The following is a 65394-nucleotide window of genomic DNA, read 5'->3' on the forward strand; positions in this document are numbered from 1 at the left end:
TATGGAATCTAAAAAAATGACACAAATGAACTTATTTACAAAACAGAGACAGACTCACAGACAGAAAACAAACCTATGGTTACCAAAGGGGAGAGGGGATGGGGGACAGGTAATTAAGAATTTGGGTTTAGCACATACAAACTGCTATATATAAAACAGATAAAGAACAGAGGCCTACTGTATACAGCAAGAAAGCCATATTCAGTATCTTGTAATAGCCTATAATGAAAAAGAATATGAAAAGGAATATATATATATATGTATAACTGAATCACTATGCTGTGCACCAGTATTTAACACAATGTTGTAAATCAATTATACTTCAATTAAAAAAAGAATCTACAACTTTAAGAGGCAAGCTCAAGATAGAGAAGCACCGCCCTAGCACGCTGGTCCTCAACCCACTGGAATCACATTTGAAACAGACTGATGCCCAGGTTCCCCCCAACCGCCTCCACAACCCCCCGCCCCCGGCCACTGCCCTGAAACTCTGTTTCCACTGGCTGCAGTACAAATGTGAAAACTGATGTGCGGTCATGGTCACGGTCGACGCCCACCCACCCCGCACTGGTCCCGGGGGAGTTAGGCTGCAGGGGTGGATGGGAGTATCGTTCCTTCAGCAAGTGCCAGTGAGAGTTCGGGTTTGTTTTCTTTCTGGTCAGGCCCAGTGGAAGGACGGAGGGACATGGAGAGGACACATTCTTCCCCCCCGCCCCCGCCATTCCTCAGTCTTCATTCCAGCTGTGGACACGTGACAAGGCTCAGCGCAGGCTTCCTGGCCAACGTTTCTGTTTCTCTTTGTTGCGGGTCACAGCGTCCCGGCCGTGTTGGCTGGCAGTGACCCTCTCAAGCCTGTGTGCGCGGGGCTTGCGTTTTGTGCAGGGGGAGTTTGTATTTCCTTGAAATGGGGATACCCCTCCTTCCTTCATCCACCCCTGGCCACTGCTCACAGCACCCAGAGGCTGCCCTGTTGGGGAAAACCTATCCAAAGGTCTCCTGACACTTCCTCTGAGATCTTTGACCCCTGGTGGAAAGTTTCCATTCCCACCAGGCTCAGGCCAGTTATCTGAGTGAGCCTTGCTGGCAGGACGACAGCTCGTGCCCCATCGTAAGGCTGAAGACTCTCCTGGGGGCAAGTCTATTATTGTTATTTTGTGGGAATGAGGGTTCTGCGGGTGTCAGCATTTCTGAATTTTCCAGAGCAGCTAAAAACTTGGAATTTTATGGGAAAATAAAAAGGAAATGTTGGCAGCCAATTAAAAGAAACTTAAAAGTCCTGAGGGTGAAATAAAACATTTCCCAAGCTCAGAGATGCCCCCGTTCTGAACAGCCCGTTTGGTTGTGGAGATTCTACCAGCCATGGTGACTAACCTAGATGATCTCACTGTCCTTTTGGAGTGAGGAGAAAAGAGGAGACCCCTGGGGTCCTCTAAGTCATGTGGTCAAAGGATTTTCACTCAGTGACTTGTTAGTTTGGTCGCACCTCTGCACCCCTTCCGAAGGCCTAGGCCATGGCTGTGTCTGATGCTCCCCATCTAAGACCCTGTGTGTCCTCTCTGCCTGGCCTGGGGCCAGATCCTGTAGGAGTTGTGTAGAGTGTACTCTGTTTCCCTAGGATAGCAGCACAGAAGGAGAGAAAGGGGGATCTACCCTCCCCAAGCTTTTCCCTCCCTCCCCCTCTGCCCTCCCAGGACACCAGAAGGTCCCAGCATTTGACAGCGCTCCTTGTTTAATGCTGCCATGCCTCTGCTGGTGACTGAATGTTTCTCCCTCAATATTCCCTTTATACCAGATGATGTGACTTGTGTTTGTTGCTAATATTAGATTTGCAACAGATGCCCTCATTGTGGGGCCCTGGGGACGTGTAAAGCAGATTAATCCAGCAAAGACAAAGGCCTCAAATGCTCGGTGACGTTCATAGCAGAGCTGGCTGCAAGGGGCAGGGGGCTCTCACTGTGTTGAGCAAGGTCGGGGGACAGGCCAGTAAGAGACCCGGGAACTGAGCCCACCACCCCGAGGCCCTTGGGAAGGTGGACAGAGCTCTTGGGGGGAGTGGGCCTGGGGCGTAATGCATCAGGAGGAGGCAGCTTCATCTGGAGACCTACAGTAATGTGGTAAAAATGACAAGTCATCCAGTCCTCACTGGTGGCCACAGTCAGGAGCCAGGGGAACCAGATAGCAGGTCTAGGCAGATGGTGGAGAGTTCAGCGAATGTGGCTGAATTCCTGATTCTTTGTGCTTCTTTCTGTTTTTTTCAAGAAAATCTTTTAAGACAGACCAGAGGAGGGTGGTTACCTACTATGCACCTCCTGGGTCTTAGCATGGACCACTGGGACTCCATCCTTTCTTTGCATCGCCCTTATTTTCTTATTGCAAGATAATTTGTATTGTGGGGCATGTGTGTGTGTGTGTATGTATGTATGTATTTATTTTTACTGAAGCGTAGTCAGTTTACAACGTGTGTCAATTTCTGGTGGGCAGCATAATGTTTCACTCATACATATATATATACATATATTCATTTTCCTATTCTTTTTCATTATAGGTTACTACAAGATATTGACTATAGTTTCCTGTGCTCTACAGTAGAAACTTGTTGTCTATTTTATATATAGTAGTATCTGCAAGTCCCCAACTCCCAATTTATCCCTTCTCACCCCCTTTGCCCCCTGGTAACCATAAGTTTGCTTTCTATGTCTGTGAGTCTGTTTCTGCTTTGTAAATAAGTTCATTTGTGCCTTTTTTTTTTTTAAGATTCCACATATGAGTGATATCATATGGTATTTTTCTTTCTCTTTCTGGCTTATTACACTTAGAATGGTGATCTCCAGGTCCATCCAGGTTGCTGCAAATTGCATTATTTTATTCTTTTTTATGGCTGAGTAGTATTCCACTGTATATATGTATATCTATCTATCTATCTATCTATATCTATAGATACATATACCACAACTTCTTTACCCAGTCACCTGTCGGTGGACATTTAGGTTGTTTCCATGTCTTGGCTATTGTAAATAATGCTGTTATGAACATTGGGGTGAATGTATCTTTCCATATTAGAGTTCCATGTTGTGTTTTAAAATATCTACTGAATGTGTTTTTCTTTTTTTACAGATTTTTATTTAATTGTCTTAACCCCTAGGGAAGTTACTGTTGCACAGCAAGTTGGAGACGGCATCTGTCTGACTCTGTCACCTCCTACACATGCCCACCTGCTAGCAGAGGTTAACGTCCTAATGTCTGCTAATGAGCGTTTTCTGTCCGTAGTGATCCCAGTGGCCCCAGTGCTAGTGCAGGACTGCCTGAGACTTGCTCAGGGCCAATGGATCAAGGGTGGTTTTTGTCTCAGGAGGGTTGTGCTGGAAAAGTTCTGTGTTCTAAAGGTCCTTTCTTGATCTGGAATTGAATTGTCAAGTTGAATCCTGCAGCTAACCTGTTTAGAACCCAAGTCTAATCTTTCTGAAAATAAAACTAGAGCCCTAAAACTACCTGTCTTGCAAATTCCAGATTTTTGCTATTGCTTTTTTTCCCCCTAAATGAAAGACTGACCACCTACCTATAGAGAAGCTAGATGGAAGAAACAAACTAGCGTTTATTGAGCTTTGCTATAAGTTATTAACTGCTTCACATGGTTTAGTTAATTGAATTCTTATTTCATAGAGATCAGGTCGGTATTATTATTCTTGTTTTGCAGATGAGGGATTTAAGATTCAAAGAGCTCAAGCAGCTTCTAAGTGGCAGAGCTCAAATTTAAATCAGTTTCCTGATGCCCAAACCCCTGCTTTTCCCATTTATTTGCACTTTTGGAGTTCTTTTGCAATTGCCAGATGTTGTTACATGCAGACTAAGACAGACACATATAGACAGAGATAGAACTGAATGTTTTCCTTAATTTTTTTATAGTGATAAAAGCAAACAGCAATTGTTTTAAATTTATAAGTAATTATAATGGAATACTTAGGCAAATGGATTTCTGACATAAAAGTTCAGAGTTCTGTGTTAAAAATCAACATGACCTAATAGAAAACTTCAATTATGAGTACCAGGATGGCTGAGACCATGTTTTATTCACTCTGTGTCCCCAGCAATTAGCACTGAGCCCAGCTCGCAGTGAGGAGGGAGGCACTTAATATTTGTTGAATGAATAAATGTTTCCTCCATCCACATCAGTGTTTGGAAAAAGAGACTATCTACTCAATTTAAATGAACCTCCTCCACCCACTGAACAGACCGTTGTCTTCAACAGTATTGCCATAGACTGAACATTCGTGTTCCCCCCAAAGTTCATGCATTGAAACTTAAGTGATGGTATTTGGAGGTGGAGCCTTTGAGAGTTGATTAGGTCATGAGAGTGGAGACCTCAGGAAACAGTTTAGTGCCTTATAAAGAGACCACAGAGAACTTGCTTGTCCAAATGGACTAGGACAGATACTAAATACTGGGTTCAATCCCCAGTACCTCCTCTAAATAAATAGATAAATAAAATTATTTACTTCCCTCCCCCTGAAAAAAATAATAAAATAAATTTTAAAAAATTAAAAAAGGAAGAATGACTCAGTGCCTTGGTGGTCTATGAACACCCAGTGAAAAATGAACTATTTCTGTGAGTTTTCACAAATGTATTTTCACTAAATCTACAGTGGTTTCTAAAGTTCAACTGAATTGAATATTATTTGCTTTAAAAAAGGATTTTGGTATTTTTTTCTCTTGTAAGATAATCTCTGTATAAAATTTTAAATATACAAAAATAAAATAAAATAATTTTACTCATCTATCATGCAAAGGCAATTATTGAACTTTTCTGAGTCTTTCATTATTCTTTGCATATGTTCACACACTATGATTATATCATGCATAAGATTTTTTATTCTACTTTTCTAATTTTTTTTCTATTATAAACAGGTTAATAGAACTTAATTTTCCTTTTTATTCTGGAAGTTAAAAAAAACAACTTCCATAATACAAAGACAATATATAACCTGTCCTAGTTAAATAAAACAATATAGATGAGAAATATACAGGTTATTCAAAATGAAGAAAATCGAGAACGTGTAATTTTAAAACAGAATGTTCTGCATTCTCATATTGACGACTGAATACATGTTAAAAGGGAACATACAATCATCAAGAAATAAAAGCCAGGGAAACTCCTTTTGATTCCCTGTCTAAATATGCAACATTTATTCAAGTCTGCATGGCTGTCATATGAATAAACCCTTTTTGAGGTCCAGAGGTTGAGCTGAATTAAGGTTGGTGGGAAAGCTTGGAAGTTGCTTATAGGATCAGTCTCCAAGCTTCATTAAAGCATCACTGGAAATGTGCCCAAGAGTTCTGTGGGCCACATGTCCTTTTAGTACCAGCTCATGGTGGGAGAGTGTGTGTGTGGCTACGTGGCTGTTTCTATGAGGACCGGGGTTGACTAATATTGCTAGACACCATCCAAAGTTTAGCTTTACTAGAAAGAAGACAGCTCTGCCCACAGTGGCAGGAGATCATGACTCAGCCTCCTGTTGGCTTGGGTGTCAACTACCATTTTTGACTCTGAGGTCTTCTGTTTCTCACTTGAGGATTGAGCCAGGCATGCTTTCTTAGATTTAGTCATGATTAGGAAGATAAATCAAGCATTCTAACCCAACTAGGAGCTACTCCTCAGCCTCCTCGCCTCTCCTCGTAGTCCAAACGGGATTAATTTCCTCATTACTCATCAATTTCATGCAAGTGCTAGAGAATCAACAGAGAGGACATCCAAAGAAGTAGCTTCAGGGACCTGAACTTTCAATTATTATTCTAGTTTGCGAGCTGCTGTTTCAACAGTAAGTATACTTTTCCACCAGTCGCATAGTCTTTCCAGAGCTGCTTCTCCCCAGATTAGCTTTGGCAATGCTTCTCTGCCCTCATAACACACAGTCCTTCCTTTAAAGAGTACTTCCCACACTGTATCATAACTGCTTGTCTGTCTGTTGTTGACTGAAATAAACCTATAAGCTGAGAGTTATGTTTTATTCAGTAGACTTTCTGAGGACTCAAACCTAGGAGTCAGCCTCTCAGATCACTCTAGGAGACAGCCAAAGAGGCAGGGGAGGAGCCAGGATACAGAGGAGTTTTTGCCACAAAGACCAGGTAGTCAGAACATCAAAAGATTACTGTTAATTAAAGAAAACCAGGTATATCAAGGTAAGGAATTTAGCACTTTTCTGTATCTGGGAAGACACAAGATTAGGTCTGGGTTCATTGAAACCGTTCCTTTGGTATGCACCTAGCTATCTAGGGCCTGTATCTTGTTCTTTCCCATCTTGAGTTCCCTCCTGGTGCACTGTTGGGGGTGGTGGCAGAGGCCGATGACTTGATGGCCGCAGCATCCTTTGTTACTGACATGGCTGGCAGTAGTTTTCATTTCACAGTCTTCCCTGCCTACTTCAAATTCTGTGGTGCAAAGTTCTGTGTAGGTCTTGCCCTGGAATGGAGCTGATGCAGCATGAAGTCTCTGTTACAGAGCTCACTGGTGGCACGAACGTTCCCAGCATTGCCCTTCCCTGTCGAAGGCAGAGCATCCCTTACCTTTCTGCTTTCTATTCTGGTTACGCATATAGTCCTGTGAGCACCACGAGAGCAGGGGCCCGATCTAACTTTGTTTCCCACTGAATACTCGGCATCTAGCCAGCGCTCTTGGTAAATATTTCAAAAACATTTTGAAAATGAATGAATGAATTAGAGCCCTGAGAATCCACATGAAACTTCATGGAGGAAAGGGTTTTTTCTTTCTTATTTACTCACTCACTGTGTTGAATACTTACTGTATAGCAGGCACTCTGTTTATGTCCAAGGGTGAAGGTAGCCATTAGATACTGGGGAAATACTGGGCTTACCAGGCACGATTAAAAAGCGGGGCAGTAGTGGGGCAAGTGGTGAGGACAAGCTTGTCAGAAAGGTGATTTGAGGAACTAATGTTTAAGTGGATTGTGCCTTAAAAAAGGAAAAGCTAAATGAGAGAAGTGAAGGGATGGGAATACAAATGAGGATTCCAGACCAAGGGAAGTATTTTATGATGCAAAGTCTCAGAGACAAGAGAGAACATGGTCTGTTCTAGAAATTGCAAGGTGAATGGTCCTGCTCAGAGCACAGGGCCAGGTGGTACTGGCCAGATGTGAGGCCCGGGGGTTGTGGGGGGTCAGGTAGGGAGTCGGGCTTCATCCTAAGGCAAATGGAGAGCAATTGATGGGCTGTAAGAGTAGGATGAGATCATCAGATTTATTCTAGGAAGTTAGTCCAGCTGCGAAGGGATTGGATAGGATGAAGGGATTAAAACCTGGATATGAGAGATGAGGTGGTGGGGCTGGGGTGATTGGAGAAGTGTCTAGTTGGGCCCATGTTTTCAAACACCTTGGAACAGAACCAACCCAACCGCAGTAGTGCAAGAAGGATGTCATTTTACTCCATATCAGCCAATACTTTTCCTCTTCAGGCCTTTGCTGAAGCCTTTTGACAGACGTTGGACTGGCACAGGTGTGAGCATAGAGATCTAAGAGGATCTGGTTTGAAACCTCCTCCCCGTGAGAAGACAGTCAGTGGAAAAGGGACCAGAGGCGATCAGATGGAGAGAGAGCGGTGAATTATCGATGGACCACGTACCACTCATAAAGACGCTGTGAGAGGCAGTCTTCCCTTGGAATTGATACAGGAAAAATGGAGCGTGAGAGGATGGCCCTGCTCCAGGTCCCAAGTGAGTCCCTGGGACACGACCCATCAAGTGCGGGTCCTTGGCTTCGCACTTGAAAGAGTTCAAGGGCAAGCCATAGCAGAGAAAAAGTAGACATATTCAGAGTGAAGGAGAATTAGTAAAATGGCCACACTTAGGCTAACAGAATGCTTATTCTTACGCTTGCCCTTAAAACAGTCAACTAACCTGACTGACCAGTTGCTACTCACAGCTCCAGGCCTGTTGTTAAAATAAAGCTATTAATTTTACTATTTCTGCTTTATTCCGGTAATAAAAAGTAATAATCATACTTGGTTTCTGAGTTGTTCTTCAGGGAGAAGGTCGTGGAACTGTAACCTTACAAAAGAGCCTGAATTACCAAGAAGACCACATCTTGGATGCTTACGAGATGAAGAGACTGAGAAAGGGAACCACTAGCCTCTATAGAATTGGTCGCCTGGAGGCATCATGAGGCCACTCGAAGTCTTATGACAAGAAAATGATTCTGCTGATTGTTATCAGTGTTTTATTGTTTGAGCTACGGCTATTTAATCACCCCACCCCATCCCCAAGGTGAGTTCACAGTTTTGAAGTCACTCTCCTGCTGTGAGTCCCCTTTGCCTGACAAAGTAATAAAACTGTCTCTTTTCTTCTGTGCTGTAAGACCCGGTCTCTGAGTTTCAATTTAGCTCATCAGCTGATCTTTTGGCAACAGAAGAGCTGCACACTCCATTGGCTGAGCGTAGGCCATCTCAGAAGGCCAGAGAGACCATGAGATGTGGGGATGGGTGTTTAGTTTAAAGTAGCCTATAATCCTGACAGCCTCTAATGAGAGGATGTGACTCAGGTGTACAAGGGTGAGACGACCTGGCTGAGGAACAAGGCCCACAAGACCAGGGTCATCAACTCCAGATCGCAGGGGACTCCAGGTCCTGCCGTTTTTATGACATCACACTAGATTTTTTTTTTTAATTAAAAAACAAATTTAGTTTTCATTTCAGGGCTCAAACCTAGTCAATATTTTCAGATATTGGAGCCTGTAAGGAATTTGTTCTTAAGCTCCAAAAATGTATTTTCCTAGCAATTTATCTCCTATTTTATAGACTCACCTTACAGATTTGCTGTGACTTAGATGAAAGGCCAGGCTTCAGAACCAGGCAGGTCTGGTTCAAATCTGGCTCAGGATTCACTGACTGTGCCAACTCAGGCAAGCACCAGAATGCTCTGGTCCAGTTCTGCATGTGGCACACTGGGGAAATCGGACTAAATAATAAGTGGAGGCACTCCAGTACGTGCTCTGGCTCTGTCTCTACCACCACCCTAGTCCAAGCTACCATCTCTCATCTGTAAATGTTTTTCTTCATTCATTCTGGGCCACTCCATTCTGGCCCATTTCTGCCCAGAGAGCAAATGTGATTGTGTCACCACCATTGAAAGATCAAAACTCTCAACATGATTTATTTATTTATTTGTTTGTTTGTTTACTGAAGTGCAGTCAGTTACAAGGTGTCAGTTCCTGGTGTACAGCACAATGTCCCAGTCATGCATATATATTCACATATATTCATTTTCATATTCTTTTTTATCAAAAATTATTACAAGATATTGAATATAGTTCCCTGTGCTATACAGAAGAAATTTGTTTTTTATCTATTTTTATATATAGTAGTGAACATTTGCAAATCTCAAACTCCCAAATTTATCCCTTCCCATCCTCTTTCCCCGGTAACCATAAGATTGTTTACTATGTCTGTGAGTCTGTTTCTGTTTTGTAGATAAGTTCATAGTGTCCTCTTTTTCTTTTTTTTTAGATTCCACATATGAGTGATATCATGTGATATTTTTCTTTCTCCTTTCTGACTTACCTCACTTAGAATGATGATCTCTAGGTCCATCCATGTTACTGCAAATGGCATTATTTTGTTCTTTTGTATGGCTGAGTAGTATTTCATTGTATAAATATATCACAGCTTCTTTATCCAGTCATCTGTCTATGGACATTTAGGTTGCTTGTATGTCTTGCCTATTGCAAATAGTGCTGCTATGAACATTGGGGTGCATGTATCTTTTCGAATTAGAGTTCCCTCTGGATTTATGCCCAGGAGTGGGATTGCTGGATCATATGGTAAGTCTATTTTTAGTTTTTTGAGGCATGATCATACTGTTTTCCATACTGGTTGCACCAAACTACCTTCCTACTAGCAATGTAGGAGGGTTCCCTTTTCTCCACACCCTCTCCAGCATTTATTGTTTGTGAACTTCTGAATGATGGCCGTTCTGACTGGTGTGAGGTGATACCTCATTATAGTTTTGATTTGCACTTCTCTGATAATTAGCAATATTGAGCATTTTTTCATGTGCCTATTGGCCATTTCTCAACATGATTTATAATATTTCTTTCCAAACTGCAGAACATGAGCCATTTGTGTGTCATAGAAACAAATTTACGGGTTATCACCAGCATTTTTTTTAAAAAGTGGAATAAAACAGACTACAACAGAAATACCAGATTGCAATGTCAATTGTAAGCGTTAAGTATTACATGAAACTTATTTCTCCTTGTGGATCCTATCAAAGAATATTTGACGGCCTCCAGCCCATAACGCCCTGAATGCTATGTCCCCTGCCTCCTTCTATAGCCCCATTTCTCCTAATCTCCTCTGAGTTCTCTGTTCTTTATCCACACCCACTTTCCTTAAATTCCTCCAACATATCCTGTTGCCTTCTGCTGGGAGACCCCTTGGCACATGCTGCTTTCCTCTTCGCCTAGTTCACGTCCTCCCCTTGGTATCAGTTCACACCACACTTAACTCAGGCACAACTCCTCAGACCACACCCTGAATCCCCGCAGGGGCAGGTTGTCACAGATCCACGTTCAGTGTTTCATTATTCATTTAATAGCCTGCTTCTTTGATTAACGACAGGCTTTCCCATTAGGCTTCGTCCTCAGGACCACAGGGACCCAGTTGTTGTTTACCTCTGTACCCAGTCTCCTAAGCCATGTTGGCACATAGGCACTCAGGAAAGAAGTAACGAATCAACCGAACTATCAACTAATGATGTTGGCTGGTCTCGTTTCTTTCTCGGTTTTGGTTTTGATTCTAAGCCTTGCACCTAAGAAACCACAAGAGCGGTACTATCTCGTACCTAGGTGAGACAGTTGCTACAACAGGATTTCCTAACTTGGGCCCCTGGACTTCCGATCTGCTAAAACTGTATCAGAGTTGTGCTTGTGTGCGGGAATCGTGTGCGGCATTGTTGCGGAGAGACTAATTTTCATCGAATTTCGCATCCGCTCTAAAGAGCCACAGTTCTGTGGGCATCTCACGCCGCCCCTTTGCATCCCTGAAGGTCCCCGGGGAGCGCTGGTTCAGGCTTCCAGGCTCCCAGCCCGGGAACCGTCCCTTCCCGGTCCCTCCGATTCAGTCGACACGGCACAGACCTTCCAGGCTTGGGAGCGTGCGTCCCCGAGCCTGCGGGCGGCACAAGCCCGGCTGCAGCCCCGGGAACAGGGTCGGCATCCCGGCGCCCGGCCCTGCGCAGCCATCTTCAGGGAGGAGGGCGCGAGGGAGGCGCGGCCTCGGGCCGCGGACCCGCCCCCGCCACCCGGGCCGCCCAGCCCAGCCCAGCCCGCGGAGCCCTCGCCCCGCCGCGCCGCGCCGCGCCGCGCCCGGCTTCCGACTTCGCCGCCGCCCGGCTCGGCTACCTCTCGCGCTCCCCGCCGGGCCAGCAGACGCGCCATGGGCCCCGCGCTCTGGCTGGCGCTGGGCGGCCTCCTCGGCCTGGCCGAGCTGCTGGAGGGCCGGCTGGTGCGCGAGGAGGAAGCCGGCTTCGGCGAATGCGACCGGTTCTTCTACGCCGGGACCCCGCCCGCCGGGCTGGCGGCCGCTGCCCACGTGAAGATCTGTCAGCGCTCCGGGGGCGCCGAGCGCTTCGCCACCCTGTACAGCACCCGGGACCGCATCCCCGTGTACTCGGCGTTCCGCGCCGCGCGCCCCGCGCCCCTGGGCTCCGAGCAGCGCTGGCTGGTGGAGCCGCAGGTAAGCCAGGCGGTTCCCAAGCCCGGCCGCTGGGCTGGCCTTCCAGGGCGCTTTGCAGCCTCCGCGAGCGACAGGGCGGGGAAGGGCAGCCCCAGCCTCTGGCGCCAAGGTTGGGAAACCCGGGTCTGCGATCTGGCCCACTGCGCCCCGGAGAGACTGCGTGCCCCAGCCCTCGTCAAAGCCAAGGCACGAGCCGGGCCTGAGGTCCCCAGTGGGAGGTGGTTCTCCCTGCACGTCAGTGTGGGCATCTGCAGTGTCCCATTCATTTCTTGAATGGTGAGGAGCGGGAGACAGAGACCGAGGAGGCGCGTCAGATCTGCGGGAAGCCAGGGCCGGGAGCTCGCAGGCCTGTACCACAGTCCTGTACCACAGTCCTGTGGGAGTGGGTGGGTGGGAGATTGTGGATTTTCTTGCCCATTTTACCGAAGAGGAGATTAGGGCTCAGAGGGGCGAAGAGACTTAGGGGAAGATAAGGCAGGTCTTTTGGGCTTAGAAGTTCACTGCCCTTCCTACTGGGGAAAAGCTTCCCTTCTGCAGAGGCCACCTGCGCCTGAAAAGCCTTCCGGTCTGCATGGGACATTGAGTAAATTTGATCTGAAGTTGTGCTGAGTTAGGACAGTAAAGGTACAGGGTTTTAGAAAGGCGATGAGATAGTTACATATAGTACGGAAGCGTCGACCCTCACCAACCAATGGGAAGGACAGACCAGCTTTTCCTGACTCTTTGTATCTAAATGCTCAGACGGCTTGGCCACCCTGTCATCTCTTAGGATTTTCTGTTCTGTCTGGTGAGAGAGACCAAACACTGCCAGAGGCCCTGCTGAACTTCCCTAACGCATCCTGGCCCACCTCTGCTCTCTAGAACATCCAGCCAGGCTCCCATGCCCCAGCTACCAAGGCCACCCTAGCTAAGGGAGGGACTGAGGTCTCAGCCCGCCCATTTTTTTTTTTTAAGTGCCGCATTAAATTTTGTTGATAATGATAGTAAAATATATACCTATTTTTAGCAAATATTTTTAAAACACACCCCCAAATGATATGATTAATTTATTCATACAAAAGTACACAGTATGTCTGGTGCTGCTCACTGCTTAGTTTTAAATCAAGCTAATGAAAACATTAGAATTGCATAGAATGAGCTGGTACTATTATAAAATATCTGTGTTGACCCCTTACAGTTAATAATAGGAATAATGTTCACCATTTATTACATGCTTCCTGGGTGCTGAGAAATATTTTACATAAATGATCTCATTTTAATTGTTACTAGAACACCATGAGCTACATGTTCTTAAACCCATTTCGCAGATGAGGAAACTGAGCTTGAGAGATTTGTAAAGTCACACAGGTAGTAAGTGGCAGAAGTGATCCTGAGCTCAAGCCACCCGGCCCCACAGCTCATGCTCTCACCCCACAGCCACACAACCATTCTCAAGAAGAGTCCGAAGACCTATGCATTCTGAATTTATCTACTGAAGTTGTCAGCTCACCCATTCCTGATGGCCACAGCTGCCCAGACCCACATTGCGAACAGGGGCCCGGCTTTCAGCTGTTTCATTCAGAGCTGTGGGCTGTCATTTCTGTCATCTCCTTCAATTATTTCTAGCCCGCAGACCTTGATCAGGTCTCAAGCCATCTACACCTGCCTCCTTACCTTCTCCCCATCCTGTTGATGTCACGACCTGTGGGATCAGGCGTGGGAAAAAGCCTTTGTGAATTATACACACTGAAAGCGTAGATTCATCTAAAGTTAGTTTGCCCCCCAACTGCACCCCTCGAGCTCTCTGGGTATCCCCCATTATGCATGTGATTGTGGGCCTGTCTCCTTGAGGATCTTATGGATGGCTTGGGGAGACAGAACATACACTTGAGGCCTGCTGAACAGGTTTCAGTGAAATCCCAAACTACCACAATTAGTAGTCAACCTCGTGTGCCAGGTACTTGGGGTGCTGGGTACAGAGCGTAGCTCTGGAACTCAAAGGCTTTCTGGTCTGCAGGTGAAGCATGCTGCTGGGTGGAGAGGTGGCATCACCTCTGATGAGAGCCATGCTGTGTAGGTTCAAGTCTCAGTAAACTCTGAAACTTGGGCAGGCTAACTGAGAGGTAATAACAAGGTGGATTTGAGGACTAAATGAGTTATGCTCTATAAAGTTGTCTGAGAGGTGCCTGGCCCATGAGTCCTAGCTGTAATTATGACATAAGCAAAACAGTTAAAAAAGGTAAACAGAGTCCTATTAGAATTCTTCTGTCTTGGAGGTGACGGGGTGAGCTTAGGGTCAAGGTGATGTTTGTCTGTGCCTGGAAGGATGAGGCGGAGTTTGGAAGGGAGACGAGGAGGACATTTCCAGCAGAGGGGACATGCCGAGTGAGAGACGCATGGTGGACGCAAGGGTTAGTGTGTGGGAAGTGGTTGGAGCAGCTGAATGAGTACAAGTGAGTAGGTGACAGTCTACTCAAGGGCTCAGAATAAAGAGGAGTAATGGAAGGGAGAGGCCAGGTAGGAAGGAGTCATCAAGGAAGGCTTGAGGTGGGGGTGGGGAGCCATTTATGCCATTATTGAAGGAGCCCAAAGGAGCATGACTCATTCAGCAGAGAAGTGGCCAGAACCTTCACATGGGCCCTGGGTAATGAGGAATGGAACTGGGGAGGTAAGAGGGGAGAAGGAAGAAGGAGAAAGAGAGGGTACTTGCAGATGGCATCTTGAGAGGTGAGAGGTGCAGCAGTTCCGAAGAGGCCAGAGTTCCCAGCTGGGGTGGTGGGAGTGGTCCAGGGGCTGGGCACAGCCGGTAGGATGCCTTTCTCTGCAAGATGGGCTTGTGCCGCCCACCCTTGCCCACCCCTGCCCACCCCAATGTCAGGTCAAGTCAGCCAGGAACCAGGGGGGATTCAGAGGGAGTCAAGGAGGGGATGAGGGAGAAGCCGCCCGATGCGATGCTGGCGGGCTTGGGAGCACACTGCAGCAAACCTTCCCCCCCACCCCCCCAACTCCGACGCCTCAGAGCCAAGGTCCCCGCCAAGGTCCCCGCCAAGTTCCCCCCCAACCCCCCAACTCCGACGCCTCAGAGCCAAGGTCCCCGCCAAGCAGCAGTCCCTGCTGCTGCAGAAAGATGCTCGGGACTCAACGTGGACTTCTGGCTGCTGCCGAGCACTCTGTCATGCTGACTCACCTTGTGCCCACATCACCTTTTTATGAGGTCAGTGTTGCCAAGAGGCTCAGCAGACAGAGGAAGAGGCAGGAGACCAAAGGAGCTGGGTGCTCGCCTCGGGAGTGACTCAGGCAGGGCTATTCTGACCCTAGGACTCCCAAAGCCTAATTCAGCAGCTTTTTTTTTTTTTTTTTTTTTTTGGTGGTGGGGAGGTAATTAGGTTTATTTGTTTATTTATTTTTAGAGGAAGTACTGGGGATTGAACCCAGGACCTTGTGCATGCTTATCATGTGCTCTACCGCCTGAGCTATACCCCCCACCCCAATTCAGCTGCTTCTAAGGCTGTCCTGCAGTTTCCCTTTGGGGAAAAAAAAAACCCTTCTAAATCAAAGATCATAAAAACTTAGTCACTCTTATGCTTGAAACCTTCAAGGTGTTGGCTGCTCGCTACCTCCAGGACAGAGTTCACCCTGCAGAATGCAGTTTACAAGGCCCCTGTGCCCTGGCTCCTGCCGGCAGCTCTAGCCTGTCTCCCAGCCCTTGCCACCCTCATGTAATGCTCTTGCATTATCCAGCTGCCTGGAGTGCCTTCATAAACCATCCTGGCACATTGGTTCCTTTGCGCGTGCGAATTCCTTTTTGCCCTGCATGCCCTTTCTACCCCCATCTGGCCCCTCGCTGCCTCCCCTCCTCCATTCTTCAAGACTGCTGAGCTGTCATCTCCTTCAGAAAGAACAGCCCACCTGAGCGAGGTCCACTTCCTGAGTTAGACCCACCCCACAGCGCCCCCTACAATTTCTTTTTTTGTATTTACCACATTGTTTTAGAATTACCTGCTCACAGGTCCATCTCCCCAGTGTGAACCCTTGAGAGCTGAAAACCGTGTTTTATTCACACACTTGTGTCTAGGACATAGAAAGCGCTTGCTCAGTGTTGAATAACATAATTTGATGTCAGCAGGGTCAATCAGGTAGCCGTGGGTGAGATATTCGGCTTGAGCGGTCTTGCTGGAGGGCTGGCTGCTTCAGAAGCCACTGTTACAAACATCTCCCACATGCAGAGCTGGAACATTCCTGCAAATCCACTCCACCGTCTCTAGCCTTGGGACTACCCCAGCTGACTGGGGTCTCTCCTCTGGATGACAACTCTGTAGCATCAGATACCAGGATCCCACATCTGGGGGCCTTCTGAGGGACAGAATGAGAACTTTACAAGGAAGCAGAGAAAGCAGAGGACTGTTGTGGGTTTTATGTGGAATGTGGTCACCTTTGAGAATTGAGAATGGGGAGAAGGCAAGAAAGAGATGAGATGGTGTGTCCCTGTTAGCATGATGGAGATGGTTTGGAGGGTTTCCAATCAAAACTAGGTTCTGGTTATGTACAGGGAGCCTCAAATCTTTTAGCTTTTCAACTCATTTCCATTTAATAGAAAAATTGAGGGAAAAGTACTAGTGATGGCTTTGCAAAGGACATTGTCAATTTATGCTGGAAGCCAACGTATAAGAGCCTGTCATTTTGTAAACGTGAATACTGGAGGAACTGGTTTTATATCCGGCCTATACTTATTTAATCTTCTAAAAATACTGTGAGGTAGATATCATTCTCTTCATTGTGGAAATGAGGAAACTGACTCAGAGAGGTTAATTGTTGTGCCCAAGGTCACACAGCTTGGATTTGAACTCATGACTCATTACTCCTAGTCTGGTGCTCTTCTGATGTGCCATGGAGATTCTTTGACCTCCCAGGGATCCGCTGCATTAATGGTCACAGGACTTTAATTCTCATCTTTTTTTTGATGCAAAACTCACACAAAATATTTTATTATAAATTAAAATTCACTCCCTGCACAATGGATAATGCACACATTGGATGACATCATTCTCATCTTTTATATGGGAATATAAATTTCTACTCCATTTCTCTTTCCCAAGAGGGAGCACATATTTGACCGTGTGAATGTTGCTCAGCTGTCAGTGTCTCAGGAGTGAAGCAGATATTCTGGTTAACTGCAAAAGTATCTTCCTTAGAGGGCCTAATGAAGTCATGGTTCAAGTCTTAGTAAATGTATGGGAACAGCTGTCACAGAACCTCGATTAAGTCCTTAATCTTTAATTTCCATCAGCAGCCTCTTGCTTGCACATCCTGAAACTGTTAGACACACAGTTTAATTTATTCTAACATCAACCCCCTTTTCACTGTGTCAGAGAACAGATCTAGAGAAGATGGTATACACTTACATCTCTGTGTAAGGCACGTAGCGAGCCGGACAATTCCGATTCTTACTTCCTCATTAAGAAACTTGAGTTCAGACCCCTGCTCTACCATTTACAAGCTATGTGACCTTAAATTCTTCCCGTCTTATTTTTCTGAGCTGTTCATTAAAGACAATAACAGTGTTTACTTTCTAGAGTGGTTGTGACAAATAAGATAGCACAAATAAGCATGTAGTGTGGTGCGTGTAGTATGATGAGTTCTTAGTAAATAGCAGTGCAGATACTTTATTAAGGTCTTCCTCTAACAGGTGTTAGACATACACATACACACACACAGGAATGGAATGTTGGATAGACAACTCCTACAATTCTACAAATCTCTTCTAAAATATAGAAGATCCATCTGTATATCTTCTCAAATGCTTGGTGTATGTCCCACATTCACAGAATAGGTTCTCAGAAGGTACATGTTGAGAGACTGAATGAATGCAAGATGGAATGAATGGGTGGATAGATGGATGGATGGATGGATGGATGGATGGATGGATGGATGGATTTAGGTGATTGGAAACACACAAACAAAACAGGTGCCAGAGACACCTCCACCCTCCCTGCCCTGGGCAACCAAGAAGTGTGTTGTCACAAAACAAACAGTGAGCAATTGCATGCCACCCTACTGTGCTGAGCCTGAGAAGGGCTGGGAAGTGCCTGACTTACAGGGATAGTTCCAAAGTCAACTGCGTACAATTTCTTCCCTACTGGAGCGCAAAGAGTAGAAGCAGGAGGCACACCTGCTCCCCTGCGTGACAGTTTCCTCCCCGTCTGGCTTTTTCTTCATCTTTGAATGCAGTGTTTCCATCTGATTCATGGTCATTCTCAGGAGCAAGTTAAGGGACTTGCCCTATATTGGCAGAATATTTTAGTGATATTTTGTCCCGGAACAGGCAGTGGTGATGGATCTGTACACCATTCTTTTAGTCCTGACTTAAATTTGGACAGTCCAGGAAAGGAACTGTCATTTGTTGATCCCTTACTTCTGTGCAACTTAACTTATTCATATAATCACCGTAGGTATTGTGATCCATGTTTTACAGTGTAGGAAACTGAGTTCAGAGTGGTTAAGTAACTCATCCAGGGTCACACAGCTGCTAGATGGCAAAGCCTGGACTGGAATTTACGGCTGCCTGGCTCCAAGGCACTTAGCCCTCTTTCTGCTCTCTCATGTTGTTTTCCAGTTCCAGTGTCAGTGTTCCCTCACCAGATTCCAAATGCATTAGCTAGACTTGTTATTTTATTGTTATTTTACTGAATTAATCCAGTCCTTTGGATGATATCTGGCTTTGCTGCTAACACACCATTCTGGAAATCTCACTTACAATTGATGGTGATTGAAGGGAGCTTTCCTTGAGGAATAGAGATTTTATTCTTTGGGTTTCAAATGCCTCTTTCTTTTAAACTGTCAGCTCTACAAGTGAAAATAGGAGAAAGTAAATCCTCCCACCCACCAAGGGCTTTTGCTGCCAGGGATCCCATCTTGCTCCCAGAATTCCTGTTGGTTCAGGAATGTTTCCTCCTTCAAGCTGTGTATCTTGGCTCCCGAGTGGTCAGATACCTTTTGGTTCCGTAGAACTCCACATCCATGGCAGCAGTAATTCGTTGCTCGTGAACATATCTATCTGGCCACTGGGAGGAAGGAGAAATAAAAAAGAAACCAACTCATGGGGCGAACCCAAAATAGAAGCACCGTTTAGTATTCCTGTCATGGTTTTATTGACCCAGTGCCGACAGAAGTGTCACTCAATCAAAGGAGGTCATATGAGGACATTTTATGTTTTTAATCAAGACGGAGAGTATGAGTACTTCTCATTTTGCTAAGTAAATAGATGGCTGAAATTTGAAAATGTAAATTAGATTTATAGTTGACTTGCCCCTTAATTTTAGGGGTGATTGAATTACCCTAGGATGCATGATTGACCAGGGACCCTGTGAGGACGTGGCTACTGGTTATGTTTCTGAAAGACTGGGTGTCTCAGGACACACGGGAGCCTAGGGAAAGGAAAGCTGGGTTTATGAACCATGAGAAGGTTTTTTCTGCCCCCTGAATATTTCTGATGTATCTGGAACTGCAGTGCCTGTGATGACCTTCGATGCCTCCTTCATGGCCGAGTGGACCGTTCGGCATGGTCCGGGGCCTGGCTCCTGCATCTCAGTTGACAGACTTCAGTGCTGTCATCCCTGCTGTCTGCATGCTGAGGTCCCAGCTCCCACCATCTACATCCAGCCTCTGCACAACAGCTTCCCACCTGGTTACCCCATTCCACCTGTGTCTCCTTCAGCCGTTCTCCACCCTGAAGCCAGAGAGACTGTCTCAAAGCATTCATCTCATCCCCATTTCTCTCGGGATAAAGACAAGCCCTTATCATGGTGTCCAGAGTCCTGTGTGGTCTGTGTCCCATCCCCTCCCAGCCTTATCTGGCGTCACACATGGCAGGTCTTAACTTTGGGCCACTTGGGCTTTTCTGGTTTGTTTTTTGTTTTTTAATTGAAGTATAGTCGGTTATAATGTGTCAGTTTCTGGTGTGCAGCACAATGTCCCAGTCATGCATATACATACATATATTTGTTTTCATATTCTTTTTCATTAAAGGTTATCACAAGATATTGAATATAGTTCCCTGTGCTATACAGAAGAAACTTGATTTTTTAAATCTATTTTTATACATAGTGGCTAAGATTTGCAAATCTCAAACTCCCAAATTTGTCCCTTCCCACCCCTCTTCCCCTGGTGACCATAAGATTGTTTACTATGTCTGCGAGTCTGTTTGTGTTTTGTAGATGAGTTAATTAGTGTCCTCTTTTTTTCTTTTTTAGATTCCACATATGAGTGATACCATATGGTATTTTTTTTTTTCTCTTTCTGGCTTACTTCACTTGGGATGATGATCTCTAGGTCCATCCATGTCGCTGCAAATGGCATTATTTTATTCTTTTTTATGGCTGAGTAGTATTCCTCCATATAAATATACCACATCTTCTTTATCCGGTCATCTGTTGATGGACATTTACGTTGTTTCCGTGTCTTGGCTCTTGTAAATAGTGCTGCTGTGAACCTTGGAGTGCTTGTATCTTTTCAAATTAGAGTTCCCTCCAGATATATGTGGGCTTTTCTGTTTTGTTTTTGTTGTTTTTAATTTCTATGTTGTCTCCCATCATAGGACCTTTGTGCTGGCTTTTTTTGTTTGTTTGTTTTTTTCTTTTGTGTCTTTCATAATATTCCCATCTAGGTCAACTGCCTGTAACACTCCCCAGTGGCACCAAACATACTTTTTTTGCTGGCGTGTTACAGTTACACTGCGTGTCCCCCGGCTAGACTCTAAGTTGCATGAGGGCTCTTGTGCTCAGCATTGAATCCTCATTGTCTAAGTCAGGGGCCAGGGACCTTTTCTGTAAAGGGCCAGATAGTAAGTATTTTAGGCTTTCAGGCCATGTGGTCTATGTTGCAACCATTCAACTCAGCCGTTCTAGCACAAACGCAGCCACAGACAATGCATAAATGCACAAGGATGGCTGTGTTCCAAGGGAACTTTGTTTATGAGACAGGTGGTGGGCTGGGTTTGGAGCTCAGGCTGTAGCTGGCCAGCTCCTGCTCTGGCCTGAGGCCAGCCCTGGGTCAGTGCTTCATCAACGTGGTGGAGTAGTGAGTGCTCAGTATATGTGGATTGAACACCAGCCATGAAATCTGAAATCTGAAAGCTGTGTAATCCTATTCCAATTGTGGCCTGCCACCCTAGATCTAGACCTACAGACAATGTCAGTGAACTGTTTTAATGTGGTGGTGATGGTGGTGATTTATAATATTTAGGTATTTAGGTTTTTTTAGGATTATAAAAGTAATACTTGCTTTTGGTAAAAACTATTTTTCTGAGCCTTTTGGAAGTATCTAAGGAAAAAGATCCCACTTCTCATAGATGACCAGTCTTCATAATGTGTGTGTGTGTGACATTCCGGAAATTTCCATTACATCTTCAGAGACATGTGTACTCTTACATCCTTTATTCTAGTCAAGGATTAGCACCCTTTTGGACTTGGTGAAGTCCAACAACTTCTAACAAGCCTCTCAAACAGCCATCACCCCCAGGGAGTGGGAGAAGGAACCTGTTTTTGTTAATTGAAGTGTAGTTGATGTGCAATGTTGTGTTAGTTTCTGGTGTATAGTGATTCAGTTATATATATATATATATATATATATATATATATATATCCTTTTTCATATTCTTTTTCATTATAGGTCATTACAAGCTACTGAATATAGTTCCCTGTGCTGTACAGTAGAACCTTGTTGTTTGTCTATTTTATATTTGGTAGTTTGTATCTGTTAATCCCTAACTCCTAATTTATCCCTCCCCCACTTTTCCCCTTTGGTAACCATAAGTTTGTTTTCTATGTCTGTGAGTTTCTTTCTGCTTTGTAAATAAGTTCATTTGTATCATTTTTTTTTGGTTCCACATATAAGTGATGTCATAATATTTGTCTTTGTCTGATTTACTTCACTTAATATGATAATCTCTAGGTCCTTCCATATTGCTGCAAATGGCGTTATTTCATTCTTTTTTATGGCTGAGTAGTATTCCACTGTGTGTGTGTGTGTGTGTGTGTGTGTGTGTGTGTGTGTGTGTGTGTGTGTGTGTGTACGTGTATACACCACATCTTTATCCAGTCACCTATCCATAGACATTTAGGTTGCTACCATGTCTTGGCTACTGTAAATAGTGCTACTATGAACATTGGGGTACACGTGTCTTTTTGAATTAGAGTCTTCTCCAGATATATGCCCAAGAGTGGGATTGCTGGATCATGTGATAGTTTTATTTTTAGCTTTTTAAAGACTCTCCATACTATTTTCCATAGTGGCTGCACCAAATTACATTCCTACCAACAATGTAGGAGGGCGGAAGGGACCCTTTTGATGAGAAAATTTGCACATAAACAATTTGTCTCATTAAGCACATATATTTAGGAATAGAAGGCCTGGGGACTTCAAATGCAAAGTCTTTTTCATCATCTTTTTCTTTCAAGTCTATAACATGTATAACTGACGGACGGCCTGAAATAATCCCGCCTTCTTCCCTCTTCCTGCATTCCTGAGCAGAGGAGGTGTTACCTTTCTCCTCTTACAGAAGAAGAGACAGGGGCCCAGGGAGACCCTGGTCTGCCTGGAGTCACAAGACCAGTAAGTGGCAGAGCTGACAGATCTCACTTCCAACCTGGAGTTCTGTCACTGAACCCCACTGCCTTGTAGTCTCACCCTCAGAGGAACCTGAAGAAAAAAAGCAACATTTATAGGACACAAGAGAAAAGATCAAAGAAATGGAAATGATTTTACCTGGAGGCAGATTACTAGCCTCAAGTGATATTTATGGCACAAGGTTGAAAGGCAGATGTTCTTTCTTTTGTGCTCAAGGCAAGAGGCAAAAGCTTCACCAGCTTGAGGAGGGTTTAGATTGGATGCAAATAAATCATTTCCTGACAAGAGAGCTATTATGCTATGAAGAAGGGTCCAGGGGCGTCAAGTCTTCCTCTCTAATGATCTTGAAGATGAAGGGTGCATTTTACCTGTTGGCTTCGGAGAAAGGTCATCTCTTATAGTTGGTTACCGTCTTGTGTGGAGAGTGGCTCTCAGCCTTTCGCAGTGGCTCTGAAGGTGCCACATAACTGAGTTGATGGCAGTACCTTGGAGCTCACTGACCAGGCTTGCTACTGCTGCTGCTTTTCTGCTGTATTTGCTGCCATTCTGTTTCTGTATTCTGGCCCTCGGCCAGGCAGAGCCTGGGCGTTCCCTTTCATTCATTTGCATAATAAATGTGGTCACAGCCAATCAGCAACAAGAGTTGATCATCAGTTTGTTCTCCTCTCTGTCAATGAATCCGGGTTTAAGAGGTATGCAATCACTGGGGTCTTCAGGCAGAAACAAGCTCACCCTGTTTACTGCCTGTTCATTTAGTCATTCCTGGTCAGAAGCTGTAGAATGTTCCATTGCAAAGGATGAGTCCCCAGATGTCAAGTTGCTGATTGATACTTTGATCGGTGTTGTTATCATCATCAGCATCAAAACCAGTTATGGAGTTTTTGGGACAAAGCCCAGGAAGAGGAGTCCCTGCCGGGGACCTGGGACAAGACCCTGCCCTCTGGTGTCCTGTTACTTAGTTGCGAAGGCAGATCATGTACTAGAAGTGGTTTACTTAACTCTCTCCCACCAGACTGTTAGCCTCGAAGGGTCAAGGACTGAGCACCCAGAGGGGTTAAGAAAATGGCTTTTGTAGTGAGACGAAATTGGGCTGAGTCCCAAGCCCTGTCAGTTGCCAGCTGTGTGACCCGGCAGATGTTACTGAATCTCATGGAACCTGGTCTGGGCTCATAATGATGCAGGAAAAAAGAATGTGGGGCAAGAGGAGGGCCGTGTCCCAGGTATCAGCTGAGCCCCTGGGATGTGCCCTGCCAAATGTGGGTCCTTGGCTTTGAGCAAGAAAGAATTCAGGAGCGAGCCACAGTTGAGTAAAGGCAGATTTATTTAGAGAGATACATACTGCATATAGTGCAGGCTGTTTCAGAAGGCAAGAGAAGAGCCTCAAGGTGTGGGGATTGGGTGCTCAGGTTAAAGTAAAAGTAGGCACACACTCCATAGACAGTGCCAGCCTGTCTCCAAAGATGAGGGAGTGAGAGAGGTAGCCTCAAGGAGAGATGTTGCCAGTTTTTATGGTCTGGGTAGCTTCACAAGCCAGCAAGTGGGAGGACAATTCCAACTACCCTGGGGAAGGGGCTGGGATTCCCAGAAATTGGGCCACCACCCACTCTTTGACCTTCTATGGTTAGCCTTGGAACTGTCACTGCGCCTGAGGGCATGTTATTCACCATGCTAATATATTACAGTGAGCGTATAATGAATCTCAAGTTTTACTAGAAGTCAAATCTCCTGACATCTTGAGCTTCAAGGTCTACTGGGAATTGAATCTTACACCATTTTGGTGTTAATTGCTGTGTCATTCCTTGAATGACTGTGCCCTGCCCCCTTCCCTTCTGTCTCAGTAAGTCATCCATCTGCTACGGAGGCCTTGGGGGATCAGTACGACAGTGTGTGGGCCACAAGCGTTGTGTCTGCACACTCAATACATAGACTTTCGTTAAGCCTGGGGGATGAATAAGTAAACTTTGCTTCCCAGACCATGCCTGCCTTGGAGACAAGCAGGAGGAGGGTCACGGTGCTCTGAGGTCTGACCCAGTGCTGCTGCTGACATGCCCTCCCCGCCCGCACACTCCCGCTTCATCGCTGCCTGGCATGGGGCTGGTCGCGGCTTCTTCTCTGAGTTCAGCGGCTCCTGCACTGTCCTCGCTGTTACTCTGCCCAACAATATTCTCCTCTGTTGAGGAATTTGGTAGAAGGGCCTTCTCTCCATCCCCTGGTGTGCCCCTCTGATCTGTTCCCAGATTTCTGGGACCCAGACACGTTTGTGCCTGAGATTTAATCCAAGTGTCAAGAAGGTTCCTGGCCTGCAAGGTCCTGGCCCCGATTCGCTTGGGTTCTCACAAGAACAGGGCTCCTGAGATTTCAGGCTTGTTGGTGCATGAATGAGAAGCTTATCCAAGCTTATTCAAGTGAAGGGCAGGACTGTAGTAAGAGATCACTGGTAGATTCACAGGATCCAGAATTGGGAACCTTCTAGAAACCAAATGATCCCACAAAGTCTTCAGGATCTTTCTCCCACCCTCCTCTGTCGTCTCTCCCTTAACCAGTTCTGCTTTCCCATGGCTCAGCTGGGCTGCCAACCCTGAAGTGCATCTAGCCGCCTTCACACCCTGACCATTGTCTGGCTCTAAAGCTTCTTGGATGGAGAAGCCAAGAGAGCCACCTGGTAGGTTGCTGGCCAGATTGGCTGTCCCTTGGTTGTGACTGGCAAGGAGGTGGGTAGGAGAGAGTCACGTGGTAAGAAACACTGCTCTTTTAGAGAAAGTGTCAGAAATATTTGGTTGAATTAGAAGTCAGAGTTGAATATGGCTCCAGGGCTAGCATACCTGGGGATTAATGGGGAGATTCTGGAGCGGGCAGCCAGATAAAATACCCGAGGGACCTTCTCGACTCAACAGAACCTGTTGTGCGAACCAGCCATGTGTGTAATTCATGCTCCAAAGGTCCTGAGGTGGGTGTGATCTCCCAGGACCGGGAGGGTTGGGGTCTTGCGAAAGATCTTCCTGAGGCTGTATCAGGTCCTGGCAGGAAACAGATGGAACTCTCAAGGAAGTTTAACTGACAGAATTGAATGAAAAAACTATAGAGAACTAAGAGCATCAACAGATATGATAAAGGACTTCCTGAGGGCTTGGCCTTCAAAGGAAGCTGTCACCATCCCAGGCCTGTGGGGTCTGGAGGACACCTGGTGAGAGCCAGGACTGCAGAGAAACTCTTCCAGAACCAGAACCACAGCAGCCAGGTGGGGAGGGAGCAAGGGAATAAATCCTTTCTCTTCCCTCCTCCCACTGGCTGCCCCACTCAGAAGGCAGAGGGCAAGAGAGCTCAGATGATTTGGTCCCTAGAAATCAGCATCCTGGGACGGAAGAGAGTGGAGCACAGACCTGGGAGGCCAATGGAGACCACCCAATGCAGGAGCTATGAGGTTGCAGCTGGGCCTGGGCCCCGAGATAGGACATAAGTGTCAGAGAGGAGTGGTGGAGGCGTCCCCAGCCAATGATGAAGCGGGCAGTAAGACAGAGAGAAGCAGGGCAGCGTTTCTATGACAACCATGTAACTGACACAGCTGGGGGACAGGGATTGTCCTGTTTTGGTTGAATGTACGGGGAGATTTGAGAGAAGAGGTTGGAGGAATTTAAGAGGGGGTGGGGTGTCATGACTGTGCCAGTTTGTCATTTAACCAGCGAGTATAGGATGCTACGGAAGGTGTCAGAAGTGAGATGTGATCCAAAAACGGCATATAGCAAAAATAGACTTCTCTTTCCACACATGAATAAGGCAGGAGATCCATGCTTATCCATTTTGGTGACCAGACTATTAGCTGCTCCAATGGTGGAGGATCCACATGGCCCTATAATAATTTTTTTCTCTCTTGGCATTTTATCACAGCTCTTGCGACGTATGGATAATACCTCTCGCAAAGTATGACTAGCATGTGAATAAATTAAGCCCAGCTGGGCCACTCCCAGAGGCCATGTAAGCATTCTGTCTCGGTACTGTCCATGGACCGCCTGCATCTGCATCACTTGGGGCGGTGGTTCAAAATGTACTTTTGAGCCCCACCCCAGGCCCACTGAATACATCTCTGGTGTGAAGCACAGGAATGTGCATTTTTAACAAAGACCAAGTTGCTTCCAATACAAACTGAATTTTGAGAACTACTGATTTAAGGAGACAGCACTCATTTCTTGTAGTAGGTGTCTAGGAAGGGATTCCAATGCACTGGAGACAAATAAAGGATGTAGATGAGAATCTGATCGCCATCTGGTCCAGGAGTTGTCCATTTAGAATCACCTAGGAAGCTCAAAAAACATCCGGAGCTGATCTCCAAGCACCATCCCCTCCCAGTCAAGATTTGTAAAGCTTCCTGGTGATTCTAACTTGCCGCCAGGCCTGAGAACCTCTGATCTTGTGTGAACTCACAAGGTGAAAAAAATGAGAAAAGGGGAAGTCTCAGCTTAACTGATTTTTCTGAATTCTGCACCACTTGGTCAAATGCTAAGAATAATTGCTCTGGAAAAGAAAGCAGAGTAGAGAGTGGAAAACAGGCTTCAGTGAGTAATGAGGAAGGAAACCAAAGACGGCCAAGGGTGATGTAACCTGAGAAGGTCCTGCAGGTCTGGAGAGGTCTTAAAGGAGTCGGCTGGGCTCCCAGAGGAGCAGACACAGGAGTCCCACGGGTTTGCCATCGAGGTGCCCCTCTCCCGCGGCCTCCTCGCAAGCCCTCCCTTGCCCACACGCAGTGCCAGTTTAGGACTGATGCATTTTTTTCATCCTCTCCTACCTTTATTTTTATTTATTTTTTTTCAAATTTTGAAGAAAAAGGAAGGTCTGACATGAACGCGGAACATCCTTTCATTCCCTCCTGGGTTCCACCTTTTTCCAACTTAGGAGAGAACTCTTAGGCCATTGTTTTTGCTTCTCCACTGTTCGTTGTCACAGAAGCATGCTAAGCACCTGCAGTGTGCACAGCACAGGGAGAGCTGCAGATCCCGCCCCTCCCCCAAGGCAGGGAGGTGTGTGAGCGGCCCGGGGGGAGTCCAGAGACTGGGTGATTCAGGGTGAGGGGGGCGGAGGGCATCGGGGAGGCTCCCTGAGTGCTGGAGGGCTGTTCAGGAAATGAAAAGCCCTGCATTTCTCATTCCTTCAAAAAAAAAAGAAAAAAAAAAAAAAAAAAAAAACCCTTTCTAATTCTTCTAAAGCTGTTTCTATTCCCCAGAGGATAAAGGATAGTTATGTGCCAAGCAGGGAGGATTTTTTTTTCTTAACTGGGTAGATGAGAACTCTGTTTACGCCCTTCCTGAGAGCTGGAAGGCCTCGTGGTTTATTCCTCCTCCAATGCCCTCCATCCGTTCTTGCGGCCCCAGTGGCCTCCCGTTCTTTTCTGAAAGGCAGCTCTTCCCGGCGCCGGGTATCTTCCGTGGTCCGACTCCTCAGATCGACTTCACTCTACCGCGTGGGACTGGGCGGAGGGCCTGTCTGCGGCGTCCAGCTCCGGCTCTGATAAGATTATCTGATGTTCCGATTGTCAGCGGCAGGCTTGGTTCCTCGTACGGGGCGCGGGGGAGGGGCGGTCCTCCAACCCACCTGGGGACGGGCAGCGGGGTGAGAGCATCTCTTTAACGTCTGTGTGTGGATTGTAGTTCACAAAGCAAAGACAACACGGGAACACCCACTGTTCAACTCGTCCGATTATGTAACTCTCGTTGAAAAGTAAACCCCAAAGGAGAGAGCCTCGATCCCTCGAGTTACCTAGGCGCTCACTAGGTGGTCCCCTGATCTCTGGATCCTGCCAGAATCGTCTTCAGCATGTGCTTATCCAGTCTCAGCCTAGGATTCTGCCCGGGAAGGAAGCTCCACCCTTCCCGTGGCGAATCAGTGCAAAGCTTCCCAACCAGCGTTTTGATGACCAGCGTTTCCACGGGCAGGTCCTGGAGCAGAACTAGAGGACAGTCTGTCCTCTCTGGAGCCTCTCTTTTCTCGTCTGCAAATCGGAGGAAACCGTGTGTGTATCCGAAGGGTATTGTGGAGCGCAAGTGAGAGGATTCTTCCAACATGTGGAGGTGATCTCACTGGTTGGGAAGGACAGACCCTTCCCCACCTTGACTTTGGTGGTCCGCCTGCCCAGCACAACTATCCCCTCTGTCCGCTACTCCTCGCCACTGTCTACCCTCATGCCAGCCGCCCAGCAGCAGCAGAACCACACCTGGCCCCTCCACCTGCCAGCTGCTGACCTGCTGGACCCAGCCTTCTCCCCGTCCCCAGGTCCCCCGAGCCTGTTTCTCCTCATCTGCACCTGCTTAGTCCCCTCACATCAGCACTGCCATCAGCCGTCACCTGCAGCCCTTGGCCCTTGCCCACCTGGATGCTGACAAGTGCTGAAGCTTTGTTTGTGTCCAGCGGATCACTGTCACTCTCTCAACAAATGGCTCCTCCACTGTCTTCAGTGCCAAACACACTGGTTTCAGTGGTTCAGTGACACTGGTTCCTGAGGTTTGCAAGGATTTTGCAGACCAGGAACCCTCAGGGACAGGGGTTCTGCTCAGTGGCCCCATGCCCTTCTAGCCACCTTGTCAATCATCCCCCTGAGATGCCCTCAAGCCCCAAGATGCTCCTGTGTACAGAGACCTAGGAAGCCCCACCCTCCCAACACCCCCTCTTCCTTGGGCATGTGGGGGAGGGGCTAGAGGACCATCTTTGATTATCCCTGTAAACCCTGCTTCTCCAGCTAAGACTCTACTCATCTCCTGCCTTTACATAAAGACGTCGCAAACAGGAGGTCTGTTCTGCAGCCTCGTCTTGCTCATATCCAGGCATGTCCACAACCTGTCTTCCTTGCTGAGCCCCCCGTGGAACTCACCCTCTGAAGCCTCACTAATGACTCTCTAATCATCAGAGCCCTCAGCCTCTGTCTCCGTCCTTCCCTTCCCTCTCTGTGCAGGTGCCACACACTGTTGGTCATCCTCTAGCTGAAGCTTTGTCCTCCTGACTCTGAAGTGACACTGGACAATCGATTCTCCTGCAGCCCCATCTGTTTCCCAGTTTTCTCTCTGTCCCTGGCACCCCCTCACCCCGCAACTGTCCTCTAGCACAGCCGCTCTGTGGCTTTTTTTTTTTTTTTAATTGAAGTACAATCAGTTTACAGTGTTGGGTCAGTTGCCCTGTGGGTCTTGGATGTCCCTTCCTCACCTAGAGGTGTGGGCTGCTGCTGGCTCAGGGCTAGATGCTTTTGAGTCTGAGATGCTGGCCATAAGCCTCGTTGGCTCTGCCACTTACGAATTGGATGACCTTGTACTTGTCACTTACCTGAATTTTAATTTTCCAATGTGTAAAATGGAGATGACGGTAATGCGTACCTGGTAGGGTTGTGTGACGGGTAAGTGGGATGCAGCGGTGCAGGGTTTTCTAAATTATAGTCATTTGCAAACCTGCTTTACAAGACTGCCACCTGTGCTGCTGTTTACTTGAAATTTGGGCTTTACTTTGACTTGAAATCAACTCCTTGGAAAACAAATGTAGTCTTATCCTAAATAATAATATCCATGGAACCGTGTGTATGAAATGCTGGCTATGTTTTCCCAGGACACAGTCAACATGAGTGCATAGCTATTAAAGTAGACACATTCATTTGTGTACTTACTATTGTCCTGAGCGCCACAGGGTTACATGCACTGCGGGGCAGATCCTCCCTGAGTCACACCGCAGTGCTCGGGCCCCAGGAAGTGTGTGCACCAGGCTGAGCCTTTGTTGATGTTACTCCTCTGCCTCCAGCGTCACTCTGGCACCCAAGCTCTAGTTCTGTATCTCCAGCTGCTGTAAAATATTTCTGCCGCTCAGTTTCATCTCATTTAAAGAGCAGCCTGTCCGCTTTCCCTCCACTCCCCTTCATTTCCGGGCGACCTCGGTTCCAGCCTGGGGCATCATCTTTTACCTTCCCCGGACCCTCCTGGATCAGCCACCACCTCCTGAGGCTCCTTCTTTCCAGGATCTTGCACATGCCCTTCCCTTTCCATTCCCTCCATTGCCTCATGGTCCTGGCTTTCCTGTCCAGTGTGGGCAGGTGTCTATCTCTCTGGAATTACACGTCCCTAATGATGCTCTGGCCTCAGAAGCCATAAGGCAATGTCCACTGGGTAACAGGTCAAGTTCAGATTTGGAAGCACAGGGTTGAAAGCATCCAGGAAGCCGAGAGAGCAGTAGTGTGTTATGGTCACTGACGTCAGACCACTTGGGTTTTCGACGTCACCCAGCCTCACCCACAGGGTGACATTGGCACGCTGCTCAATGACTGAGCCTCAGTTACACCTTCTATAAAGTAATAGGGATCCTGTTAGGGTTAAAAAAGATACTTCAGGTAAAGCACATCCCATGGTGCCTGGTACACAGTGAGCGCCCGGTGAGTGGTGGTTATAATTGTTCTATGACTTGTTGTCTATGTATCAGATCATTGATAGTCTGGTCCCTGCTATTCCTTCCAGTTAAGCCTTTCACTTTTCCTTACACAGAATCCTCCTTTCATAGGCTGCTGGTCTTTGCCCCCAAGCCTTTGTATATTGTTAAGCCTGATTAACCTTTCTGTTTCTCCCAATGTATCAAAATCTTGCACATCCTTCTAACCCCCTCTCAGCTTCTGTTTTCTTCAAAAAGTAAAATGTCTTCTCTGACTGCCTTCCTCGTGCCCCTCCTTCCTCTGAAATCTGACTGCTCAAACATTTATTTGGCTCCTAGCTTTATCTGCATTACACTGTTGTTTTTTTCTTGGTTTCCTATTGAGCTTTGTATGTGTCTGTGCATTGTTTCCCTAAGTAGATGGTGAGTTTCTGGATGTGAAGGCTTATGTTGAGGCAGATGAAGCCACGACTGAGAACAGCAGCTAGGGGGCTGGACCTCCTGAGCTCACACTGTGACACCACCACTCACTCACTGTGCGACCTTGAATAAGCTGCGGAATCTTGACGTGTCTCCGTTTCTCCACCTGTCCAATGTGATCATAACAGTACCTAGTGTTTGTGAGTTTGAGTGAATACGTAGTGCACCCACTCACTGATTTATACATGTAAAGTTCTTAGAATAGTGCCCGGCGTGTGGCACTTGATAAATGGTGGTGGTGGTTGTTATTATTACCAGTCCCAATGCTTTCTCCTGCAGTAACGATCACACATAAATACGCTTAATACGTCTTGTGGAATGGGTGAATATTTCCTCTCTAGCCCTCCTTCTCAATTTTTTATTAGTCTATTTTCCTTCCATGCATATTAGCAGGAAAATTGAAAGTCTCCCTTCATTTAATTCCAAAGCAAAAAAGAAATCCCATAGATTTAAATGTCCTTTACTGTCTGGTATAAGGAAATAGACCAGCTCATTGAAAGAACCATTTTTCTTGGTACTGAATTTGAAAAGGAATTTATTATAAGATTATTTATGTGGCAGGATGCTGGTGGAAGGTGGGGGGGCTCATTCTTCTAAAACCTACTTAACATGTTGTGATTAGGAAAGAAAATTTTTCCATTAAACACAGGAGCTGTATCAAATTACATCAGCAGCCCAGGGGGACTGGGCCAGCAAGGGTGATTACACAGAGAGAGCTTTGTACCTGTCCCTCCATCCAGTGACTCCACTGGGAAACCAAAGAGTAAGATTAGTGGTGCTTGCAAATGGGCAAGTATAACCCAGAAATTGTAATCTGAAATTACCTCTGACATCATAGGTGTATTTTTGTCTTTAGGAAGCAGTGTTGCTGGTAATTTACTATAATTGCAATAACCAGATCATTAAACTGTGTCTGCAGAGAGCTTGGAAAAATACATCTGCCTTTTCCATGACAGTGCATCAAAGAATATATTACACTTGTAAATCAAATATCCTTGTTATGTTTAGCACAGTTTTCCATACATGAAAGCTACTGATTTTATTTCGATTTTTCAGATGACTCTTCAACAAATGATATTAAAACATTAATCATCTTTGGATCAGAAGAAAGTTGTGTCATAGGTTAAAAAACTGGTTTGAAGACAGGAAGTATGAGTCATAATGGGCATTTCTCTCAGTGGAGATCAGTTCGCAGACTATTATAAAGCCCTGGGATTCAATATGTTTAATAAATTATATGGTAAAGTGACTTCATAATGTAACATCCACTTTTTAATGACCCCAAGTTGCAAAATAGAGAAGCAGTGGAAATAAATTTCAGTAAGACAGAAATACCTTTGTGAACAATTACAGGTAATAGATAATGCAAAGAACTTGGTAAAAATAAACAAACACCAAACAGAATTAGACTGTTTGTAAGCTGGCTGATGTGATTTGGGAAAGGGCTAGGAGTCCCGGTAGCCTGTTCTTAGTGAGAGACTTCAGCTTGTCAAGTTCTTGACACATGAGTAAAGGTGTTGACAGCTACTGATCTACTTATACCAAACAGTTATCTGAGGGTAGTCTAAATAGAAAAAAAAAAAAAGATTTAAGTGAAGTAAATAAATTTTGAGATGATAAATCTATAATGAATTACAAAAAGAAACAAGGGATACTTCATGAGAAACTTTATAAACCTTAACTAGTGGGGAAAACAAAGTTCCTGGGCAGATGTGGAATTCCTCTCCTCCCACTACAAACACATACATACGTATACATATATATGTATATATTTAAATTAAATTCATATTTCAGTGAAAAAATAAGAAAGAGAAATTTTCAGGTGCCAGAAATATATAGGAAACCAACAGCCAAAGCTGTGTGGGGGAAGCCACACGGACTCCAGGGGCGGGGGCTTCAGCCTGCCTGGGGACAGTGACACACCCTGTTCATAACAGGGATCTGGAACTGGGCTCACCAAGTAAAGCTGGGCGCTGGCAAGTTGCTGTGGCGCTGGTGCAGCAGGCGGGAAAGCTACCTGCGAGTTGTTACAGGAAGTAGCTGTTCATACTGTGTCATTAGTGGAAATGGCCACCCTCCAGAAGTAAGCTTAAAGTCGTCATCTTTCCTTTCAATGGGTCCAAATGTGCACTGCTTTCTCCCTGTGAAAACCCTGAACTGAGAAAATAACTCAGAAACCAGTACAGAATCATTGAACTCTTTAGGGCTCCAACAGAGGCAACTATGAAAGCAGTCCTGTTAGATTTGCCTTTGTTTTCACTTTTGTCTTTTTCAACAAAGCATCATAGACCTCTTATAAGGATGAGCTTACAAGCAGAAATTACAAAGCACTTAAGTATACCCACCGCCTTGAAGTCAGCAACAAAGCAAACTGAAAAAACCAAATAAAATAGACAAATCATAAAAGGACTTTTAAGAATGTCTAAACTATTGAAAGATAAAAAAAAAAGAATTCCACAAGATGAAAATAAAAGGAGGAGAATTTGAAGTAGAACCAAATAGAAATACTAGAAAAGAAAAAAGAATCATTGAAATGAAAAACAAAAAGAAAAAAAGAAAAACACCTCAACAAACTAAACATAGCTAAAGAGAGATTTAGTGAATGAGAAGATAGATCTGAGGAGCTCACCTTGAATGCAATATAAAGAGTTAATGAGACGTAAAATACGAAAAAGAACATAAGTCACAGAAAGGAAAGAGAGACTTTGATATAATTGGATCCTCAAAGGAGAGAATAGAGGATTCATTGAAGATCAACATATGGTCTTATAAAATATTCTTTGGTATTTTTGTCAGATATTTAAGACTGGCTTAGCTAAACCTTGGGAAATTTCTCTGTTGTTTATTTTGTGTTTTAATTTTGACTAGCAGCATTCACACTGATTTATATACATTAGTGTATTGAACTGAGGTTATGACCAGACAAGCCCAGCCTAGGACACCTGACAGTTTTTCTCCAAGAAGTTTTGCTGTTCTTGCTGTTCTCTGCTACAGCAGCCAGCGTAGAGAAGAAAAAGCAAGTGGCCAAGTGAGGTGCTGAGAGGAACAGTGCCTCCTGGGGACCAGCCAACTGACCACTTTCTAAGGGTAGTAGTAGTAATCTGGAAACTTCTCTAGCCAGTTGCTTCCTGCCTGGTGACTCAGCTTTCATGTGCACATCAAGAGTGTATGTTTAGTTTCTGCTTTGCCTCGGGAGGCCCAGGGCAGGGTAGTGCACAGGCCCATTGTGAAATTGAGCCCTGGCCTTCCTAACCACCTCCATTCAACCGGTCCCATTTCCCACGTGCCTGTGGAGTGTGGGCAGAAATGGCTTAACCTGGTTGCCAGGTACACAGCCGTGGCAGAAAGCTGGAGCCCCCTGAACTCAAGTGGCCTGAGAGGATGCAGAAGCAACCAGCTAAGTCTACTCTGGCCTTGGCAGCTGGGAGATCAGGCTCTGACGTTTGGAAGTAAATCAACCCACAGTCCTGGTTTCTGTCTAAGAGCAAGACATTGTGTTGTCTGTTACACACACACACACACACACACACACACACTCACACACACTCTCTCTCTCATTCTTCTTCTCTTTCCCCCAATCTCTTGTCCCTTTCCTTTTCTCCTCCTACCTCACTCTCTTTTCTTCCTTCCCCTTCTTCATCCCAGGATCTCTCTTTTCTCCACTTGTGCTCCACCCTGCCTTCCCCGTAGGCGTTGTTTCTTCGCTAGGTGGCCCTTGGGCTGAAGGTGAACCAGTATGCTGCCCGATGCTCTGTTACATGGCTTCCAACTAAAACACCAGCTCCAGGCTTCCCCTAGGTGGGAGAGAGAAGCTACACCAGGCTCAATGCAGACACAGTACCCTCGTAACCATGGAGAAACAGGCATCTTGAAATTCCTGATCTTCCACCCAAGACTCTACAAGCTTGGCTCTGGGATGTCTCAATCTCATGATTAAGGAACAAGACTGATATTTCCATGGAGTATATCTTTCAGCTACAGGAGAGCAGCAGCAGAAGCTCTGCAAAATGAATGAGCTTCTTATCTGTGTCCTACAGGGATGTGGTGGGAGTGGGACCATCTAGGATCATTTCCAATGCTAGGGCGGGTGGAAGGAATGGAACAGCTTTGAAGGGTGAGCTATGGATTGCTCCATCAGACTTCAGTGAATATTCCTACTTTTACCCCAACTGGCTCATCCGTTGCCTTCACCAACCCCGTACGTACACGCATGAGCGTGCCTATATCTGCCATTGCAGCACCAGAGAAACACACAGTTGGCTGCCCTCCTGACAGGAGGTGCAGCAGTCCACATGGCCTTGACCTCCCTTGGGTTTAGTGACAGGTTGAGTGAGTGGCACCAACTCTAGGGAATCAATTAGTAAGAATTTACTTATTCTAATTAGTTTCTTTTTTTTTTTTTTCCTTTTGAAAGTAACACATAAATAACGTGTGGGTTGATGTGGCTAGGAGAGGTGCAGGGGGAGAAACAAGAATATAGGCCAAAAAAATACCCCTTGTACCCCCAGGAGTCAAACAGCCACAGCAGACATTTTCATGTGTTTCCTGCCAAAGTTTTCTCTTGCCTAGCTTTAGACTTTAAAAAATTGTTATTTAATTTTATAATCTGCCTTTTCCTTTCAACATTCTAACACATAGCTTCCCATCATTACAAATTGTTCATAATTGCAAATGCTTCTTAATGGCTTTGAGAGATTTCTTTGATGGATATAAACATCATTTACTTCACTGTTCCCAGTTTTTGAACATGTAGGTTGGTTCAGCTTCCTGCTGTTATAAATACTGCCATGACGACCATCTCACATTGACAAGAGCGCCTAGAGATTCTAGTATGTGTCAGTCCTTGACTGGGTCCTGTAAACAGGGTCCCTGGTGTCAAGGAATTTACAGTCTAGTGTGGGAGCTAAAAAACAGTTCTGGGTCAAGCCTGAGCTCTTTCCTTTCATCCTTTTAGACTGGTAAAGTGAAAGGAAACATTATACTGCTGAATTAAAAAGGAAAAAAAAAGAACTGAGAGATGTCTATATTGATCAATATTGATATAGGCAACATATCTGGATTGACCTAGACAGAAAATGAATTGTTAATAAATAGCAAATGTTATGAGGATATTAGGCTCAAAGAGCAGTTGCTCAGGGGAAGGAATAAATTAGGATTTGGGATTAGCAGATACACACTACTGTATGTAAAATAGATAAACAAGGTCATACGGTATAGCAAAGTATATTGTTACTACAGTATCTTGTAATAACCTATAACGGCGAAGAGTATGTGTAATATATGTATGACTGAATCACTATGCTGTACACCAGAAAGTAACACAACATTGTAAATCAACTATACTTCAATTTAAAATTTTTTTTCAGAAACTAAAAAAAAAAAGGAAAGCAGTAGGTCAAATGTAGGTCAGATTTTAGCTTGATCTGGTAAGTGTCTAATAACTGACAGTAATCTATACATTTCCCACCATTTGCTTTAAATACTCTGATTAGAGTTGACTGTTTTTCATATGTCCCGAAGTACACAAAATTATTAAGAATATATTTGTTAAATTGCAGCCGACATTGGTGGCTGATGATCAGAATGGCGGTTCTGATTTTTATGGGCCTGCTGAGGTCTGCTTTCCTCTGGCTTTCATTTCCGTGATCAGTTTGAATCTCATGGAAAAAGTCTTCCCCAAAAGAGCTATGAGATTTATAAAACCACAGCTGATTGCACACCAACGTCCTGCTGGTGTATTTGTGTGAGTGTACGATGGGGCATGACTGCAGGGCAGGACTGGAGTATACACAGAGCGTGAAATTGGAAACAGCCTGTTTGAAAGATGGTCTCAGACATCAGGACTGTGGGGTATTAGAAGGAAGTGTGTGCACGCTTCCAAACCCAAGCGCTGACGTGTTCATGCAAAAGGGACTTCTCTAGGGTCCTGGCAGAATGATCTGAGGGCACCTGCCTGCTGTGAACAGGGACGCTTCTCAGCAGTTTCTCTCTTCTTTCAGATTGATGATCCCAGCAGCAACCTGGAGGAGGTGACTGAGGAGGCTGACGCCACCACCTCTGCGAACAGCCTGGGAGGCAAGCAAGCCTTGAATGCAGACTACCTGGGTTCTGATTACGAGAGAGGACAGCTGTACCCATTCTCCCTCAGCGGCGACTCCCCCACGGCCACGTTCACACTCACAAATGCAGCTCCCATGACCCCATCCTTCCAGAAACGGTGGTACATGAATCTCCACAGCCTGATGGACCGGGCCCTGACCCCGCAGTGTGGCGGCGGGGACGAGCTCTACATCCTCACAGGTGCGGTGCCCTCAGACCTCAGAGTCAGAGGCAGAGTGAGCGTCCCGGAGTTCGTATGGCTGGCGGCCTGCTGTGCTGTCCCCGGAGGAGGCTGGGCCATGGGCTTTGTCCAGCATCCCCGGGACGCGGAGGTCATAGAAGATGTGATGGTGAAAGAACTCGAGAAACTGCTTCCGTACAACCCACAGCTGTTCCAGAACAACTGTGGGGAAACTGAACAAGATACAGAGAAAATGAAAAAAATCCTAGAGGTGGTTAACCAGGTCCAGGAGGAAGAGCGGATGGTGCAGTCGAAAGGGAGCGCGAGGGGCACGAGGTCCGCCCTGTTGCCTCCAGAGCCAGCCGGGGAAAGGAGTAGCCTTTTGGGCAAACTCCTGGGCTTCATCGCTACCCCGCTCATCAAGCTTTGCCAATTAATTTATTGCCTGGCCATCGGAGTCCTGAAGTACGTTGTGTATTTCCTGTGGTTTGTCACCAAACAGGTGATTCACGGTATAGAAAGTTCCCTTTACCGCCTGGGCTCAGCCACCATCTCATACTTCTTGACCATCGGGGAGGAGTTGGCGAGTATTCCCTGGAAGGTACTCAAAGTCGTGGTCAGAATCACCAGGGCCATTCTCCGGATCCTCTGTTGCCTGCTCAAGGTTGTGTGCCGCGTCCTGGGCATCCCTGTCCGCGTCCTCGTGGACGTGGCCACTTTCCCTGTGTACACCATAGGCGCAGTTCCAATTGTGTGCAGGGACATCGCCGTGGGCCTTGGTGGCATCATCTCTCTGCTCTTCGACACAGCTTTTGGCACCATGGGTGGCCTTTTTCAGGCCATTTTTACCGTCTGCAAGTGGATTGGGTACAAGATGACTTTCGACAATCCTGGGGAGTTATAAGAACTCAGAAAACAGAGTGCCCAGTCACAGGGAACTTGCTTTTTTTTTTTTTTTCTTAATAGAGAAAGCTGGAATATTTTGTCTGTTCTGTGGGTTTCTGTTCACTGTCAATTATTATATTTTGGCCTTTGGTGGGAGTGTCTGCATGTTTTTGCAAAGGAAGATGGTACAGTTTAGATGACCCTAGAGAGATGCTCAGGGTGGGATTACGTGTAGGTTGTCGGCTGTGATGTGGGTGAACTTCCAAGCTGCTCAGTTATTCACTGTGACACAGATCACCATGCGAGACATGCTGCTGTTCATTTGTGATCATTAAAAATTACAGGAGAGGGAAGAATGAGAACGAGGACAGCTTTAAACCAAAGTGTTTCCAAGAAAAGGAGAAGGGAATCTCACTCCTCCTATTACTCTCTGGGACTCAAGGCAAAACCGATATAAATATTCCTGGCCAATTCGTTAACATTTGTTTCTCTTTCTCCCCAACTTGGCTGACTTGGTGAAGTGCAGCTCTGCTTCCCTGCTGAGATAACTTTCTTAGGATATGGAATCTGCTATATCCCTTAGCTTTCCATGGCTCCTAAGGGCCTATCAGGTTGGTTTGAGGGGGGGGGTGTTTTGTTTTGTTTTGTTTGCTCCAGAGTTGAATTTTGCATCCTTTTTTTCTTTTAGGTAATGATAAGCAATTTATGCCAGATGTGGCATAACAAATTCTGAATGCAAGGGAAAAGATTGTTTGCCCCTTGAAAAGTCTAATATAGTCCTCCCAAGTTTAAAGAAGAGAACATAAGAGTCAGACCGCTGCTCTGAGAAGGTGCTGTAGGTCCGAGAGCATCCTTCTCCAAGCTCGGATTAACTTGACATATATTAAATCTCTGGCTGACAAGACTGAGCTCAGAGACCTATATGTCAAGATAATATGAAAATTCATATTCGGTAACATCCTAGAGCAGTTTCTCTTACACTTCAAGCAAGTACCCAGCTCAGTAGAACACTCTGACTTCTGTCCTTAAAGGACTGTTTTGGTACCAATGTATAGATGAGAGCCACAGAATAAAAACTCTTCTAGCCATCTAGGGAAAAAAAATCCATACACCTATATATCTAAGTTTGTGTATGTAGAAACTTGATTCAGAATCATTATCTCAGGAAATTACTTTCAGAGTGCGTTTGAGGCTGAAACACCTAACTCTCCCACTAATGCTAGTTCTGTCTGAGAGCTCACCACCAATGTTTTGATCAAGCACTTGTCATTCTAATTCTAGCACTGAAACTGATAATATGGGGAAGCAGAACCTCCCAAACTTTACTCTGCCTTCCACAGCTGAGATGGAACCACCTGGATTTTTCTGAACATCCTCAAGAGTTGCTGGGAGGTAGAAAAGGGCCAAGTGTAAAATGCTGATCTGGGGGAGTGCAGGCCAGCACTCATCTAGAAGTGAGATGCAAAAGCTTGGGGTCCGGAAAGGCAACAGGGAGAGAAGAATGGGCCAACCGTTTGCATCAAGTTGGCGGACAAGAAACGTGAGTGTAATCAGAGTTAATGTTTTGTAGGAGAATCATTGAATTGGACCCAAAGTAGAAGAGCAGCCAGCAAACTACCATCCCCATCAGTTTGTGATGCAGGGCTGGGGAGTGGGGCGCCAGGCTGTGTCCATGTCAGAGGGAGCCGTGCACTAGCTTCTCTAAGACTCTCGTGCGGAGGTTTGCTAATATTTCTGTTTGTGAGCGTAAAAGTCTGTGGTCAGGCTTCCCTTCATTTCTGCAGCGTGAAGGTACGTGGAAGGGTCAGGGTTTGTCTTGTACTGATGGGTCAAGAATCCTGGTGGATGAAAGAAAGGGAATCTCAGAAGGGACCAGAGAGATGGTCTGGCTAACCCCTCATTTGATAAGGAAGCTGAGGTCCAGGGAGACTGGCTGATGGCAGGTCAGGAGCTGGGGTCTTCTGCACCCGTCCCATCACACCTGGGATGTCAGATACATGGTGCTGGAGGTTACCGTGCAGCTGCCTCCCTGGACCGTGGCAGAGTTTTCTCCATCATCCGTCAAACAGGCTAGGCCCTGATGAACCAGCTGGACTGGCCTATGTGATGACGTGATTACCATCCATGCACAGCATCATGCTTACTGCCTCCTGTGGGATCGACATTCCCTCCTCGTGCTTGTTTGCATCCTGTAAGGCCCAAAGGGACTTCCACGGCAGCTTGAGCCCCCTGGCACCGTAGAAGGAGCAGGGCATCCAAACTGCTGCTTGAGAACCATTTGAAAATGTCCTCCTTTTCAGTTCTGGTTGCTTAGTGTCTTATTTATTTATTATGATGTGGCCTTTTTTGGAAATCTGGAAAGGGATAATAAAGCAAAAAATATCCCTAAGTTTAGGCGGCTGAGACTCCACTCTGGACCACTGGTTCGCTGGCTCTGCCGACCCCGTTCCCAGTGAGCTGCTGTGGGCTTTGAGCTGGGAGTTCAGGTTCATGAGCCCCACCTCTGGCTTGAAGATTTTCCTGTGGCTCTGCCATGTCCTCAGGCCCCTGGGGAGGTCAGCCAACTCTTCGTGATTTCGGAGCTGATTTTCTAGTCTGTGGATCAGCCACGCCCTTGGACACTCCTCTTTTCCATTGTGCCTTTTGAGCGTTCGCTTCTCACTCAGCATCAGCACTTGCTCCTAAATGCAGACAAGGGGTTGGGAGAAGGGGCTAGAGTGAAGCAGCAGCCATCCACGCAGTCATTCATCTGTCAAACGTGCACTTGAACACCCAGGTTGCAGAGATCAACAATGCACAGGTCCCACCTTGGAGCGGAGAGAACATGGCGCACTTGATTACCAGCCTGGACCCCGGAGCACAGGAGGGAAAACCAGAAACCATGGACGTCGGGGAGGCCTTTGCAGAGGGTGTGACTAAAGTCAACTTGACATTTTCAAGCTATGTACAATGCTGTGCACCTTGCAATGCTCAATAAAGTGATTGTTGACAACTCACTAGCCTCTCGGTGAAATAGCTAAAGAGTGGTGGTTGAAATGAGGTTTGGGGGGTTATCTGTGATTTTTATTTTTTTCCATTTTTCTTCTTGATCCACATTAACTCAAGCCATTTCCACTCCCATCTGGATTTTGTTTGTTTGGTTTGTCTTCAATTTTGAATCATAGGTGAGAAAACAGAGAGAAGGTTAGATCATGGAAACAGGCCCCAGAACCTCTTTTCCATGTTGTTTCTCTGAAAAGCTATTTGAGATACCAAATATTTGCGACGTGTCCTTCCTAAACAAGCACCTGGGGCTTATTGCTTCACTGGTTCTAAATCACATAGGAAATGTATAGAAACACTCTTATTTGTTTATTCATTAGGAGCCCTTCCCTCCAGTGTGATGAATAACAAGCCATCTCTGCGGGGGTGGGGGGCGGTCCTCTCTGTGGCCTTTAGTAGGGTACCGCCCTGCCCTGCCCCCAGGTGGAGGTGGCAGTAATTCTCAGCCGCCTGCCCAGTGTAGGCAGGGTCTCATGGGTCCTTCTGTGCCTGTGCAGCGTTTCAGCTAAGCTCATCACATGGTATGTGCTTGTTAAAACGTCACACGATGAGCCATGTAGTGTGGACTCCTTGGCCTTCATAGATGGGTTTTTCTGAGTTCCCATTGTCTCTTTCTGTAGGTGTTTTCAGATCATGGCTTGATTTCTAATAATTATAAGCAAACCTATTATTTTTAAGCTTACATGTCAACAAGGAAAGTTCTCATGCCCACTTGTCCTTGCTGATTGTGTGCAGTGAGTAGGGCCAGGGGTCCACAGCGAGATGCTCTCAAGCAGAGGTCAAGGTCACTCCTGGAGGCCATACTGCCTGAGGGTTAGGAGCCGGGGCTCTGGAGTCAAAAGGACTTAGGCTCGAATCCCGGCTTTACTGCTTAACAACTCTGTGATCTTGGGCAAGTTACCACCCAAAGCCTCAGCTTCCTCCTCTATAAAATGGGGCTAAATATTAGTACCTACCTCAGAAAGTTGTTATGAGAATTCAATGAGTTAATGAAGTTAAAGCATTTATCACCATGCCTATCACAGGGTGAGTGCTCAGTAAATGTTAATTGTCGACAGAGCTATTTTTGGTCATAATATCCAACCGCCTTGGATGGAATGGCTAGAAGTTGCCTTAGAGCTCAGGATGTTTCTAGATCAGAGCTGGAAGGGCTAGGGTTAAAGTATGGTCTGGGAGTTGAGGTTGAGAATGAAAGAGGAAGGAATCCAGAGTTTCATCAGTGGTGCCAACATGTCTGAAGAGACAGGCGAGGGTAGGACCTAGAGTTTAGAAAAAGGAGATTCTGCGAACAGGGACCCTACATGTTGTTAGCACTGTTCAGGAAGGGAGGCATGAGCACTTCTGGTACCTGGAGTAGAGAAGCATTTCCCTCCAGACCTTTCCAGGCTAAGCCCATAGTTTTATAACAGATTGAGTTTTCCAAGAACACTTTTCCTTGGACGAGGGTTAACCAGACAGAGACTATGTACATTTCAGCAGCTGAAAAGGAAGATGACATTCACTGTAAATAGTCAATCTTTTTTCTTTTTCAGCCCCTTGTGAGTTAAGGTATTATGACTTAGTGCCCAAAGACTAATTGATCCTGAAGTATTGATTAGACAGAATTGCTGGATGCCCATAGTTAATCCTCAGAAAATGCAATTGAATGCAAGCATTACATTTAATTTAATCTTTTAATTAAGTTTAATTAATTAATTGTGTTAATTAAATTTAATGCAAGCATTAAAATGATCACCCACCTTCCCCCACCAGCTCACACTAGGTACAGTCTTCAGGAGGCCCTGCCTGCCAGCCTCAGTGCCATCTTTGGGTGACCTCATCCCATCCCATACCTGCATCCAAAGCAGATGCTGACAACACATCTGGACATTGGAGGCTTGAGTATGATATTAAAAAAACTGCCTGCTATCTCTGAAGACTGCATACCTTTTAAACGTAAAAGATTATTTTTATAAAGAAGAATCCATACTAATCAGATGAAGCAAAAGAATTTTGATGCATAATTAAGAAATTACAAGAAGTCTACTTATTCTTTGTGTTCTTTGGATCACTCTGGTTCAAACATTAAAATTAAAAAGTCATGCTGGCAGATGCCCCGCGCTTGTGGGTTGAGCTCCTGAACCACCTTTTTCATTGACAAGTTCCACTCCCTCTTCCTGACCTCCTTGCCAGGCATCTTTTCATCCCTCTGCCTCCTGCTCCAACTGATGTACATGTTAGGTGCCTTCTGGGCTTCTGAGATTTGACCCTTGAGGGCCAGTCTTGCTTCTTTTTATCTTGATATAGTCACACTGCCAGAGAGATCACTTCTGTAACCAGAGCCCCTTCCCTTATGGACAGTTGCTCGAACATCCCCAGTCAAGAGGGGTCCTGCCTCCTGGGCACTTAAATACAAGCTGCAGACTCCTGGATGATGGGGGAGAGCTTTACGAGGGTAACAAGGGGGCTTTGACCCATGCACCACCCAGAGTTAAACTTACATGGATTTAAAAGTATAGAAAATTGTAATTTATGGTTAATGAAATGGGTTTGAGAATAATTACAATAATTTGGTGGTGGGGGAGGGAGCGAGGTGATGCCTAGGGATGTTTTAAGCCAGCTCTCTTTAGGATCCTCATATATGTCTATAAATCCCTCCTGAATGCAAGTATAAGTTTGGAGACTCCTTGCTCAGCTGAGCAAGTTTATTGGCTTTCTTCTCATCTGAAGGTGGCAGGTTCCCCCAGACAGAACCCTGGAGTCCGCAGAAGTACTTCCATCTGCAGGGGTTCATCTGGTCGTCCCAAACACTGCCCGGACTAGAGTATTGGCAGGTAAACCCACAGCCATCTAGACTTTGACAGCAGGAGCCTAGAGTTCTTGTCCTCTTTGCTTATGGAGTGTTTCTTTCTCTTTTGGACAGGAAAAGGGCACATTTACTAAGCTGGACCAATATTCAGTTAAAAGATAAAACTAGGTTTTGGAGTGTATTTATTTACTTTTTCTTTATGGGTACAAAGAGAAGTTCCATTCAGTACTGCATTGATCAGTGCTACCCTGACTTAGAATGACCCTGAAGACTTCGTGTTACAGGAGAGGCCAGGTCCTAACAAGAGTTTCCAGGATTTTTGGCATCTTTGGAAGAAAAAGGAACTCAAGGTCAAATTTGCCCTGAATTCTGCACTACAGTGTTCCTATAAAAGGCTATGGTACAGAGCTTGGGGGGTTTGTTTTGGTGGTTTGTTTGCTGTAAGTCTGCCCTGTGGATTCTATAGACCTGAGTCCAACTCTTAGTTCTCCTATGACACTTTTTGGGAAAGTCTCCAAACCTCCGTGAGCTTTAATTCCTTATCTGTGAAACGTGGATCATAAAAATATCAACTTCAAAAGGTTTGTGTAAGAATCAAAGGAGATAACAGGCTTTGTAAACTATAAAGTATAGAAATATAAAGATTTAGTATTATAGGAGGCTCCAGGGTTGGTTCTATTTTCTCAAAAATTGACACATAGTTCTTTTTTTTTTTTTTTTAATGGCTGGGGGAACAGTTACATGAAAATTAAAGCAGTTATCCAGAAAGTGTAAATGGCTTAGCCAAAACCTGGGCTTGACAGTAAACATTGAATGTTGTGCCCTGAAAAGGTTCTGAACTTAACGTCCTCAGAATTCTGCCTCTTATCTATCATTCAGTCCTATTTTTTAAAATGTTTTTTCTTATTTTATTATTATTTTCTTAATGGAGGAACTGGGCATTGAACCCAGGACTGCAATGTATGCTAAGCATGTGCTCTACCACTGAGCTATTTCCCACCCACGTTTTTAAGCCCTATGTTTTAAAACTCAATGAATCCCATTTCCAGTAGGCTGCTCTGCACACATCTCATGCCCATTGCTTTCCTCCTGTGTGAATTAGCCCTGAAATTTTAGACATTGAAAAAGAAGACACCGCATGAGTCACACACAATAAAAGCTGAATAAGAAACGGGCCAGGGAGTGAGAAGTCCCAGGGGAACCTCTGGGAACCAGCAGAAGCACCCAGACTCCCCAGCAGCCTGCCAACAGGAGACGAGCCCACACCTGCCACTGAGTCATCTGTCCCTGAGAGCACTAGTCAGCAGCTCCTGGGATTATGATTCTGGACGCTGTCTCAAGTCTGTGTCTCCCCAAGATATTTTGTTGACTAGGCATCTCCAGGCATATTCCAGCCACAGCATCTAGAGTGAACTTCCAGGGAAGCAGAAGTTCCAGGAGTGAGGAAGCAGCAGGCTGGCCAAAGGGGAGGTGCTCCTGGGACACTGGGGATCTGAGTTTACTTCCTGCGAGTCAATTCACCTTTTCTGGACGCCCTCATTGATGAGTTTGCAAAACAAAAACTAAGGGATGTACAGGACCATCTTTACGATCTTGCCAAATTGCAGGTAATAAACCTTTTTTTTTTTTAAATTTGTTTTTTTATTGAAGTTTAGTTGATTTACAATGTCAGTTTCAGATGTACAGCAAAGCGATTCAGTTATACATATACATACAAGTATATATATATTTTCAGATTCTTTACCATTATATATTTATTACAAGAAATTGAATATAGTTCCCTGTACTATACAGTAGATCCTTGTTGTTTATCTATTTTATATATAGTAATGTATATTTATTCTAATTTATCCAAACTCCTAATTTATCCCTCCCCTGCCTGTTCCCCTTTGGTAGCCATAGTTTGTTTCCTATGGCTGTATCTTTGTTTTTCAACACGTACTTTCATATCATTGAGTCACAGAGATTAAGTTTTATCAACTTCTCTCTCCTATTTGAGGGTTACCGAGAGTCGGAGAAGTCCCCTGGGACATCGGGAAGAAATCATCAATATCACCATCCTCTTCCTCCTCCTCATCAGGTCTTCCTAGATTTGCAACACTGATTAGTGGGGTTACCCCTAGTTGGCAGTCAATCTGAGAGCACTTAAATGTTGTAACACTCCTTGCTCCCAAATAACAACCCCCCCCCCGCCCCCAGCAGCAGCCTTGTGTCCGGAAATCTCACCCCTTGGCTCTCTTCCCTCAGGCTGTCCGTTTCCTATGAAGATACAGACTGAGGGGAGTTAGCCCATTGTGTCAATACCAGCAACTTGGAATAAACGATTCTGTGGAATCCATCCCCCCCAGCAGGAGCAACTCCTATGGGCAGTAATTGTTTTGCTAGGTGAGAGATGTGGTGGGAAGCACTGTGCTGAGAGGGTCAGGAGGTGCCTTAAACCAGCTTCCTGGAACCTGGAAACCAGCTGGAACCCTGCCAGGCGGGCCCTTTATGGTGAGGGCTGGGGACAAAGTGAGGTGCCTTCTACGATCTCGGAAATAATGCCAACAAATTGCTCTTTAATTGTCAAATAGAAGATAAGCCCATAATAGCTCAAAGCAGAAATATACACCTGAAAGAAGTAGCAAGGATCATAGCCTGTAGTGTGCTAATTACTGGTGAGCAACTAGCTTGCTGGGGGGGGGAAGAACACCCTGATCTGTGATGTTTGCCAGTTTCTCTAATATACACGCTCTCCCCGCGCCTGATTTCAAGCTGCCAGTGTGACATTACTGGACGCAGAGTTGGGGTGAATGCAATCAGCTCTCCTGAGCTGCTGTGGGCCACACACACCACGACTCCAGAATCCAATCAAGGGCATTAAGACATACAGGGAAAAAGTGTTTCTAGCAGAAAAGGAGGTGCTCAGCCATAGTATGGCAGGGAAAGAAAAGTCACTGAGACAGACACTGACCATGTCCAGACGAGTTCTTTCCAGAAGAGACAAAGGTTGGCAACTTGAACTTTGAATTTCCAAATCCAAAGGCTACATCACCTGCCCTGTAAAATGAGTGCATCACTATTTTATCTCAACACCATTAAACCTCAGTTTACCTAACACCACTTTTTCAATCCCATTTCAACCAAAGAAATTTCTAATTGTGACCTGGCTTCCGGTGTTGGTTTGCCGCCAAGGCAACTGTACACTGAACACATAGATTTCAACCCTCCTCAACAATCCTTTGTCAACAATGCAGCAGTTTTACCAAAGTGGCTTTCAGCTATGTTTTGGTTTCCTGGGTAGCTTAAGAACATAATGTATTAAGATGCTAATGGAAGTGTTCCAGTCTACATATCAATTCTGTTTTTCAGTGTAAATTAATAAAATATCACAAATAATCATAGTGACATTGTCCTCAATCTCTCACGTGTCCTGGTGTAAATCCCTTTCTTAAAGCCCGTCACTTCCAGGAGCTCATCAGAGCCCTCCTCAGTGTTTGCCTGGTGGTGGGACAAGGGAGGTTGGGAAGGATTACAAAGGGCGTGAGGAAACTTTAGGAAGTGGTGTCCGTGTTCATTATCTTGACTGTGGTGATGAGTACAGATGTATACTTATGTCAAAACTCATCAAATTGTTTATTAAATACATTTATTGCCTATCATTACGTAATGTATACAATACCATGTGTATCAATACAGCTATAAAAAAATACTGATGCCTGGATCTCAGATTCAAAGATTCTGATCGACATGGTCTAGGCATCAGGATTTATGGAAAACTTTGTACATGATTCTGTTGGACAATCAGAGTTGGTTCTGTGATCTGAGGTCATTACAGTCGTCCTAGGCCACGTACCTTGGGAGAGCCCTTCCCTACTTCGTGGACTAGAGCAGACGGAATGGTCCCACAACAGCTGTTTCTCATACAAAAGGATGTAAAGTGCTCAGATCCATTGCCTCAGCACCCAGGGGTCAGGTCTGGAGGCTGGAGCTACCTTGGCCTTTCCCAGAACAGAAACACCCCTTCACCCCCAATGTTTATCCATCTCCTCTGGCCAGCCCGTCGCCCTCCTGGGATTTATTTTCTTTTCAAAGCTGCCAGAGGTGAGCACGTTGATGATATTTAAAGTAGAGAAAGTTGTCAGTTGGGAGGGTCTGTATGTGTAGAAACAGTGTGGCTGGCCCCAGTGAGGTGCCTTCTTGTAAAACTTGCTGTTCAGCCTTGGGCAAGTTAAGAAGCTGATGCCAGACGCTTCAGCTTCAGAGCTAAAGCAGCAAACTGTGGATCCAGAATCCTAGGAAGCGGAGGAGAAATCCTTCCCTACTCGGTGCTCCCAGTGATGGCAGCAAAACTTGGCCGATGGCGTGGACCAGGGAACATGTCCGTCAGGACCTTGAACTAGGGGTATGGTCCTTTTTGCCAAGGCTCTTTGTGCTCAGCCCAGAGACACAGTGAGAAAGATATTGCTTCAAGTCCCAGTCTACTTATTATTAGTTTGGGGAAGTCATTTAACTTCTCCTGGCCTTTATTTCCTCACCTATAAAATGGAGATAACTAGGTCTTTCTCATTTACTTCCACAGAGTTACTATGGGGACCAAATAAGAAAATGGATGTGATCCTGCCTTATAAACACAAAGGGATTATTATGCACCATGATTACCTCAGTGTTTTAAAGAAGGGAGAAGCAGAGGCGTAGACTCAGTTGGTAGGAAACCGGGTGAGCCTGAGGAATGACAGCAGTGCACAGTCTCCAGAAGCCAGACTCGCTGTGTCTGTGACTTGGGTGGTACCATGATCAGAACAATAAATATAAAAGCTAAAATTTATTGAACCCTTATGCTCTAGACATTCTGCTGAAGTGCACATCTATTTTTTTTTTTTTTACAAAATAATTTTACAAAGGAAGGCATGGACGATTAGAGAGTTTAACAGCTTGTCCAAGGTCACATAGTCTGGGTGGACTTGGGTCTTGACACGTCGCCATCCAGCTCCAGCACTCACAGTTACAACCGGCTAAGCTCTCTCCTCCAAGGGACTGTCTCTCTGCTCAATAGTTTAATAAATGCCTCATGTGTTCTCTGTAGACATTTTCTCTCAATCCCACAAAAGGCAGGGCTCTGCTAGGAATCAGGAGACAATGGGTCTTTGTTCTAGAATTTTCTGTGCTATCCAGAGATGAGACTGGGCATTTATGATTGGGTTTTTCAACACAAATATTTTCCCTTAGTGTCTGAAAATCAACCTAGTGAAAAAAGATTAGGGTTACCAGATACGTTGCAAAATGGAGGGTGATCTGCCTTTAGAGTTTTGGGTTAATTTGTTGAACATTTCATGTCCACTAGGCTGTTTATTAGGCACAGAGGGTAGACAAAACATACAGCCATGTACATGTGCTGTGTGCCTCACAGTACAAGTTGGCTGGGGAGAGGGGGAGAAGAGTGATAAGTCAGGGAGGGTATAGCTAGTTGGGGAGGGTATAGCTCAAGTGGTAGAGTTCATGTTTAGCATGCACAAGTCCTGGGTTCGAGCCCCAGTATTTCCGTTTAAAAAAAACAATTAAATATATAAACGAAATTACCTCCACCCACTTCCCCCCAAAAAAAGAAGAATGATAAATGTAATATGGCAGACAAACAGCACAAATCCTTAATATATACATATTACAAAAATACGTAAGAACATTGTTGCCAATTTTTTGGTTGTTACGTAAAGTCACAGTTTATCTTTTTGTACAGAATGAGCTTCCAGAAAGGCAGATTAGGAATGCAATCATTCCCAAATGACATATTTTATTTATATGTGTTTTTACTGTCAAAAGATTTTTGAATAGGCAACGAATTTCAAAATAATTTCCCATTTTGAAAAGGCAAATGATTTTTTGTAATGCAAAATCATTACCAAAAAGTTTCTCTTTAAGAAGGGACTCAGATTTACAAATGTTTTCAGCTATTCTGATTAGAAGTGAGGTTGTAGAATGTTAAGGGTGGCGGGTGGTCTACCCGCTTCAATCCCCTGGCATGAAGCCCCCATCATTAACCCCGGCTTCCCTGAGTAATTCCAGCCCCCACATTTGAGCTGTTTGATTTCCAAGGACTATGAAGAGTCATCTGCAGGAAAACCAAGATTGAATAGCTCTGATCATAAGCCCTGGTGGTGGTGGGGGGACCCCGAAAATATTAGAGCTGTGTTTCATCAAAGAAGGATGAGCAGGGGTGGTCTTGGGAAGTCTCATAGCCTTACCAGCTTGTGGCAAAATGGTTCAGATGGAAAATTCAGAGAAATTTCAGAGAAAATCCAATCTTCCTTTGAGAAGGGCCAAGGCCTTTGGCTCAGCTGGCGGCCTGTGCTGCCTTCTAAGCCCCTCCTGCTCCCTTCAGCCTGGAGGCCTCTTTAACCTGCCCTGAAACTGTCAGCAGGGTCTTCCAGCGCCCGGTCTGCAGGGACCAAACTGAGTCAGACGAGGAATCTGTCCTCAAGGAACTCACGGTCAGGTTGATCCCCTGATCGGTCAGTTCATCAAGTGTCCTGGCCCCCCAGCATGTTTACTCACACTTTCCCAGAACACTATGAGCCTGGAGGATTATTCATTGATCAGCAGCTAGTGTTATGTTGTGAGAGGGAAGAATTTGGGTCTGTCCTTCTCCATATCTGGAAGTTGGCTGTAAAGACCAACAAGATTCCACATTTTATGAGTAATAACTTGGGCTCACACAAATGCAAGTTCTTTCTATCTGACCCTTTATAGCAAGGAGGTGAGTTATCTAACACGTAAGAGAAAAAGCAAACCAAAGTGGTACAGAGATCAGCCAAGGGGTCTGCAACCCAGCCAGCACTGGACAAGGTCAAGTTTATGAAGAAGTTCATGAAATTCAGCACTCTGGGCTATAAAATAACCATGCAGAGAAATTTAGTGGTGCATTGCAGACCCTCCTCCCCTTCCAGGTTGACTATCTAGAGACTGTCAAGGGCACCACTCCCTGCCGTTGCCTCATTTTGCTGAGGAGCAGAGGGTTGAACCCCCAGATGGATGCTGAAAGTACCCGCTAATAAGGTCCCACCAGACCATCACCTTTAAGGTGCTGAACAGAGAGGCTGACCAGGCAAGTTTGGACGCACCAGAACCCTTTTCCCTCCACTTCCACCTTAAGAGGGCAAAGCCACATCCGGACCTCCTGGTGTGAGGGGCATCTGCTTCTGCTGGTGAACAGTTGTCCCCCTGGCCATGACTGCCCTGAAGTTTTGCCCTGACCCTTGCAGCATCCTGGACTGCTCTGTTACCTCTGCAGCTCCCTGGGTCTAATCCAGGCACCAGTATTTCCCTACCAACTTCTGGGGTCTCCTCTCAGCTCCTGGGTTCATCCTCCATCTGCCGATGTCCATATCCAGGCCCAGAAGTGCATCCACCAAGCACTGCAGTTCAACCCCCCTCTCCCAGAGGCCAGCCAGCTTCTGGGGTTTATCCTGCTGCGTCTAGGGGCCACCCCAGCCTCTTCAAGTGCATCCCACTGACCCCAGAGCACACAGTGGTTTCCTCCTCTCCAACAAGGAGGTCCCCACTCCTCTCTGAAGTTCCTGGAAATATTCCTGCCCCCTCTTCCAAATGAAAACCTCTGCCCTTCCCCCACCACGTTTTCATTCTCTTCTGATGTCCTGTATTCTCCTCCGGAGGAAAGTTTTGGTGATTTTGTGGTGGGGACTGCACTATCTCCAGGGCTGCTGATCCAGATTCTGCCTTGTCCCCATGAGAGGAATACACTGTAGTGACAAAACTATAATAAATTGCGAAGTCAAAGAGCCCAGTGCTAAGTTTTATATAAACTACAATTACAGCCACACAGAGAAACATTCATACGAACAAACAAGTCACAAAACATTTTCAAATAAGGAGGAAGAGAATGAGCAAGTGAAGGGATCTGACTTAGGATGAAAGGGAAATTATAAAGCAGGGAAGCAAAGGCTGGTTTATTCACGCCAACTGCGCCTGCTCCCCAGACCCGTGAGCGTGAGCGGCGCTCTCAGCAGGTGCGCCAGGCTGGGAGGGAGAGACCCGGTTCAGGTGGCTGGGTGCTCCATTCGGGTAGGTGCCACAGCGTTCTCTTTTCTGTTTCTCAAGAGGAGCCAAGAGCTTTCTCAGATGTGACACAGGACTTACATGTATCATTGAAAACAAAAATTGGAACTCCTATATTTGTGTAAAAATCATGGTTTGTAAGACATTTTTAAAGGTAATTTTAAGAAGCCATAAAACATGGCTCTGTGTGGGAAACAGACAGCCCATAAATTGTAACAGCTATTAACTACCTGGCTGCAGTGAACTCAACGTGAACTTTTGGGGGGGGATTTAAAAAACTGGTTTCACCTGTCTATTAAACCTCAGCCTATTGAAAACTTAGAGTTACTTGAGAAGCTTGAGAAAGCGGCTTACACTGGTAATTTTCCTTGCTGTCCTTGTTTGAAATGAAATTGATGAAAGGAATTTGGGGCATTTTTCTGAACCCACACATAATGGGATGCTTTTTTTGTTTGTTTTTTTGTTTGTTTTTCTCCTTCCTCCTCCTCCTCCCTCTTTTTTTCCTGGTTGCTCTAGGAGCTGGGGCCCCAACGATGAACAAGACCCAGGCGCCGCCCTCAAAGAGCCCACGCTGGTGTTCAAGTGCCAGGAAAAGCTTTCCTTTCAGAGGTGGGTAAGTGGATGTGTAAATAGTCAACTTCATGATACGGATCAAGAATGCAAAGAGCCTGAGAACTGCCATTCAAAATACAAGTCGATGCACAGGAAGTCCAGCAGCAGGAGGCAGTGCTCAGGGAAGCTGGCCGACAGTGAGACGACTCACCCCGTGCAATGCGGAGCCAGTGGATCCCTCTTCTCTGCAGGTGTCATGCTGTGCAGAAACCGTCCATGCGTTTGCCTCTGGCGTTGGACTGAATCTTAGGCATCTTTGTAGCTGGCTTCCCAGCATTACCATCTACCACATTTCCTGGCCCAGCACAGAGGTTAATAAATAATTGTTGGATTAAGCAAACTTTCAAGGAGGAATGTCCTCACTCGGTGCGAGGCTGAACCAGAAAGTTCTTTCCTACTCAGAAGTTCTATGGTTATATAGGGAGCCTACCATGTGACAGGTGCTCACTAAATATTGACTCAGATGATGCCTGCTTATTGAGTTTATCTGTGCCCATGTTTTTATCTCCCCATATAAACCAGCTTACCTTTTCCTACCAGTGTAGTAATCCTTAACCAAGCACTTTGTTCATCAGTTTGCACGCATTATCTCATTTAATTTTTACAACCCTAGGAAGTAGTGTTTGTGTTCCTGTTTCTACATAAAAAATTGCTCCATAATTTAATGGTTTAAAACAAATTTATTATTGTGTCATGGTTTGCGGGTTGACTGGGCTTAGCGGGGCCATCCTTACGGGGGTCTCACGGAGCTGCAGTCAGATTTGACTAAGAGCACATGCATTGGAAGGCCCAACGGAGTTGAATGTCCAAGATGGCACATTTACTTGGCTGGCAGTCGCTGCTGGCTGTTGGCTGGAACCATGAAGCCAACACCTACATCACGACCTCTCCGAGTGCTTGGAATTCTCATAGCATGGTGGCTGGGTTCCAATAGGGCACATTATAAAAGACCCAGACAGAATGGCGTAGCCTTATATGATCTAGCCTTGGAAGCACCACAGATTGCTTCTGTCACATTTTAATGGTCAAGCAATTCACTGAGGCCAGCCCAGATGGGAGGGGATGAGAAGCAGACTCTATCTATCAGTGGCAAGGTCATTTCAGAAGAGCAGCATGGATGGGAAGCACTGCTGTAGGCATTTAAAGGAGATACCATCGGCCCTAAGTATGCACTGTTACTCTCCCATTTTACAGGTGAGGAAATCTGGCAGTGGTTAGCTAGATGACATGGTTGACTTGCTGATTTAAGGGCAACCAAATCCACAGTCCCTCTGATTTCTTAGCCATTATGCTTTACCTAAGACAGTGTTGTAAAACTTAAAAATAGTGTAAGAGTCACCCCTTTCAAAGATGCAGTATTAGTTTCAAGAATATAAAACCATAAATTCTAGTAAAACTTATAAACTAGAAACAGAATAATAATTTATAAACTAGAGATATAAGTTCTAGTGGGATTGGGGATGTCATGTTAGAGAAATACTATTGAAGGAAGAACTAACATTCGTTGAGCAGCTCCCAGGGTCCAGGTTCTTACGTCCTTTATATAAACTCATTCAGTCCTCATAATCATTTTTTTCCCTTTGATGAAAAATAAAATTGAGAGAGGTTAAATAACTTGCCCAAAGTCACACAGCCACTAAGAGACAGAGGCAGGATTTAAACATAAGTATGTCCCAATCCAGTTTCCTCATGTTTTCCATGCAGTTCCATGTTGCAGGTTGGGCTCCCCAGGGATCAGACCCTGAGATGAGGTTAGTGCCAAGGATGTTAACTGAGGAGTTCTCAGGGACCACACTTGTGAGCGCAGGTAAACACACGGGAGCAGGCAAAGGGGATGGTGGGCTGTGATGCTGTCCTAGCAAAGAACTCAGCAGGTCCGTGGAGAGCTCTCAAGCTGGGATAGGCCATCAGAGTTGTCCCGATTACGGGAAAGGGGTCTGGACTTTTTTTTTATTAACCCCCATCACCCCATAGCTGGCATCACAGGAAATAGCTGCTGAATAAGCAGATGCATCAGGCAGTAACGGGAGGCAGCCTCACAGAGGAGAGGGACCACGATGGGTAAGGACAGCCAGCTCTAGCTCTGGAGCAGGAGTCTTTCCTGAGGGCTCCTGAGTATTCAGAGCCTTCCTCACAAGGAGAAGTCAGATCTCTAAGCCCAAACAAAGTGAGAAGATGAACACTCCAAACCCCTTAAAGTAACCCGTCCAAGGAGCCCTCAGTGCAGGCTGGTGCATTTTTAATGCGGCTGAGTTTAGGCACGGTCCCAGCTTGAGTCAACTTGCAGTATTGAATTTATTTACTCTTAGGATTCCAGGTTGTGACCAGACACCCAACGAAGAGCTCCTAAAAGTAAATGATTCAGGAACCAGCCATTATAGAGGCCAGTGGTGGGAGGTTGTTAGCTGAGAGATATTAACAACTAGTCACAAAAGACAGTCATCTTCCAAGGGTAGCCGCCGCAGATTGTGGGATGGAATGATGGAACCGCACGTTTCCCGGTCCCACCCCTCATGTCTGGGCCTGATCCAGCCTCACCTTCAATCTCTGTGCAAAACGGGAAGAAGAACAGGGAGAATTAGAAGTCAACACGAGAGGAAAAGATGAGACAATTTAAGGGAAACCGGGCTGATTTATCAAATATATGTCATTTAATACTTATTATAACCCTATGAATTACTCAGCTTATAGGCTTTTTAGAGGATTTGAAAGGACTAATTGAGATCCCAAATAGTGGGAAGAAATGGGGAGAGAAGGAGAAAGGAGCGAAGGGAGGATGGAAAGGAGGAGACACATGTATCAGAAAAGGGGGACAATTTTTTAAATGTTGCCAAAACATGTTCACATTGGCAGAACACCATGCTCTCTCCTTCTGCATCCAAACTTGGAAACCAAGAGGGGAAGTAAGTCTGTGAACCCCCCGTGCTCATTCTGCTCCCTTTTCCCCCTTTCTAAGTGTCTGCAGATCCTGCTTTAGGTACCCAAAGACCTCTGAGGGATTGTCTCTGCAGAGGTTTTTAGACATGTGATCACAGAAATCATTTTTGGCTTCAGTTCTACTAGAATATTCAACAATGAAACAAACTCTTCCTGAAAACTTCCTGTCCTATAGTAATTTTCAAATATGTTATTTTATTTACTCTTCACAATAACCCTGTCAAGATAAAGAATGATTACTTCTACACAAATCAGAACTATAGTGAGGTAACGCCTCACACCGGTCAGAATGGCCATCATTTAAAAGTCCACAAATAACAAATGGTGGAGAGGGTGTGGAGAAAAGGGAGCCCTCCTACACTGTTGGTGGGAATATAAATTGGTACAGCGACTATGGAAAACAGTTTGGAGAATCCTTAAAAAGCTAAAAATAGACTTATCTTATGATCCAGCAACTTCACTCCTGGGTATACATCTGGAGGGAACTCTAATTCAGAAAGATACATGCACCCCAATGTTCATAGCAGCACTATTTACAATAGCCCAGGCATGGAAGCAACCTAAATGTCCATCAATAGATGACAGGATAAAGAAGCTGTGGCATATGTATACAATGGAATACTACTCAGCCATAAAAAGAATAAAATAATGCCATTTGAAGCAACATGGATGGATCTGGAGATTATCATACTAAATGAAATAAGTCAGAAAGAGAAAGACAAATGCCGTGTGAAATTACTTACATGTGGAATCTAAAATATGACACAAATGAACTTATTCATAAAACAGAAACACACCCACATAGAAATCAAATTGATGGCTACCAAAGGAAAAGGGAATGGGGTAGGGATAAAGCAGGAATTTGGGATTAGCAGATACAAACTGCTATATATAAAAAAGATAAAGAACAAGGCCCTAGTGTATAGCACAGGGAACTATATTCTATATCCTGTAATAAACCCTAATAGAAAAGAATATGAAAAAGAATACATATAAAAAAGTGTATATATGTACAACTGAATCACCATGCTGTACACCAGAAACTAACACAACATTGTAAATCAACCATACGACAACTTAAAAAAAGAATCATTATTTCTATTTTTGTGGAAGATGAGTCTGATGCTCAGAGAGGTTGAGTAACTGGTCCAGGATCTCACAGTGTCAGAACCAGGATTCTAAGCCAGGCTGGAGCCTACCCACTTTTCACTTGACCATTTTGCCTCAAAGTTACTGAGGTCCATGAACCCCAAATATATTACCTTGGCCTTGCTTTTGGTTGATCCAAACATTCAGGGTCCATCACGGGTTGCAAATTTTGCATGGATCAGTTATCCAGCACTGAGCATTTTATTTTTATTTAGTTCAATATTTTTGTGTGTGACTCTTAGTATCCATGTAGCACATGGGTCTGCCTCAAATAAGTTAAACTTCCCATCCGTACTGAGTCAGTTGGCAAGAGGTGGTCCACAGCCAGTGCAAATCGAGGAAGAGTGCAGGAAAAGGGAGGGCTGGGACTAGTTTGTAATGTATGGAGATGTAAGCAATGGCACCTCATCTTTGCCTCCCCCAATAACCAACACCCCCATGTTAGTATTCCCCAAAGGAGTCATTCAGTCTCTACCTTGGCTCTGTAATCTATTAGTGACCCCACAGCCAGCACCCACTGCCCCATGCGTTTGGCATTCATCCTTGGTCTGGGACTGGCTCAAGCCTGTGTGGATGCCTGTAGATGCTGCCAACAGTTCCTCAGAAGTGTGGAAGGGTGGGAGGTGGGGTGGTAAACATTATCCACAGCACCCCTGAAGCTCTGCCCTTCTGCAGAGTGGATGGGAGGACCAGGTGCTCCCAGGTCTGGCAGTGCTTTGAGAGATGGGTGTGAGTGTTGAGGGCGGGCTGACAAGCCAGAGCCGGAGGGGAGAGGACCATTCTGGAAGCACACCCAAGCAGAAGGCACTGTCCTCTCAGAATCAAATGAGGAGGCAGGGGGCCCCCAAAACAGTCACACTGTGACCAGTGCTACCAGGCAGCTAAGGAGATGGATGAAGGAGGGGGTGGGAAAATCTTATTTCCTGGAGCATTTGGAAGAACTCGAATCAAGCAAACTTCAGAGGGTCTAGATGGAAAGGGATACTGTCAAAACTGGGTGGCAGATCCCCTCTTCCATTTCCCATTGCGGGACCCTGCACAAGGCACAAAACCTAACGGTGAGTAATGATTCCTCTGGACAAGGCTGCCAGGGAGGACGCAAGGGCTGGCATGCACTCAGAGCGCAGGAGTCATTTCCCTTCCTTTCCACCCCCTCGGAAGGATGAGGAAGGCTGCCTTGCTTTCTTCCCAGGCAGAGACCTCAGGGAGGAGGGAGGCTGGTGGCGGTCCTCGGAATCCTCTACGGGGAGGGCCTCGATCACGGAGGGCGCCCTACAAAGAGGCATTGTTCTGGGAGAGCGGGTAGGGGCGGCGCTGGCTCCACCGCGGGCTGGGAGTGAGCAGGTTTGCTCCTCCCGAGGAGCAAACACAGTGGCCAGCCTCCAACAATAGTTTTGTTAAAAATCAGGAATGCAGGAAAGTGCCAGAGACCGTTTATTCTCCCTTGGGGGTGAGCCGGGGAGAAAGCCGCTCCCTTTCTCGGCCCGGATCGAGTCTGTCCCGCCTGCGGCGTGGCTGCACCAAGTTCCCAGGTCGCTAGGGAGGCTGCCAGGTGACCGCCCCGCCCCTTCTTCTCCGCTACTGCGCGCCTCTCCCAGCCCCACGAGGCCTGTTTTCTCGAAACAGTTCATCCGGAAACTGGGAGAAAACACACACACACACGCACACGCACACACACACCATCATTTCCATCTACAAGGAAACCCGGCGCCCGTCACAACTACCCCGGCCCACGAGGGTGGTGGTGGGGACAGCTTCGCGGCTAGGGGGCAGGAGGCTTGGCCGCCGCCTGGTTCTGTTTCGGGATCGTCTGCTGCCTCGGAGGCGCCCCTTCTCAAGGCTCGGAGAAGGAGGGGGAGGAAACCGGGGTTTTAGAAAATCTTTCTTCGCAGTGACCGCTGTCGGCTGCACCCGCCTCCAGGTGGCCCGCCCCGCGAGGGCAGCGGGCGGAGTCCGACGGCGGCCGCATCTGGGGTCCTACCAGCGTCAGGGGGCTGCATGTCCAAGCGCGGCTGCCCCCACCACTCCCGACACCCACCTGCTCCCTGCATCTCTAGTGACACTCCTCGATACGGGGAGGATGAGCCAGACAGCTCGGCTCTTTCCTGCAGGCCGCATCTCGCCCCTCCTCCCCTTCCACCGGCTGGGAGCCTTTGACGGTCAGAGGCAAGCCTTAGAGTCTTCCCAGAAAGCTGCACTCTCAACTACCCAATTCTGCATTACCATCTGGGCCTCCCTGGACCCGCTGAAGACCCAGGTGGGGCCAGATCCCAGCCCAGGAAGGAGGCTGGCGCGCGGGATGCCAGAGCGTGGCTCTGGAGTCACGACCCTACCGGGACAAGCACGCGGCGCCCGCGCACCCCCGACAGCCTCCCCTTGTTGACCCTCCTGGGAAGGGCCGGGCAGTGCTGACTATGCCAAGCCTCATTTATTAATGCTCACCGAGAAAGGGATGCTGGGGCCCACACCTGTGAGTCCGCCTGTGGGTGAGTCTCCTGGCTGCAGGCAAGCCCCAGGGGAAGCCTGAGACGGCGAAGTTGCTGGAAGACGGTGAGCTCAGAGCAGGACGGTTAGATAAACCAAAGGTGCGGCGACATCAGGCCCGGACAGTCTGTTAACCCAGCTCACTGTGACCAGATACTTCCGTGAGCCCCATAAGGCTCGCCCTTGCCTAGACCTGTGCTCCGCCATCCCCCTTTTTTGGTGATGCGTCCCATTTGAGATGTGCTAAGACACGCCGTCAGGTTACAGTTTAGTCTGGCTGTTCTTGGCGCGTTATCTCTGCGCTCTTCCTGCGTGGGCTGATTCCACAGATTCGCCGGCAGAGGGCACCCTTATTCCAAGTTCTCGAGAGCCCTGGTCAACTCTCCTCTCTCTTCCCAACTGGAGAGGTGGGACTTAGGTCTTCCCTGTTTACAGACATCCCGTCCCACACTCCCTCTCCTATTCCTCTCAGGCATTGGCGTCCCCCAGTAGATCATGTACAACTGGCCTCGCCCTGACCTGCCTGCCGCAAAGCTTAGGGGAGAGGGTCCCTGCACATCTTGTCCCTAGCACAGCCAATGTAGGCTGGATCTGTCTGAGTGACTGTTCTTTTATTCCTCCCCCTGAGAACTGGTTACGTTTTAAGGAGCCACAAATCCTCCTGCCTAAGGAGAGCAGATCCGGAAAGCAGGTTGTAGGAATGTGTGGGTGTGCGCATGCGTGCATGTAGGAAGACAGAGAAAGAGGGGAGGATGGATGGGCACCCTCTGAAAGAGGGCGAGGGAAGTCTTCACCTGTTTTGTGAAATCCCTTCAGGTTCCAATTCAGTTGGCGTGTTGGAGCAACTGCTCTGTGCCAGGCCCTGGGTTACACACTGTCTTTCTTCGTGGAACAAGCTCTGGGTTTGGAGCTGGATCCAGCTGGATTCTGGCTCTCTCCCTGTTAATTTCCTCTTATAGTAGCGCATCTTGTTCAGAGCACTTCCCACTATGCGATTAAACACTTGTATCGTCATTTTATCCCTTCAAGACGTTATTTATAGGCACCAATATATGACCCCTTGCTGAGCTTGTAGTCAGACAATTAGCAATAAATATAATAATTAAATCATGTCTGCTGGAAGGGGGACCATGGTACAGGGCTTTGCAGATGTTTTATGGGCTTTAGCGTAAAAGAAGCTGGGAGCCATTTGTGGGTTTTGCATGGCAGGTGGACAGGCTAGACTGCAGGAGGTCACTGAACAAAATGGAGGTTGTGGTGCTGATGTGGAGAGAGAGGGTGTTCTTGGAGTCCACGGTGGTGCTGCTGGAAAGAAATGCTCAGATCCTGGATCTGGTTTTCAAAACAGGGGAAGAAAGATTCCTGTCCTACTGTGGGGTGGGAGGGAAATCAAAGACGACTCCAAGCAGCTGGGAGGACGGAGCTGCTGATGACTGAGCCTGAAACGCTGTGGGAAAAGGTGCGGAAGAGCTGAATTACGGACACATGCAGTGTGAGGTACCTATTAGAAAAGCAAGCGGGGAGGTGGCCAGTCAGACACTTGTGTCTCGGGAGGGACGGGCTGGAGATAGAGATGTGGGGTTGCTGGGATGCATGTGGGTGGTGCTGAGAGCCCTGATGTTGGAGAGATCACTGAGAGGAAGAGTGGGACACAGAGGTCTAAGCCCTGAGCCCGGAGGGCCATCGTGCCCATCACAAGGCAGCCTCTTCCCTCTGCTTGGCTCGGTTCACAGGTCCAGGCACAGAGCCTGTTCAGAGTGCATCTATTAAATGGACAAACCTAACCTCTCTGACTCTTACTTGCATCCTATGTAACATGAACATCAATGCGGTACTTACCTCTGAGGCTGTCATCAGAAAAACTTCAATGAGGTAATGATAGTGAAAATACCTTACAAAGAGTAGGCACTCAGTATATTTTAAAAATGTGGGTTTAATGATCTCATTCTCTTCTCTCTTATTTGTAACTCAAATAATATTTTGCTTGCATCTTGTGACAACACCCTGAGGTGGGTATTATTGCCCCCATTTGCATACGGGACACTGGAGCATGGAGAGGATGCTTAACTTAGCAAGGCCACGTGGTGAGTGGGTGGCAGAGCCTGGGTCAGGAGGCAGACCTCCTGATCAGGGCTTGAATGATCTTTTTCCATCCTTGTGCTTCCTCTTCCTCATTTGCATCCTAGACTCCTGCTAGGGCTGGGGCTCGCCATAGGCAAAGTGAGTGGCTACCTCCTGGCTTTGAAGTTGGCAAAATTCTCCCTCCTCACACTCCTCTTCTACCAAGCCAGCTGCAGGATGTGAAAGGTCATTCACTCCTTGGGAGCTTTCTAGAGCAAGTGAGGTCAAAGCATTTTGGTTCATTGCTCCGTCTCCCTGGAAAATCCTTTCCCGTCTTCTTTTTATGGCTAATGACTCCTGTGTGTTCTTCCAAATTCTGGTGAACACCTGTGTGTTTTTCCCAGTCCAGCTCGTGTGTCACTTCCACTGTGAAGCCTCCCCTGTTTGCTCCAAACAGAGTTAGTCGCTCCTGAGTTCCCATGACACTTTGTTCATGCCTCTGTCACAACAGCTGTTTCCTATGCATTTGACCCATGCCCCTGGAACACTATGATTTCATCTAGGAAAACTCTTTTCTTTTTCACGTTTTTGTATCCGATGTGGTGTTTGCTTCATAAACACATCGGTGAATGAGTGACTCATCAGTCATCTCTATTAAAGTGATTTTATGGATATCCAATATTGTTTCAGAGATGAGGAAGCAGACTCAGAAGTGATGACTTAAAATCATCCAGCTAATTAAATACTGGAGCCTGAGCTCGCAGAGGCAGTAAGATTGTGCCCTGTGAAGTCTCTTGACAACTGATGAAACCCAAGGAGTCCACACTGCCCTTGCCTTCTCTCTTTGCTGTCATCAGCGTCCTTGAACTCTTCCTTAAAGCATCCTGCAGGTGGCAACAGAAGCCAAGGAACAGTGCAGCGCCCAGCCAGAGCCCCTGTCTGGGGGCGTGTGTAAGGACGGCAGAGCTTCCTGAGGGCCGAGAGGGAGCAGCCTCTGCCTCCATCACTTGTAACTCAGAAAGAAATTGTTTAGACACTTGCAGTGTTAGCATTGGGGATAAAATGGACAAGAAGAAAGGAAAAAAAGCGGTGAAAATAGAAGGACAGCAAACCAGAGTGAAGCCTCATGTTTGGGTGGCAAAGCTGCACCTTCAGTCCCAAGTCACAGTTAGAAAGTGGGGAAGGGAGGGCCAGTCTCGGGCCACTGCCCCATGTCGTCTGCAGGGCCGGTTTTTGCCTGGTGGCTGAGCACAGAGGAAACAGGTACATTCGATGGAGCCCAGAGGCTGTTTGGTCACGGGGCGATGGCCACCTGGACGGTCAGAGCTTCCGGCTTTTGGGGGCATGTCCCCTGCTCTGCCCTCATAAACATTCACTGATAGTTCATTAAAAAGCAGAGGAAAGGTCACTGAGTTTGCCAAGGACAGGAAACTCTCTTTGCAAGTGCCCATGCTGGAGAGTAGGGGACAGTACCGGTCCAAGCGGCAAGGGCAGTGGGAAGATGGAATGAGGGGACATTTCCCCTGTGCAGGGACAGCCTGGAAGAGGCCTGGCTGGAGTGGTGGGACATACGGGAAGGCACGGGGCTGGAGCCTTCGTGATAACAACCTCTGCTCGGGCAGCACTTGCGAGGTGCCTCCATGCTCTCTTAGCTCCTCTCGGCACCCTCGGAGGGGGTGATGGGGAAGCCGAGGCTGGGAGCGTCTTCTCTAATTATCCACTTACGGGGGAGCTACAGTGTGAATTGCGTTTCTGTGACTCTTGCTTTGGCCCCACAGCTCTAACCAGGCTGCATGGTTTGGTCTTTCTTTCTCCAGAACATTTCTTGCCTCCAATCCAGCCATCTGTCCTGTTCTAGGAGCTATTATCTGTCTCCTTACGGGGCCCTTGTCCGATGTCAGCATTTGATCTCCTCTCTTTCTTCCCATTAATTCGATATATACCGTAGGGGTTGGGTTGCCAGATTTAGCAAAAAGCAAATATTCAGTTAAATTTGAAATTTAGGAAAAAAAAAAGAATAATTGTTATTGTATGGGACATATGGTATTCACATTCTTCTGTTTAGCTGAAACTCAAATTTAACTGGGCATCTGTATTTTGTCTGGTAACCCTGCATACGAGTGATAGTTCTGAACATCATTTCCGTCATTCTGAAAATGTCCAATTTCCCTGTCACCCATAGGGTTGGGGCCACAGGCTCCTACAGGGCCTGGGCAGGAGACATAAATATATACATTGGGTGATGAGTAGGAGGAGTGGGGCCTGGAGTTAAACTGAAAATTGAAAAGAAAAATGTTCCCCCACCCCAGACTTTCACATTCAGATTTTAAAACTATTATTAAATATTTTAAATAAACTATTAAAGCAAGAAGTAAACACACACACACAGACATATGACTGTCAGAGTCTGGCTTCTTATATGAAACCTGGGCTATGTTAAACCACCGGGCCTGGCATTGGTGACCCCTGATAGAGTGTCGTGCCCCCACCTCCTCCTCCAGCTAATTCTCACTCATCACAAACCCCTAGCTATCCTTCTGCCCTGCTAGCCCCCCTGGCCGCACAGGTCCACAGTGATCTTTCTTTTTCCAAGGTCAACGTGCTCCTTTCTGCCCAGAGACATCACCAGTGGTCACATCACTTTCCTCTCCAACAGCCCAAAGGGAGGGCAGGAAGTGACTTTGAGAGGCCCCTACCATGTGCCAAGACCTTTATATGCAGATCTTTGCTTATCTGGGGTCTCCTCTCCTTGGTGGGAGGGTGACCCCCTCAAGGACAGCCACCCTGGGACGTACACCTCCAATTTCTGTGTTGGGCTTTAGTATACATACGTGCTCATGGTGCAGTTACCAACGGGGTCGAAGAACGTACAAATTCGTGGACTCAGTAACTGCAGACTGGAGGCAGAACCATGCCCCCGTGCTTCCCCCGCCTCCACATTTCCTCCCCACATCTCTGCCCCTCCCAATTCGAGTGTCAGTTTCAAATCTGAGGCTTTTGCCCCAGTTTAAGCCTTGGCTTAAAAATCCATTTTCTACAGAGTTGATTAGGACCTGAATTTGAAAGATGTTGGTTCTTTTTTGGCCTTGATCTAAAAAAGGTTTGCTTCATTGGAAAATCAGCCTTAGCACCTTCAAAGGCCTCTCTTGCACATTGAACTGAGCCAGACTTGGGGCTTTGAAAGGAATGCCACTTCATCCGGGCAAAGCCCCATCTTTTGTTTCTGAGGGGGCAAAGTCCTGAGGAATATGGGTGACTTGGGCAAAGGCCCAGCTGGCCCCAGACAGGATCTGCTTCTGAGGGAGAAGGGGTGAGAGTCTTGGAAATGCCTAGATTAGGCACTAAGCTTGGAAGAAAAGAGTCAGGCACCGGCCAGGCAAGCTTTTAGCATTTCTAACTCCAAAGAGTTTCCAAACACCCTCTCCTCTTCAGGATTCCCGGCGTCCCCCGCTGGTGCTGGCTGGGAGACGCTGAGCTGGGCTTGGCGGTGGTGGGGGTGGGGGCCAGGCGGCCGCTCTGGGGTGACGTCGCAGCCAGCTGTACCTTCAAAGGCTCTCTCTTTAAGTCTTCCTCTGACTCCTCAGTTGCCTCCGGGCACTGCCTGGCCCAGGAGGGACCTTTCTGGAAGCCCGACTGCCTCTTGAATTCTGTTATTACTCTTTTCTTTAGAAATGGACTCCCTCCCTTTCAGGTGTCATGACAAATAATTGGTCTCTATTTTATCAATAGGATCCAAACTTCCCCATGGTGGGGGAGGGGCATGCAAATAGGTGTTTCTTTTTAATTGAATGAAATTGAGGGAGAAACTATTATTATTAACTTCAAAGAAACTACCCTGGGCCCCTTGGACAGGACTCAGAGCAGAGTTTCCTAATCGGAAATTAAGGGAAGAAAGAGAAAA

At 46.3% G+C, this 65394-nt stretch overlaps 1 protein-coding gene across 1 annotated transcript; it reads left to right on the forward strand.

The window, feature by feature from the left end:
- Positions 1-11320: 11320 nt before the first annotated feature.
- On the forward strand, positions 11321-41364 carry ENDOD1 (endonuclease domain containing 1). Its single transcript, XM_074372902.1, has 2 exons — positions 11321-11736; positions 37203-41364. Exons 1-2 carry the CDS (start codon positions 11437-11439, stop codon positions 38385-38387), a joined length of 1485 nt encoding a protein of 494 aa, XP_074229003.1. The 5' UTR covers positions 11321-11436; the 3' UTR covers positions 38388-41364.
- The last annotated feature ends 24030 nt before the right edge of the window (positions 41365-65394 follow it).

Source organism: Camelus bactrianus, chromosome 10 (genome assembly GCF_048773025.1).
Source record: "Camelus bactrianus isolate YW-2024 breed Bactrian camel chromosome 10, ASM4877302v1, whole genome shotgun sequence".
Classification (NCBI taxonomy): domain Eukaryota; kingdom Metazoa; phylum Chordata; class Mammalia; order Artiodactyla; family Camelidae; genus Camelus; species Camelus bactrianus.

Bases quoted from the DNA above. Each gene is read 5' to 3' on its own strand.
- ENDOD1 (XM_074372902.1), top strand. From the start codon at position 11,437: ATGGGCCCCGCGCTCTGGCTGGCGCTGGGCGGCCTCCTCGGCCTGGCC. The intron at 11,737-37,202 runs GTAAGCCAGGCG...CTCTTCTTTCAG, and splicing joins GCTGGCTGGTGGAGCCGCAG to ATTGATGATCCCAGCAGCAA.